The sequence below is a fragment of the Haliotis asinina genome, chromosome 11, assembly GCF_037392515.1.
Source record: "Haliotis asinina isolate JCU_RB_2024 chromosome 11, JCU_Hal_asi_v2, whole genome shotgun sequence".
In the NCBI taxonomy this organism is placed as follows: domain Eukaryota; kingdom Metazoa; phylum Mollusca; class Gastropoda; order Lepetellida; family Haliotidae; genus Haliotis; species Haliotis asinina.
In genome coordinates, this window is record NC_090290.1 from 45033668 (window position 1) to 45105756 (window position 72089).

Here is a 72089-nt window from a genome sequence, read left to right on the forward strand (position 1 = left end):
AAAGCACTAAGGTGATCGTAAGTCACAGAGATAACCTTAGTACAATGTTACGTAATGGCAGTTCAGGTAAATCTGACAACTTCAACACACCGTTTCGCGCAAGGTATGGAATCTCGGAAGAGACATTGTCGTGTTGTCGCATTGTCGCATCATGGTGCAGTTTCATACTTTTTTTACACATCTTAGGTGGGTCGACAATGCGACAACGTGACATATTTTGACTTTGAAAATTGCCGCTTTGTCGCTTGTCGCCCGTTGGATGAACTTTCAAAACGTGACAATGCGACAAATGGCAGAAATGTCGCATTGTCGCATTGTTACTCTTTGTCACGCTTTGGTTAATTTAGCCTCATTTTGCTTGTTTTTGCAGGGGGCGACAACGCGACAATGTCCCTTGTAAGAGTTCACAGAAAGGAGTCCCTGATAAGCTAATTATCATAAATAGATACTTGTGGTATCTTCTTTATTAGTTTTTGATGTATATTTCGAGGGTTGAAAAACATTATTACATGGTATTTGTTATAGATAACATTTCTTTTATAACGTCATCTATGTTTAAATAAAACTGTTTTGTAACAGCATTTCACTATTTAGTTGTAGAATCGTTCCTGAAAAGATGGGATCAACAATAATTCGTATTCGTGTTCTATGTTATCGCATTCTTCTGTGTCATCAATGTGAGCGAGTAGTGCTTTGTTCGGAATACTCAAGCGACATCAAGGCACGGACACAAGAAATAGGCTTAACGCACTGTACACAAGTGGGGATTCGAACCAGGATTCCGGCGTGAGGATGCTAACGGTTTACCCATTGGGCTAAACCACAGCACTGGCACATCAAGAAACACTGTACCAAGCTGGAACGTATAATCGGGGTCCTTGGGATTATAAAGGAACGCTTTGAGCATTAATGAGTGAGTGAGTGAGGTTTTATGCCGCTTTAGCAATGTTCCAACAGGGAACTTTAAGCACTGATCCACCTGACCTTGCCCGTTGATGTGAAAACTGTTCAGGTTTTATGAACATATAGTGTGAAGAACATGTTAAGGTAACAACGTGCATCTCTTGAAAGCATCGATAACGAAATGATGCCTAACGTGTAAGTTAATGTGAAATTAATAATCAATGTGATGACACTATCTCTGTGGCTACGTTTCCTGTGTCAGGAGAATTATATCAATATTTTTAATTATAACTCGTGTTTTCTTTCTCACACAACAACAATACTTCTCTGACAGGTTTCAAAACGGACAAGTACAACTGTTGTTGGTTAGATCATCATAATTTGCGTCTACAAGATTGTGGAGATCTGGATTTCAATAGGTCTTCGGGAATCCATGCTTGGAAGAGTTGACAGACGGAATTGGGCGATTAGGCTCGCCGAAGTGGTTGACACAAGACAAGTAAGTAAATAAAGCTATTCTATATAAAAAAACCCCACAAAAACCGCCTGTGACTATTTTCTCGATGTTGCTTTTTGCAAGCATAAGCGACCTAGTGAGACATGTGATAAGTGTGAGGTGTATCAAGTGGGACTATATCTGATTTTTATGAAGCTGACCAGAGATTGCAAAGAGGCTAATACAAACTCAATACTACCCGTCGGATCCCATTTGCGTAGATCAATGCTCATGCTGTTGATCACTGGATTATCTGGTCCTAATTCTATTATATCCAAGCCACAGCCATATAAGCTAGAATTTTGCGGAGTGCGGCGTAAAACAACCAACCAGTCACCCATCCAACCAACCAACGCTATGTTTCTGAGATCAGCAAGAGCTGTCATTACCTGTCACAGTGTCCTCCACCGTCTTGACTTCCTCCGGAGTGTCGAGCAGGGCCAGGTCTCCGCCTTCTGCTTGACACGCTTGCCTCGCCCCGCTCCAAGTTAGGCTACCCGCATAATATCGCAGGAATGTGGGCACGGGGCTTGTGGTCGGCACTGTTGATGTGGAGGTTGTTGGTGGCGACGTTGTTGAAGTGGACGCTGTTTGTGTGATTGGTGGCAGGCTAGTTTGTCGAATGAGACATGTAACGTCGTTTGATGACACTGAAACTGAATGACACGTGTAACGGTGAAGTCGTTGTATGTGTAAAGAGTGATTGTCTTGTATATGTAAACAATGACTGTCCTGTATATATACAGAGTGATTGTTCTGTATATGCTATTGCCCTGAATATGTAAAGAGTGATTGTCCTGTATACGGAGAGAGTGATTGTCCTGTGTTACGAGAGAGCATTTTCTGTAAACTGTATTATTGATTATGTGATAATTATTCTTGGGTCACAATGTTCAGAGTTTTGAGCGATAGTTATTATGGGTCACATTTCGAATCATAAATGTTCAGTGCTGTTAGTATTTTAGCGGCAAGCCTTTAAGGTAGTTCTCTAGAGTTATCTCCCTTTGAGAATGTTCGACTGAGGTAAACAAGAAGCTGGCCGAGAAAATGAACTGGAGCACATCATTCGGCTAACATCAAACTGCCCGCCTCTCCGTCAACGCTTGACCTATATGCCCGCTGCCTGACCGCTCGCCATTGTTACATTCATTTTTACTGTTTCTTACTCTCAAACAAAGACATTGGTGAGCTGATATTATATTTGTGACCCATTACTTTAGATCTGACCCAGTTGCATTGCACACAAAACCTCTGTTGGGAATCTTTTTATCTTGCCTTTGTTTTGCTCAATACAAAATATTGAAATTTTTAGACTTCTCAGTGTTACATTTTGCTGGTTTTGAGGGGATTTCTTATACCTTTTGTCACGGCAAAGTGTTAACCGTAACACCTGTATCTGTTAAGAGTGCTTGTCCTGTATATGTAATAGTACTGTACATAAGTAAACAGTGATTGTCCTGTATATATGAACAGTGATTTGTGGGTTCTTTAAGTGCATAGGGTTGTGTACTGCACACTGGGGGTTGTACCGACACATACATTGTATTAGGATGAGCTTGAAGGAATCACCTGTCATTCATGTACAGTACTGTTAATATGATCGTCAGTTTGTTTGATCGGGAGGGTCAGCCTTACATCTGCATTCTCACTAGTTAACCAGACTCGCCCAGATAAATCGTCAACCATAGAGAATAATGAGTCTGGATTATCTGTCCAAACTATTTGCACTGGCCAGTCTTGTTCCATCAATTTGAAGAGGGTGAGTAGCCTACTGATTATTGTGTTCGTTTGGCACACCGAAGATTCCCCACATGAGTATATATTGTACATTTCTGATGCCCTCTGTGATATTGCTGGAAAGTTGCCAAAAAGTGGCGTAAAACTAAAGTCACTCACCTACTCCACCACTTGGGATTTGAATCAAACACCATGTTTGTGAATAAACATTCGGATTTAATCACTCCACAGACTTCCGCTATTCCTCAGTAAATGATCCGACAGAAAGGATTCAAATACAAACAGGAATATTTAAAGTTAAGAGGTAAGCATTATTCCAATCGGTCGGTCTTCACAAGGTTGCACACTCTCAAGTGCAACTGTCATGTCAAAATAAACTCTGCCTATTCAAATCCCAGATAATAGCTCAGTGTTTCATGATGACACAAAGACTTTTTCAAATGCTTTTGACGTTATTCAACATCAGTCCACCATCAAACAAATTAACTTTTTTCCTATTCTTTTTCATGCCTTAAAGCGCTTAACAATGTATGTCTGAGTCATCGATATATGTTTGACATTGAAGAATAGTTTTATGGTGTTTCTACTGTTACGATTTGGTGTTTTGTTGCCATAGAAACTGAGTAGACAAAGCAAAAGCTGGTGCTGCAGTTAAGTCTGCCATTGAAAACATTCCACACTCGGGTCATAAATCAAAGTTCATAATGACTATCAAAGCAAAGAAAGGGGAACATGGAGTTTGACACAAACAAAAGCCATGAATAAGCATTGAAATGTGAGCAGTCGCAGTTTTGTGTTCCCCTTGCTTGGAGTGAGTGAGTTTAGTCAGCAATATTCAAGCTATATGGTGGCGGTCTGTAAATAATCGCGTTTGGACCACACAAGTGCGGCGTAAAACTAAACTCACTCACTCACTATTACTAGTATGTTGTTTCAGATCTTGTCAGCAATGGGCAGTGGGTCTCTCCGGTCTCTCAGACAATTCCTATGTTTAAATTCCTGTAATCATATCGTTGTTGTTGAGTATTGCGCGCAAACATCCCAAATGTGTTTGTAAACGTTTGTCATAAAAGATTAAAACGATACGTGAAAAGAGCATGCAGAACAAAAGCTTTTCAAGTAATGTAATTGCACGTGCATGTGTCAGGCACATTACCAGGCACATTGACTATAAAGGCCAAACCAAGTTCATCATTTCATTACGAAAATTACGAGGTAAACGAAGATAAAATATGCCAAGATTGAATACAGCTGACCGAAATATCACCAGTGGACGTTTTGAAGCACCGGAGTGCCAGTCTGCCGCTGTACGCCACTTCAACCTCCAGCAAAGCACCATATCTCGATTATGACATCGATATACCCGCTTCTGTTCGACCCAAGATCGTCCCAAGAGTGGAAGACCAAGGGTGAAAACTCCAGGTCAGGACCGATTCCATCCGGGTGTTTCACGGACACCGCAGGACTGGTGCCTAGTCTTCGAAATATTTCGAAATCGTATGAAAGAAGTTGGAATTCGAGCATATCGACCGAAAGTCGATAATAGCTCTGTACAGGGTACAGCCATTGAACCTATGGTAGGCATGAATCGCGTTTCATTCTGCAACGACGACATTCGAGATTGCGTGTCTGTCGACGTCAACACAAACGTTCTTGCTCCGAACTGCGTTAGACACGTGGACAGATTTGGTGGAGTTACGGTCAAGGTGTGTGTGTGTGTGTGTGTGTGTGTGTGTGGGGTGGGGGGGTGGTGGGGTGTTGGTGTTGGTGTGTGTGTGTTGGGGGGTGGGGGTGGGGTGGGGGCACGTCCTACACTGGTAGATCTGAGCTAGTGGTGGTTCAAGGCACTCTTACTGCAAACCGTTACATCGACCAAATCCTGCGACCTCATCTCCTCCCGATTCTGTAACCGCCAGTGGGAGCTGTTTCAAGACGACAACACTGCTCGTGTAACAGGTGCGTATCTCGGCAAGGAAAACGCCAGTGTCCTTCCAAATCGCCGGACCTTAACCTAATCGATCATCTAAGGATCGAACATTAACGACGAGACCGTAACCCTTCGTCCTCAGACACCTGCAAAACTTGCCAACGCATTGAAGGAGGGTTTGCGAAGAATTCCCCAAGCAAAAGTTCAACTTGTTCAAGTTCAAGACTTGTGCAGTCTCTTCCAAGGCGAAGTCGAACAGTTACGACTGAAAAGGTTGGTGTCACCTGAACGCCCCTTGTGTCCCCGCATGTGCAGTGAGTGAAGTGAATTAATGCTGACAGTGACAACAATCCATATGTCAAATTTCCTTCATTTTTGTTCAAACGTAACCGTTATGTACACTTAATTGCGCTTAATAATGTCCACATTGTTGTCCTATGTCTTTCTTTTTTCAAAGAGTGCATCATACTTGAACCTTAGTTATTGCAAATGATAACTTATTTCATTACGGCGGTGACATTATTGACGTTAAAGTATTATTTTGTTCCCTAACGCCCTGATAGTATAAAGTATTTGCAGACAATCGTAATTTTCATGGTTTTCATATCAGGACAAAGCTTTTATTTACGGCTCCAGTAACTACCATATTGGCGTAAATCCTGCTTGGGATCGATGCAGGAAGTACTGTACTGAGATGTGATTGTCACGCCTTGCAGTAGTCTCTGCCACAACCAGCTAGACTAGTCCCAACGTCATGGATGACATCCCACGTCATCACGCAAGAGTCGTTACTCGTGTTCTCCAGTATCACACACGGACCAGCGAGCTCGCCGGAGTTTAGTCCAATTGAAGAAATATTCGATCTTCTTGACAGATGTTCTAGCTGCGGCATAGTTCGATGACTTATACTGTTGCTATTTGTAATTGTGCGCATATACGTTTTGGAGACAATTATCAGGAATTCTCAAGTCGCCACACTTGGTGAAGGATGGAACTTAGTGTGATCTATGCATATAATAGTGAAAAAAACCCACAATTTTCTACAAAAAAAATCAGCTGTTCATTAATTCGATGTAAGCATTTTATGTAACCAGTTTTGTTGCAATAATCACCATGGCTATAGGTCACATTTACCAATCACAATTCAGAGATAATATTTGGCCCGGTCCACCGAATGCTGTAACGTGCTCGTCATAGTTGACCCTCAGATGAAAGCGAAGCCCCTATCTGCATTGCCTAATACATGCTAAGGTAGAATGACTGAACATATAGACGTTTAGATAGATGGACATGTTTTTGAGAGACAGTGTGGCAGCACACTCGCTCGGAACGAAGCTCACTAAAAAGGCTCAGACTGAATAACGATTTATACCAAACTGGATCACTGCATCCTGTGTTAAAAAGTGAAAATAGACTATCTTTTAGATCCTATATGAGTGAACTACCACCAATTCATGAAAATCGAGCCTTGGTGGTTGCAAAACAAAATAATTCTCCGATATGTGCATTCACACGTGGTAATTAGGTGAACCAGAAACTAGCAACAACAAGCAGCGAAAGAAATAAGATATGTAATAGAAGAGAGTTGTCTTCGGCAGTCCGTAAGAGGTGACTAACGGTATCGGGTGGTCAGGCTGTCTGACTGGGTTGACACATGTTACCCTATCGCTATTGCGTATGCCAATGCTCATGATGTTGATCACTGGATTGTGTGGCCCAGACTTGAATATTTGCAGACCTCCGCCATACAGCTGGAATATTGCTGAGTGCGGCATTAAACAACTATCAACAATTCAAACAACCTGCATTACATTGATTCTAACTCTGCATTATAGAATGGAAAAGTACATGGGTATAAATAAAATACCTATTCTTGCTAAAGACAGAGTCACATTATAATGTGTGCGATAACGTGAGCGTATTCTGTCCCACTGGTGTCATCCATCACAGGTGTCATCCATCACAGGTGTCATCCATCACAAACACAGACAAGCCATCTGTTTATCTCATAAAGCAGGAAAACAATGGCACAAGTCAAAATAGAAATTGAATCGCATTTGGAAATATTCCCACATGCCACCATGAAACCTTGGGAAAGCTTTACTCAAGTGTTGTATGCGTCATCAAACATTACTGCGAGATCCGCGCAACGATCTTTGAAATATTCATAGAAAGAGCATATCCTTTACAAAGTCGGCAGTAATGGAATATTGCAGTACAGAAAAGGACCGTTGGCTATGATGACATCCCACTTGCCACATGGTCTTCAATAAATATCATGTTAGATGACAGAATATTCACAACGAAATAAGAATATCTAATATCAGAGAACATGATGTGTTCCTGATTCTCGGCAAGACGTGGTAATATATTATGACACAAGGGATCTCTAGCGGCGTTCAACCAATAACGCTATGTACAGTTCTGCACAGTTTGGGGTGTTGTACAAAACAACCTTTGCAGTAAGACTAGTGAGTGAGTTTTATCTAACTAAACGTGATTGGTCTCGAGAATGCTTTGTATTTGGTAAATTTGTTGTTGCACATGTTTACTTTTCCTAAAGAGAGTTACAGATTCCATGCTCTCTCAGAGACCATTCTTGCTAAAGATACTGACCATTCTGACTTTGCCTGGCAGTAACACTAAACGAATCAACAGTGACCGCCAAGTTATGCTTTGTAAAATTTGTTTTTGCACAATTTTAAGTTAACCTCACTACAAGTAAATCATTAATTACATTAGTTTAATACTTGTCTCAGTTTCCTGTTTTTCACACAAGGTTTATTACATGTTAACAGGGCCACCAACATTTTACAGTCATCAGCCCTGTGGGCTTTCTGTCTCTTTTAGGAGTTTCATACACTGGTCTATGTTAAGGTATGGGCGTTCGGGTTAGGTTAGCGCTGAGACTCCCCCACGTCTATGTTAGGATATGGGAGTTGGTGTCACAATAACGCTAAGACTACGTGAAGTCTGTGTTAAGGTATGGAAGTTGGGGTCACTTTAGCGCTAAGACTGCCCGCAGTCTGTGTTAAGGTATGGGAGTTACGATCACTTTAGCTCCAAGACTACCTCAAGTCTGTGTTAGGGTATGGGAGTTAGTGTCACTTTAGCGCAAAGACGGTCACCTTAGCGCTTGGTACAACTGCACCCAAGAGAAAAAGCTCAAATTAAAGAACAATTATCTTCTGTCCACACCTTCAGGTGAGCATTACATCGGTATCGTATTGAGTGATTTTAATTAATGCATAATTAATGAAGATGATCATCGTATAATAGATCAAGCAAATGATAAACAGTGCTGTTTTGCAGTCAAGACGTATTGACATCAGAAACTATTTGCTGTCAATATCATTTGATTTGATTAATTTGTAACCGTACCTGAAATTCTCAGTTCTGTAGATTCTCAAGTTTTCATATCTTTCATAAAATATTAACTGTTTATGATTAATTTAAAGCTTTGGAAATCTATAGAAGGTTCAGGCTCATCCCAGTCTCAGGAGGAGCAAACAACATGTATTTATATGAAGGGACCAACAGTCAACAACTTCACTTGAGAATTTGATACATCTGGACACAAAGATTCTTCAATATATGTTATATCCACATCCTCAGGGAATCTTCCCACCAAAGCAAACATTTTATTGAATACTGTGTATGTAATAGAAATCTTCAAATGTCCGGATGAAGCAAAGGCTAAACTTTTAAACCCTTCCTTCAGCCATGTATAAGTTCGTAATCCAACTGGTCGATTCATAAGGATAATGCTTATCATATGATCATATGCGAGTATACTATCATATGATCGAGGATGGAATCATACGGTTATCATATTCAAAAACAAAAACACTAGAGAATATGAGTGAGTGAATGAGTTTAGTTTTACGCCGCCTTTAGCTACATTTCAGCAATATCATGGCTAGGGACACCAGAAATGGGCTTCACACATTGTAGCCATGAGCCAGAGAATATCAGCGCGTGCGTTCCTGCGCGCGTGCTCCTTCTGAAATATTGATGTGGAATAATGAAATACTCACTCACTCACGCCGAGACCAATATTAATTTACAATACTGACCATATATTATATGAATTAAGAATACACCTACCTCTCCCTTTTGGGGATTTCAGATAGGTGAATCGCCCTCACTGTCAGTATTTACGCAAATTAATTTTTGAAATAATAACATTTTTATTTGGGGTATTTTTGTTTTTTTCGTATGATATTGAAACAACCCGGCAATAGCATTGTCGATCTATATCATAGCAATCGATGACCTTTGATGGGTCAGTCAGAGTTGTCCCTCACGTGTAAGCATCTCTTTCCACCAGTGGTCGCGACTAAACAAACATTGCAAACTAATTAGCCTAAAAAGATAATTAATAAACACACTGCAACAATCCAGTTGGAAAGAAGATAGCATTTGTTGTGTCTATTGATTTGCTGCTTAAAAAGACCGTATTGTAGTTGTGATGTCGGTGGAACAAAGGCAGGTCTGCTTTCAAGTCAGCAGAACCACGGGTATATATAAACAAACTTGAAAGTGCATCCGAAAAGCGAACTTGCTACGTTTGTCCCGAAGCACATTTACCAGTGCTCGCTATTTACTCTTATCCGTACGTTCTAAAAGGCTTTGAAAAAACATCAAATTAAAAACTCTTACACATGCTCAGTTGTTTTTTTCGTTTTGTTTGTTTTGTTGTTTTTGGGTTTTTTTGTTTTTCTTTTTTATAAAATTGACCATTCAATTAAATTTCACGGAAGCTGACTCATTGAGTAGGATTTTCCGTACGACTGATAAATGGCTACAAAAGTGTTTTCAAAATGGCTGACGAGCAAATAGTAATGAATAGAAATCACAGAACAGCTGAAAATAGTTTTCAATATTGTTGAAAAGAAATATGGATGACAAATGCCAACAAATAGGATTTTCAAGCAATGTGACAAATATCCATTATTGCGTTTCCAATACTTCTGTCGAAAGGCGTTCCAATCTTGCTGATAAAAAGCCAACGATTTGTTTTCAATTTTAGTAATTCCAAGTGAACATTTGAAAACCGAAGCCTCCGCCCTTGATAAATATTCACAAGATAAAAAACATCAACAAAAGAAATGTATCTTGGAGTTAAAATTAATTGTAAAAATCCGCTTCCTAAAAATATCCCCTTATGTTGATTACGTTAATGTGAAAATAACTAATCGATATTTTAACTGCGACCATTTGGATATGATATAAATGTGGTCGAAAGTCAATGCAGATACTCAACACATTTTAATGTTTATGTTTGCATCGATGATGTCTTCAATATTTATAACATTCCCTGATTTCAGTCTGTGTTATGTTGTTCTTACGTTTAGAGGTATGCTAAACGCCTAAAGAAACGTTACCCTCTAACTTTATGACTTAATGAAAAACAATCAAAAAAGCTTAACAGCATAGCTCTATGCAAACCACGAAATTTCCCAAATGCATTCACATTTAGGTGAAATGCGTCTTTCTTTTTAGAATTGAATTGTCCTATTTATGACAATGGCGAAATAAACCAATAACAGTGATGTCGATGTTGAAATTAAATTCTGAGACATTCTTTGAGACGAATAGATAGAGCATTTAAAGTCACCATGTTTATCTATGAAAACAAAAAACAACTAAAATTGTAAAATTGTAAAACATTGATTTCTATGGTTTAAGACCATATCATTTTCTACTTATGAATGAAAACAAGTAAAATGGATCTTTGATATTGTGAGAGATGTTTTGGAACATCTAAGCAGTTTTTTGTTAACATTTCAGCTTACAAAGTAACATTGCTTTCCTTTTCTGTTTACACGTGGAAATATCAATCGTCAGAACGTAGCGCTATCCAGACAGCATTTGCATCCATTTCACGTGCCAAAGAGCCAAAGGTTACAAAGGGCACTAGAGGGCATGATATGATACCCAAGTACGATAAATATGCCCCGATTAACAGCTGAGAGGAGAGAAAGAGCCAAAGGGATGGTGCAGATAGGGTCGACATACAATGCTGTTGCCATCGCCCTCGGATGCCACGGTGCCACGTGATAATGCATATTCAGCTGTACAGAGAAACTGGGGTCACCATGGACAGGCCAAAACGTGGACGTCCTAGCACCACAACGACAGTTGAAGATAGGTACCTCCTTATCGTTAAGAAGGAGGGTAACTTTGTTCTTTAGCCTACTATTGAGTAGCTCGTCCAAAGTTTGGCCAAAGCATGTGTTCGTATATACTGACGTATAAAGGTACACGGCAGTTTTTCTAACATACCATTAAAAACGTAGGAGATGTTGGATTTACAAGATTGAAAAATGCAAGTGATGAAACCAAGGAGGAAACAGATGAAGAATTTATTCCATTCCTTTGGAAATGTTTCATCTGTATGGATATATATTACATTTCTCATATGCATTGGCACTGGCTAATTTTATGCCCGCAAAATGGAATATCCCCTACATGTTTAACGGTATAACCAAACCCAAACAAAAAAGCATAATAAATCCACAAGAATACCTCAATAGTTTGACTGTTACAAGACCCATATATTGTGTACATGTTCAATAACTCAACAGCTACATCGTACCCGACTGCGACGTTCCAGCGTGACCAGTTCTTACGCATTTTAGAAAACATGTACTGTTCAGGAGAAGGAACGGTGTTTGTGAACGTGGAGTATTCGCCTACGTTTTGTTTCTGAAATACGAACATTCGCGAAAACACTCTTGACTTCGTGAAACACGTGGAGTTGAGCCTTCACGAGTTTTTTCCACGATAGCAGTTTTCAAGACGGTTTGGTAGAACTTCGGACGGGAGCGGTCGTGTTTTGGACGACCCCTTCCATGTTGTATCTGTTAGATTGGCGAGCAGTTTAGTTTTGATAGAACACTGCGTAACATGTACACGTGTATTAAAGACACTCTGCTGCGTATCAAGAGCAGTTTAGGGTTAATTTCTTACAGACAATCAGTAGGGTACCTTAGTGCCATTCATGTGTAGCCCTTACGTTACTACCATTAGATAGAAAATATACCTTTAGCAATAGGTCCGTACCATCACGGACATTGTATCCATGAGGGGAATCGAACCCCGGTCTCCTGTGTGACAAGTGAATGCATTAACCACTCAGTTAGAATTGCGTTACTTTCTTTCATGTTTCAAGGTCAAAGCTTTCAGACTTATGACAACCATTTGAAAGACATTTTCTCTCATGCATTCTGTCCTTCAATTTGATGTTTGATGCAATACCCTGTGTTTTATTGTACTGTGCGTTCATGTGAACATTTGACTAGCCTGTATTTTTGACGGCTGCCACCACACTTGAATACAACTTGAATACGCTCACCTTTTCGCGAATACCTGGTATTATTACAACTTCGTAGTGATTCGTCAACACACGCTTATGATTAGGTCGGACTGGTATGGTGGACTTCAGCATATGGTATCTATACCACTTTGTATGTTTATATCTAATGTGATGTGCTGCTCTACCCATATAGAATGTTTAAATATATATTGTGAAAGTCAACGCATATCTCCTAGTGGCGTTTTCCAAGGTGAGTGAGGTTTCATTTGTTTGGCGTTTAACGCCGCACTCAGCAATATTCCAGTTGTATAATCGAGTCTGGACAAGACAATCCAGTGATCAACAGCATGAACATCGTTGTACGCAACTGGCATGGGTTAGGGTGACATGTGTCAACCAAGACAGTGAGCCTGACCACTCGATCCTGTTATGGGTTCCCGAAGACCAATTCTTTAAGGGTACTATGTAAATATAAGTAATGGAGGGAAACGCCATAGATTTTCATGGTTTTGGAGTCAATGATTATCTGGAATTTTTGAGACCTTAACGGCCTCAGTCCTTCAATATCATTTACTGACAGGCGCCGCTCTCAGTCAGATTACGTTAGTTCAAAACCAACGATGAGATGAATATCATAGACTGATACTGAACATCCAGCCATGCTTGACCACAGTCAATTGTACAATTATATGGTAGTGTGAGTGAGTTTAGTTTTACGCCGCATTTAGTAACATTCCAGCTATATCATGATGAGGGGCACCACAGATGGGCTTCAAATATTGTACCCATGGGGAGTCAAACCCGGGTTTTCGGCATGACGAAAAATACATAAATACATAGTATTACTAAATAACATTTGTCTTTTGTTTTTCTTGTTTCAAACCGTATGTGGACACTTAAGATGCAAAGAAGCACTTCAGTTATCTAATTATCGGACTAAAAAACACACACTTAAGAAGTATAAAGTATATTATGTGTTCAGACAATCACGTTCTGCTTGTAGACTTCATTCCATGTAACAATACTTCAGTATTCTTACAATATGAACTGATGCAATCACTGATAAAGATCTGCATAGTACGCATGGACGGAATGACGGGATGTCTTTCTCCTCTCACATATGTTTGTATTGATTATTTTAAAGTTGTTTCATTTTTTTACTTCTAGTGTTTCTTTTCGTGGCATATTGTATAACATGTGCATAACACGAGTGCAGTGTATAATCCGACCTTCCCCTGGCAACCGTCGGTACACAAAGCTTTATGGGTTGACACGGCGCTTGTGGTAGACGACCACGGGTCTCCTGAACTACACTTTTGCCGCATAAGATAAACTGACAAATGACAGTGAACAACTGACTTGGCTTTGTATTTGTGTTTATCTGCTTGTTTTGTTTTACGCCGCACTCTTTATTATTCCAGCAGCTCTCTGTAACTAATTGGGCCTGGGCTAGGCAATCCAGTGATCAACATCATGAGCATCGATCTACGAAATTTGGATGCGATAGCCTGTGTTAACCAAGTCACAAGGGATGTTATCACTTTTATTTTTCTCATGTCAGACGTTTGGGTAATACGATTCACATTCTCCAGTCCACTTTTACAACAAACACGAACATTGATATTTATTTTAACCTGCAGCCCAACAGACCTTTTAGCAAACGAAATGAAAATAAAAAGAAGAAAAAAAGCATATTAATACATTAACCGGAAATATGAATATATTGCTTAAGTTCCCTGTGTTACAATATATTCTGACAGAGAAAGAAACGCAACTCTGGCTTTGTGTCAAGTTTTGAAATAGAAGACATAAACACGAACGCTTAGTTTTATGAGACTTCATTTTTTCGAAAATTGTATTTCTTTTTCTGTTCAGTGTATAACATTTTCCATGAACTTGTATCTAATATAGATCTGTCATGAAATCCCTGATATATCTTATGAATTCAAATTCTAATGTCAAGGATCCCCTGTAACTCGGAAGCAACGGAAGTGCGCTGCATCATTGTCCATTGGGTAACAGTCAAATACACCGCCTGTCTTCAGAACTAACTTGATAAAACCTCTACATAACTGGGCCTCTCGTCAGAACGCATATAATCCATACAGAAGACGTGAATACAGAAATGAATCACTGGTTGAAATCAATGGATATGAATGTTATGAATGACAAATCTATATTGATGTTATGTCAAAATATGACGCTGCAACTAATGCCAATATATCGAGCTTGTTTCCGGCAACTCAAAGATACCGCAGCAACCGTGGCTACAAGAAGGTGAAGGTCAAATGATACCATTCGTTTAGAACTATGAAGCATCACGCTCTTACTCCGTGTCGTAAGAAATTAAACTCCAGCAACTTTTGCTGATAAATGTACTTTCAAACAGCAAGACCTCGAGGTATAGATTAGAGAAAGCATTTTTAACACTGCTTTCAAACGATTGGTAAAACCAGACACTCCCCCTAGTGAGAAAAAGACAACACTTTAACTGAATTTGAAAACTCCAATCAGTTAATTGAAGCGTTTTATGTACGTAATAATTTTATACAATATTCAGTTTCCTTTAGTATCAAAAATAATACTTCAACTTCAGGGCCTACATGCACAAAGCGATGTTAACGCTACCACCTATGTTGGAGAATGGCAGTTACATTCTTTGTAGCCCAACGATGGCTTTGTGCAAGTGAGCCCAGGAACCACAACCAGTTTCATTTCCGCAGTTCAGCATCAATTTGTTCAGGGTTTTTCACGTTCACCCAGCCTTATATTAATTAACCTTATTAGTGACTAGGATCTAGAGCCATATTGTCATTACGAAATGTGTTTTTCTAAGCAAAAGTGACTAAACCACTTAAGCTGATAACGTTCAAACATTCAACGAACACTCAAGGGAATTTATCATTGTCAAAATATGGATATGAAAACAAAGTAGATACCTTCTATAAGTGATTGTATGCGTGTCTGTTTGTAAAAGATATTTAGGAGGCATTGTTTAAGGGTTATATAAAATGAATGCGGCCCTATAAGGAGTACCCCGATATAGCTCTCGGTAGCACAAATAATAAGGCGTAAATATTCAACTTACGATGGTCTAGTTTGGAGATAAATATCACGTGTTGACCAATCTCCGGGTGTTATTGAGTATTCTAACATGACTCAAGAAAATACTGGATTCTGATTGGTTGTTCAGAAAAATCAGACGAAATCAATTCTGGATTGACGCTATCTGATTTTAGGCCGTTTCATCGTGCATGGACAAGTCTTATTGTGAGAACTACTTCCATTTGACCACAAAGATGGTGGGTCATAACAACAACAATTCCATGGATTTTGACGCTGACCTGGGAATTTGCCACATAGATCTATGCAGTTCGAAATTTTTGGATTGAACGTGTGTCTCATTTCACGGCGCTTCACTACGCATGTATATACAAGACTGCCGCACTACAAAATTGTACAGCAAAACGTTAGTAAACATTTACCTACCTGGAATATGATATATTTGTTTCCATTTAGAATGGGAAATTCGCAAGATAACGGTTCATGTCACAATAATATCTATATGTAAAAAATTGAATTATATTTGAAATGAATATTCCCTTGCTTCAAATACTCAATAACACCCGGAAATTGGCCAACACATGATGTTTATCGACATTGTAAACAAAAAAGTAAACCAAAAGGCTTTACTGTCTGTACTCGTTTACATCGAGTAGGGGTTCAGCAGTGAAGGGTCATCAGCTGGCCGTTTCAGCTAGTTCCCATGGCAGCATCTGGAAGTGCTCATTTGTCATTCTGACTTTAGGTCACACTATGATTTGAATGACATGACCTCTTTTGACGACACAACAAAACAATTGTTTGCGATGTTTCTGCGTGTCAATACGCTTTGAATAGTCTTGCAGATTCCGGGAATCTAATACCGGTTGATCATGTTTTTCAGATTACATAACACAGTAACTTTTGGTGTACAAAACGAATTACAATTTTTGGGTGTATTTTTCGTCTAGCCACTTGATATATTTTTTGTCGAATGTGAAAAACGCACTACGTTATAACGAAGTACAAGAGTCATACCTTTGATCGGAGACAGATTTAATCAGTTTGTCGAAAGCAAATCTTATATTAACCCAAGTTGGGGTAATTATAGGTTAACTGTGAAAATCTAACGGGTTGACTATCTGGAAACTGGGAAAATCTAACGGGAAGACTATTGGGAAATTGAGAAGGTCTAACAGATTAACTATTGTGACATTGGGAAAATGTATCAGGTTAATTTTAGGGAAACTGAGAAAATCTAGAAGGTTAATTACATGGACATTTGTTTAGCAGCGCAGAACACAGATACTGTGATGAATGCACTACGCCAAGTAGATCGCAGATATATGTGTTATACATGCACTGGATGTCACAATGTCATTTTGTGATAAATGCGGAGACTAGTTTGAATTTGTTGTAATGAATCCCTTTTTTTCGCTGTAAATATATACCGCTATGGATGGATAAACGTCCGTCTCTATCGGTGAGTGAGTTTAGTTTTACGCCGCATTATTCCAGCTATATGGTTTCCAGCGGTTTGTAAATAATAGAGTCTGGACCAGACAATCCGGTGATCAACAGCAGGAACATCGATCTACGCAACTGGGAACCAATGACATGTGTTAACCAAGTCAGCGAACCTGACCATCCGATCCCGTTAGTCACCTCTTACGACAAGCATAGTCGCCTTTTGTGGCAAGCATGGATTGCTGAAGATCTATCCTACCCCGTCTCTATACTCTGACGAAACAAATTCCTTTTGTTTATCTGTTACAGATAGGATAGAATGGGTTAAAAATCAGTTGTGACACAATCTGTTCGAACCGGTGAAGATCCGGGATCTTCAGCAACCCATGCTTGTCGTAAGGGAAGATTAACGGGATTGGGTGGTCAGGGCCGCTCGCTTGGGTGATTTGTATCCAAATTGCGTCTGGTCCACACTCTATTCTGTACAAACCTCCACCATATTGCCGAATATTGCGAAGTGCTGCGTTAAACAACAACCAACCAATCAACCAACCAATCAACCAACCAACCAACCAGCCACGATATTCGTAAATGTACCATTCCGCTACGAACGCTGTGGGGGCCCTACTCCAACGCTAGCACCTGTTAATCACACAGTTTGCAATAATGTTTTATTCTCGTTCGCGAAAGCCACACACCAGTATTGAATGAGCATTGTTTCATGCCGCTTTTAGAAATATTACAGCGGCATGACGACGGGGACATCAGAAATCGGCTTAACACAACCCGATTGCACCCATGGAGGACATCGACTCACGGTCTTTGGCGAGATGGGCGAACGCTTTCATCACGTTTTCTCCATTGTCCAGACGAACTAAGAGCGCGCCTATCAAGTCCGTTTTCAGGAAACGTTGTGAAAGAAAGGCAGGAGTCTTAAATGTAATTTGCCTGTTTGATGAGTTATCATTTAAGCATTAAAACTGTTATGGTGCTGAAATTTCAAAATCTGGTCCTGTACGATACAAATGCAAACCATTTTAGCTTAAACTCCTCAAATCTTGATAGTTGTTATAGCGAATTTATGTAACGCTCATATCCACGCAACTAGTGCATGCTCAAGGTGCTTGGGTGTTCCCTCGATCAAAGGAGGTCTCTTTTTTCTGGCATTCTTTTAATCTACAAAACTCCCTGGGCAGTATTCAACTCATGCTGCCTGTTAGGCGCAGCGAGCTGTCACACAGCGTTATCCTTACAAGTTACCCATTTTGCAGCTGGATGGAGTGGGGCGCATAGTCACAGTATGTAGTCCAAAGATATACAGTAAAAGTTACAACACCCGTAACTAATTGTTGAATGTATGAATGAATTGATATATGTATGAAAAATGTTTACCTTTGTTGAAAACGTGCGTTGAAATACCCGAAACTTGACTTGTCAAGTCGGCTGTCTGTTTGTCGTACAAATAACACTGACCATTATCGCCTTCTCCAGCAGACAGCACAGTCACACAGTTGTCAATGTGCAAACAATTTTCAATACACTTATAAGTTGGAGTCGTCTGTGAGAATAAAATTGGATTGTCTGAAAACATCACATTTGCCAAGTCCTCTCGCCTTCTGAAATCGACACGCTTAATTTCACCGTTAACATTCTGTCCCAGGAAAAGTAGCAGTAAACTCCAAATGACACTGGCCATGGCGTCAGTTTACTGACTGCAGCGAGCCTCACGGATGCCGTTTGTTGCTTGAGTCACATCTGTCTGTGTGAGTGTGTCAGGGTTGATGTCTGTGCTTGAGAAGAAAATCAGATCAATCTGGGATCAATAATCAGCGAGGCATATTGTCATTTGGAGGGTATAGCTAGTCTGAAAGTACCAACACGCAGTGTGTAAATGTCACAAAACGTAACTCCTAAATATTTAAACAGCTATTAAAACGGAAATGTCTCAGTTGGTTTAGTTCATTAAAGTGAGTGAGGGAGGGAGTATGGTTTTACGCCGCTTTTACCAATTTAGCAGAAACATGCCCATGTCTGGAATCGAACCCGGGTCTTCGGCGTGACGAGCGAAGGCTTTAACCACTGAGCTACCCTAACTGGCTATGAACAGAATCGTGACAATATGTAATAGAAAAATTATTGTTAATTTCTCTTAACACTCATAGCAACCCCCACCCCACTCCAGACACACGCACGCACGCACGCACACACACACACACACACACACACACGTACCACCCAGTCTCGTGTTCGTCCCCGTTACAACAGACATAGTCGCCTTTTGTGGCGAGCATGGGTTGCTGCAGGCCTATTCTACTGTGGATCTTCGTGGGTCTTCTGTTTGCATCATGACGTAAGCCATCAATAGGTACACGCACGACAAAAGCCTCTTAAAGGAATACGTTCAGGTGTGTCAGTGTCGCTATTTGTTTTGGTTTTGTTGCAAATTAAGATTTAATGGATTAGCGTCGAGGGATGAAAGTAATCGCAGTGTTTGATAGAGGTAAAGTGACTGAGACAAACAACATGTTCGTGGCTGGAGCTGTAATTTCTCTAGTCGATCAGATTGCATGAAAGGTCGACGTGTATTGGGGTGTGTTTGTTAGAGAGTGAAAACTATGGTCTCATTTTAATTCAGTTGTACGAGTGTGGGTTTTTTTCTACCTCGGGCTAGGAGCGTTTCGGAGTCTTGTTTTAATAGCGTTTTTCATACTTTGGTCTAATATTGATTTGTGCATGTCGTTTAACGTCACATTCATCATTTTCCAAGATATATGGCAGCGGTGTTTCAATAATCGAATCTTGACCAGACAAGCCAGTGATCAACAGCATGAACATCGATCTACGCAGTTGGAATAGGATGATGTGTGTCAACCAATTGAGCGGGCCGGACCATTAGATCCCTCTAGTTGGTTATTACGACAAGCATGGTTTACTGAAGATCAGTTCTTCCCTGGATCTTCACTGTTTTTGTCTTGGTCGTGTATCGCTTGAAAGCCACGAGCTGGTTATGGCCCGGACGTAAGTAGAAACATAATCAGGGCAAGCCAATAAATATAGGCTAGGATCCTGACTAGCTATTATCGAAACGTCCGTAGCGCTACGAACTTCTTGAGCCCATTCTTAGCACACTGGCTACGATCAAAGTTAAGAATACGTAGGGCTACGAACGCTTAGAGAATAAGGGCCCTGGTGTACCCAAGGGGTCTAACCCTGAGGTGCCTCCTTCGCCCAGAGTGATATGGAGATAATGGAGATTGGTTACTTTCTGTCATTGACGTTTTGTATCACACTCAGTTATAGTATTTTCCCTAGTTAAAATTGATAGAGTGAGTGGCTTTGGTTTTTCACTGCTTTTAACAATATTCCAGCAATATCTCTGAATACACCAGAAATGGGCTTCACACATTGTACCGCCCTGGGCCGCGTTTCACAAAACTCTCGTAAGCCTAAGATCTCGTAACTTTTCTCGTAGCTCCTATGTTTCAGTATAGGAGGCACAATGGCTACGACAAAACTTACGAGATCTTAGGCTTACGAGAGTTTTGTGAAACGGGGCCCTGGTCCTTGGCGTGACGAGCGAACGCTTTGCCCACTAGGCTACCCCACCGGTCTCAAAAATGTGTGTTCATCTGATTCAAAAGCGCGTTTGTACGAGTCTGCGACCTTGAATGTTGACCTTTGCCGGAACGTGTTCAGCAGAAGAGTTATTTGACCTTATGATCATCAGTGACATGGCGACCGGGTCAGTGATAACTGAGATCGAGATGGTGATAGATACACCAAGGGACATACCGTAATAAACAGGAGATACGATACAAGTTTGTTTGTTGGTTGTTTAACGGCGCGCTCAGCAATATACAAGCTAAATGGCGGCGGTCTGTAAACAACCGAACCTGGACCAGACAATCCAGTGATCAACAACATGAGCGTCGATTTACGCAATTCGGAGACGATGGCAATACCGGACATCAAACCACACTTTGCGTAACGACCTTGTAACACATGTATAATGTGAAAGTTTTGTGCCATCTGTCAAGGTCAGGTAGATTTGAGTGAAGTTACTGTGTACGGTAACATCAACATCTGCCAAAAGATGTAGCCAAGGTCAAGATCACTAGTCACAAGGTCACCTAGGCATCATGCTGGGTCAATGTCAAGATCGATTATACCATATAAAGTCATGTTCATAAAGTAAATTGGTTTGTTGAAACGTAACAGTTCACAACACATAATAAATTTATTCATGTACAATACAATTTTCACAGAGATACAGAATTATTTTTACTCGGGTTTTTTGTGTGTCACAAGAAATGTTCGAAGACGTCAGTTTTATGAACAGTGACGTGACGTCATTCAGGAGTTCGGCAACAAGTGACTTGACGTCATTCAGTAGTGCTGCAACACTACGATGTCAGACAGCATGGCTGAGAAAACCCGGTCTTACTTGTCCAATAGAATCACTGCCCGTAATTCATTCTGATCTAGGACAGGACGGTGGGTTGAATTCCCCAAACACGTTCAGCTCGTACAAGCACGTCAGAGCGATGACAACGACGTAGACAACGAGGTATACGACGCCGAGGGCCTTGTTTAGTCGCCATCTGTTGATTGTCAGGGACAAGATCAAGAAGACAACAGTTCCGAGCAAGGTCAAGGACGAATACACAAGCCCACTGCTAGAGATTGACAACGATTCGCCCGGGGTGACGGCGGCTGTTTGTAGTAACCATGGCAACCCGAGGCAAATGAGAATGTCGAAGACGTTGCTTCCGATGGAGTTGGAAACAGCCATGTCACCAAAACCTGGAAATACAGAGAACGGGTACATGACATAATGGCGACCTCCTCTGAGAAATGATAAGCTGTATATTTACAAGAGCTGGGTTATTGACAACACGATGTGACGGACATGCACGTCAGCGTTAATTACCGCCGCCTAAAGTGAAAGAGTGAATTTAGTTTTACGCAGCATTATCACGGCGAAGAAAACCAGATAATGTTATGAACACACGCACGCACGCACGCACGCACACACGACATTAGAAAAGAAAAGTAAAAATGAAGATCTCCCCCCACCCCCTAAAACAATAATATAAAATAAAGAAATAAAATAAAAATTAAGTCTAGTAGAATTTACAAAATATTTTTTTTTATAGTGCGGGATGTAAAGATCTTTCACTTCCCAACACATTGTTTAACTAAAGTGTACCGAAAACATAGAATTTAGGTGTAGTAAGAGTTGAAGAGGTATCGTATCGGAGTTAAAAAATCTGTATTTATGACACTCGGCCAAAGGGGTGCGCTCATGCGTCACCATGATGTTCACGTACCGTCCCTGGCGACAAACACGCTAGACAGACAATCAGGGACGCTGGTGCCGGCAGCGAGGATGGTGAGCCCCATGACGGTGTCGGGGATGTTCAGGGCGTCCCCTGTTGTGACAAACACAGCACAAGTAAGTAAGTAAGTAAGTAAGTAAGTAAGTAAGTAAGTAAGTAAGATAGTAAGTGACGTCCACTGCTCAACATAAATTACTTTTCGAGAATAGCATGATCGTTAGTTTGTCAGAGTTTTCCATGTAAAAACATGTCATTAAACAAATAAACTTGTCAAGACGTAATATTGGAATTTCAAGGTGGAATTAAAACCTTATTTGAAAATATACCGTTGAAAAATAACTACAAACACTATCAGAACGTTTCTACACTGAAAGCCGTCGCCTAAACACTGGAAACGTAAACAAATGGTAAATCAGTATTTCGAGTGAGGGGATTTACTGAACGTAGCATTAAACTATTGTTTTAAACAGTAAATCCGTTATATCGGGGATAGTTGCTGGGATAGTAAAGTTTGTCTCGTTACAGTTTAACGGCCCACTCAGTATTATCCCAGGTCCATGGTGACGGTGTGTAGATAATATTATCTTACCTCAGACATGAATGTCGCTTTCTGATTGACTAAGCGCTATTCTATTATTTTCAATGTACCCCGCTTACAGGTGATGTATTATTTTCAATGTACACCGCTGGGAATTCCGAACTCTTCTAGTGCTTCTTGGCAGTACTTTTCTCGAATAACATTGAATCACGCCTCAAGCACGGAAATTACCGATGTTTTGCGATTGAAAATCGATGGAAGGTAGATAGCTTTAAATTTGTTTACGTTGTGTCGTCTGCAAAATGGCGATTCGCCTCGCATTCAACAGAAGTGCTTCAAACAGTTCAAAATTAAAATTCAGGTGTTCGGTAAGATAAATACGTTGTTCACTGGTTACCTCGAGAAACATAAACAAACCTCTAGGGTACATGAGCCTCATGACCAGTGAACAACGTATAAAGTCTTGACCAGACAATCCAGTGAAAAATAGCATGAGCATCGATCAACAACTGGGATACGTAGTCTGACTTGCCGATCCCGTTAGTCACCTTTTACCAGCATGGATTGCTGACGACCAATTCTAACCTGGTCATTAATGTGCCACGTCAGTTAAGCCTTGACGTTGGACAAGTCTACCATATCCTCTCGGTTCGCGGACGTACCATTGTAGCTGCTACCGTTACCACGGTGATGGTAACCGTGTGAACCAATGTTACCTGCAATCGTTACCATCCAGACCATGACGTAAGAGAACGCGGCAATCCACACAATGGACAAGGTAAAGGTCAGGGGATACGTCTTCCGCCATTTTCCGGGACGTCGACAATCGGGTACAGTGAAGTGAAGCATAAAGCGAATGGGGATCATGACAAACCAGTAGAAGCGATGAATAATTCCGTCAGGCACGGTCCAAGGAGATTCGTACTCTAAGAGAAAAAGTTGATTTTGCTAAATGTAAAGGAAAGCTTGTTCTAATGAGTGAGATTTTAATTTTACGCCTTGTTTCGTAATATTTCAGCAATATCATGACGGGGTCCATCAAAAATGGCTACATACATTGTACCCATGTGGGGAATTGAATCCTTTTTGTCAGTGTGACCACTGGGTGCATTAATCTCTAGGCGAACCTTTTGTCCTGTTCAAACGAAGGCTCGTTGTCCAAAGTCTGCACCAAAGCGTTCTGATATTAGGTGTTGGTTGTCTGGGGTGTGAAACAATTGTGACACTATTTACCAAATGATAGATTATTAAACATTAACACACTCTGACCGGTCATACATAACAAAGTAGTGGTTAATGATCTTGGACAAAGTCGCAAAGGCTTCCTGTCAATGCGTGTCCAGATTCCGTAACTATAAAACTAATTTGTTTTTCTACTTCAAGCAAGAACTCGTTATTTACAAATCAACAGATTTTCATATCGATACACGCATCCTTTCAGTTGGTCTTAGAGTAGGTCTTATACGTTATGATCAATATTTTCCAGGTAGTGTTGCAATGGTTCGATGTGTTAGGTGCCCAGTCGTGCATGAAGGACAAACCAGTCCGCAACAGGATTCCAAACTAGACGGGTGACCAGTTCATAGTTTACTAACTGGACTTCTGGCTTGTGGGTCGACCACCCGATTAGAGAGCTCATTCACCTCGTTTTAGGATTTCCTCACTGGAATAGCTATTGGTATTAGCAAAATGGGGCGGTGGGGTAGTGTGGTGGTGAAGGTGTTCGTTCTTCGCGCGGAAGACCCAGGTTTGATTACCCATATGGTCACAAAGCCCATTCCCGTTGTCCCCCGCTGCTACAACGGCGTAAAACTAAAACCTCATAAAACCAGAGAGTAGCTCAGGTCATGCTGAGCAAGATTTATTAAAAGCCGCTTTATTAAAGTCGTTCTTGTTTCTCTATCCGTCGTGAAGGGGGAGCAACGCTAGTGGTTAACGCTTTCGCCCGTCACGCCGATGTTTGTAATTAGTGAGTGAGTTTATTTGCATGCCTCTTTCAGCAATATTCCAACTACATCACGTTGGGTGACACCAGAAATGGGGTTAACACATAGTGCCAGTATTGGGAATCGACCCGTGAAGAGCGAACGCCACTAGTCTACTCCGCCGCCCCTTGGCTGTAATTAGAATGGACGACAAATACACATCAATCCATCAAATATGGCACCTTCAAATATGTAGTGTGTGTGAATGCCCGTGTGCGCGCGCGTTTTGTTATGAAGAACATTCCCTGTCACGTGTCTCATTATGCTGTATAGCGACATCGGACACTGAGCCATTCAGTAACAAATATATTGTAACTATGACTCCAAAATTGATATTTTGTGGGGAGGTGAAAGTATAACCTTTTTCGTGGTGTTGTTCCTCGACTGAGTGGCAAACGGCGTCGTCAGTGAATGTTGTTTCTGCTTCGCCGGCATTCTCCGTCTTTTTCTCCGCTGTCTTCTTGCCAGCAATCAGAGGCTGTTTTATATCCGTTTTTGGGTGTGTCTTCCTCCACCACTGGCGGAATCTCTCAAAGTGGACTTCAGCTCTTGTCTCCAGGGGCCGGTTAAAGTACATGATAACGATATACAGGGCGTACATAATGAGCATGGTCATACCCTCGTACCTGAAACAGTAGTATGGGAGAAGTAGTCGATGTAGTAGTAGGAGTAGTAGTTGTAGTAGTAGTATATGCCACAGCAGAAGTAGTAGCAGCAGTCGTAGTCGTAGTCGCATAAGTGGCATTAGTGGCAGAAGCAGCAGCAGCAGTAGTAATAGTAGTAGTAGTAGTAGTAGCTGTCGTAATCGTGGCAGTAGCACAGGTTTTGTAGAAGCAAAATCATTAATAAGGACATGGCAGTTGTAATCGTAGTAGTACCAGCAGTAGTAGCATTGGTGTAGTAGTAGCAGCAGTAGTAGAATTTGTGTAGCAGTAGCAGCAGTAGTAGAATTTGTGTAGTAGTAGCAGCAGTAGTAGAATTGGAGTAGCAGTAGCAGCAGTAGTAGAATTAGAGTAGCAGTAGCAGCAGTAGTAGAATTAGAGTAGCAGTAGCAGCAGTAGTAGAATTAGAGTAGCAGTAGCAGCAGTAGTAGAATTTGTGTAGCAGTAGCAGCAGTAGTAGAATTTGTGTAGCAGTAGCAGCAGTAGTAGAATCTGAGTAGTAGTAGCAGCAGTAGTAGAATTTGTGTAGCAGTAGTAGCAGTAGTAGAATTTGTGTAGCAGTAGCAGCAGTAGTAGAATTTGTGTAGCAGTAGCAGCAGTAGTAGAATCTGAGTAGTAGTAGCAGCAGTAGTAGAATTTGTGTAGCAGTAGCAGCAGTAGTAGAATTAGAGTAGCAGTAGCGGCAGAAGTAGAATTTGTGTAGCAGTAGCCGTAGCTGCAGTAGTAGAGTTTGTGTAGCAGTAGCAGCAGTAGTAGAATTAGAGTAGCAGTAGCAGCAGCAGTAGAATCTGAGTAGCCGTAGCAGCAGTAGTAGAATTTGTGTAGCAGTAGCCGTAGCTGCAGTAGTAGAGTTTGTGTAGCAGTAGCAACAGTAGTAGAATTTGTGTAGCCGTAACAGCAGTAGTAGAATTTGTGTAGCAGTAGCAGCAGTAGTAGAATTTGTGTAGCAGTAGCAGTAGCAGTAGAATCTGAGTAGCCGTAGCAGCAGTAGTAGAATTTGTGTAGCAGTAGCCGTAGCTGCAGTAGTAGAATTTGTGTAGCAGTAGCAACAGTAGTAGAATTTGTGTAGCAGTAGCAGCAGTAGTAGAATTAGAGTAGCAGTAGCAGCAGTAGTTGAATTTGTGTAGCCGCAACAGCAGTAGTAGAATTTGTGTAGCAGCAGCAGTAGTAGAATTAGAGTAGCAGTAGCAGTAGTAGTAGAATTTGTGTAGCAGTAGCTGCAGTAGTAGAATTTGTGTAGTAGTAGAATTTGTGTAGCAGGAGCAGCAGTAGTAGAATTTGTGTAGCAGCAGCAGTAGTAGAATTAGAGTAGCAGTAACAGTAGTAGTAGAATTTGTGTAGCAGTAGCAGCAGTAGTAGAATTTGTGTAGCAGTAGCAGCAGTAGTAGAATTAGAGTAGCAGTAGCAGCAGTAGTAGAATTAGAGTAGCAGTAGCAGCAGTAGTAGAATTAGAGTAGCAGTAGCAGCAGTAGTAGAATTAGAGTAGTAGTAGAATTTGTGTAGCAGCAGTAGTAGAATTTGTGTAGCAGTAGCAGCAGTAGTAGAATTTGTGTAGCAGCAGCAGTAGTAGAATTAGAGTAGCAGTAACAGTAGTAGTAGAATTTGTGTAGCAGTAGCAGCAGTAGTAGAATTTGTGTAGCAGTAGCAGCAGTAGTAGAAATAGAGTAGCAGCAGTAGAATTTGTGTAGCAGTAGCAGCAGTAGTAGAATCTGAGTAGCAGTAGCAGCAGTAGTAGAATTAGAGTAGCAGTAGCTGTAGTAGTAGAATTTGTGTAGCAGTAGCAGGAGCAGCAGTAGTAGAATTTGAGTAGCAGTAGCAGCAGTAGTAGCATTTGAGTAGCAGTAGCAGCAGTAGTAGAATTTGTGTAGCAGTAGTAGAACTAGAGTAGCAGTAGCAGCAGTAGTAGAATTTCTGTAGCAGTAGCGGCAGTAGTAGAATCTGAGTAGCAGTAGCAGCAGTAGTAGAATTTGAGTAGCAGTAGCAGCAGTAGTAGCATTTGAGTAGCAGTAGCAGCAGTAGTAGAATTTGTGTAGCAGTAGCAGCAGTAGTAGAATTAGAGTAGGAGTAGCGGCAGTAGTAGAATTTGTGTAGCAGTAGCAGCAGTAGTACAGTTTGTGTAGCAGTAGCAGCAGTAGTAGAATTTGTGTAGCAGTAGCGGCAGTAGTAGAATCTGAGTAGTAGTAGCGGCAGTAGTAGAATTTGTGTAGCAGTAGCAGCAGTAGTAGAATTAGAGTAGCAGTAGCAGCAGTAGTAGAATTAGAGTAGCAGTAGCAGCAGTAGTAGAATTTGTGTAGCAGTAGCAGCAGTAGTAGAATTTGTGTAGCAGTAGCAGCAGTAGTAGAATCTGAGTAGTAGTAGCAGCAGTAGTAGAATTTGTGTAGCAGTAGCAGCAGTAGTAGAATTAGAGTAGCAGTAGCGGCAGTAGTAGAACTTGTGTAGCAGTAGCCGTAGCTGCAGTAGTAGAGTTTGTGTAGCAGTAACAACAGTAGTAGAATTAGAGTAGCAGTAGCAGCAGTAGTAGAATTTGAGTAGCAGTATCAGCAGTAGTAGAATTAGAGTAGCAGTAGCAGCAGTAGTAGAATTTTTGTAGCAGTAGCCGTAGCTGCAGTAGTAGAATTTGTGTAGTAGTAGCAACAGTAGTAGAATTTGTGTAGCAGTAGCAGCAGTAGTAGAATTTGTGTAGCAGTAGCCGTAACAGCAGTAGTAGAATTAGAGTAGCAGTAGCTGCAGTAGTAGAATTTGTGTAGCAGTAGCTGCAGTAGTAGAATTAGAGTAGCAGTAGCAGCAGTAGTAGAATTGGAGTAGCAGTAGCAGCAGTAGTAGAATTTGTGTAGCAGTAGCCGTAACAGCAGTAGTAGAATTTGTGTAGCAGCAGCAGTAGTAGAATTAGAGTAGCAGTAGCTGCAGTAGTAGAATTTGTGTAGCAGTAGCTGCAGTAGTAGAATTAGAGTAGCAGTAGCAGCAGTAGTAGAATTGGAGTAGCAGTAGCAGCAGTAGTAGAATTAGAGTAGCAGTAGCAGCAGCAGTAGAATTAGAGTAGGAGTAGCAGCAGTAGTAGATTTAGAGTAGCAGTAGCAGCAGTAGTAGAATTTGTGTAGCAGTAGCAGCAGCAGTAGAATTAGAGTAGCAGTAGCAGCAGTAGTAGAATTTGTGTAGCAGTAGCAGCAGTAGTAGAATTTGTGTAGCAGTAGCAGTAGCAGTAGAATCTGAGTAGCCGTAGCAGCAGTAGTAGAATTTGTGTAGCAGTAGCCGTAGCTGCAGTAGTAGAATTTGTGTAGCAGTAGCAACAGTAGTAGAAGTTGTGTAGCAGTAGCAGCAGTAGTAGAATTAGAGTAGCAGTAGCAGCAGTAGTTGAATTTGTGTAGCCGCAACAGCAGTAGTAGAATTTGTGTAGCAGCAGCAGTAGTAGAATTTGTGTAGCAGTAGCAGTAGTAGTAGAATTTGTGTAGCAGTAGCTGCAGTAGTAGAATTTGTGTAGTAGTAGAATTTGTGTAGCAGCAGCAGCAGTAGTAGAATTTGTGTAGCAGTAGCAGCAGTAGTAGAATTTGTGTAGCAGTAGCTGCAGTAGTAGAATTTGTGTAGCAGTAGCTGCAGTAGTAGAATTAGAGTAGCAGTAGCAGCAGTAGTAGAATTGGAGTAGCAGTAGCAGCAGTAGTAGAATTAGAGTAGCAGTAGCAGCAGCAGTAGAATTAGAGTAGGAGTAGCAGCAGTAGTAGATTTAGAGTAGCAGTAGCAGCAGTAGTAGAATTAGAGTAGCAGTAGCAGCAGTAGTAGAATTAGAGTTGCAGTAGCAGCAGTAGTAGAATTTGTGTAGTAGTAGAATTTGTGTAGGAGTAGCTGCAGTAGTAGAATTTGTGTAGTAGTAGAATTTGTGTAGCAGTAGCAGTAGCAGTAGAATCTGAGTAGCCGTAGCAGCAGTAGTAGAATTTGTGTAGCAGTAGCCGTAGCTGCAGTAGTAGAATTTGTGTAGCAGTAGCAGTAGTAGAATTAGAGTAGCAGTAACAGTAGTAGTAGAATTTGTGTAGCAGTAGCAGCAGTAGTAGAATTTGAGTAGCAGTAGCAGCAGTAGTAGAATTAGAGTAGCAGTTGCAGCAGTAGTAGAATTTGTGTAGCAGTAGCAGCAGTAGTAGAATTTGTGTAGCAGTAGCCGTAGCTGCAGTAGTAGAGTTTGTGTAGCAGTAGCAGCAGTAGTAGAATTAGAGTAGCAGTAGCAGCAGTAGTAGAATTTGTGTAGCAGTAGCAGCAGTAGTAGAATTTGTGTAGCAGTAGCCGTAGCTGCAGTAGTAGAGTTTGTGTAGCAGTAGCAACAGTAGTAGAATTAGGGTAGCAGTAGCAGCAGTAGTAGAATCTGAGTAGCCGTAGCAGCAGTAGTAGAATTTGTGTAGCAGTAGCCGTAGCTGCAGTAGTAGAATTTGTGTAGTAGTAGCAACAGTAGTAGAATTTGTGTAGCAGTAGCTGCAGTAGTAGAATTTGTGTAGCAGTAGCCGTAACAGCAGTAGTAGAATTTGTGTAGCAGCAGCAGTAGTAGAATTAGAGTAGCAGTAACAGTAGTAGTAGAATTTGTGTAGCAGTAGCAGCAGTAGTAGAATTTGTGTAGCAGTAGCAGCAGTAGTAGAATTTGTGTAGCAGCAGCAGTAGTAGAATTTGAGTAGCAGTAGCAGTAGTAGTAGTAGAACTAGAGTAGCAGTAGCAGCAGTAGTAGAATTTGTGTAGGAGTAGTAGCAGTAGTAGAATTTGTGTAGCAGTAGCAGCAGTAGTAGAATCTGAGTAGCAGTAACAGCAGTAGTAGATTTGTGTGGCAGTAGCGGCAGTAGTAGAATTTGTGTAGCAGTAGCATCAGTAGTAGAATCTGAGTAGCAGTAGCAGCAGTAGTAGAATTAGAGTAGCAGTAGCTGTAGTAGTAGAATTTGTGTAGCAGTGGCAGTAGCAGTAGTAGAATTGGAGTAGCAGTAGCAGCAGTAGTAGCATTTGAGTAGCAGTAGCAGCAGTAGTAGAATTTGTGTAGCAGTAGTAGAATTAGAGTAGCAGTAGCAGCAGTAGTCTAATTTGTGTAGCAGTAGCAGCAGTAGTAGAATTTGAGTAGCAGTAGCAGCAGTAGTAGAATTAGAGTAGCAGTAGCAGCAGAATTAGATGTTTTGTTGGCTGTCAACATGAAGGATAGGTGTGTGACTGACCAGTTGACCTCGGTGTCGTTGATGACGATGACGAGGGCGAGTACAGACAGGAGGTAGAAGCCTGTGTCTCTGATGACGGGCCACCAGGTGAGATGAATCACCTACAGCAGACAGGTGAGATCAGGTGAGTCGCTCCACACAAGCTATACATTCTCAAATAAAAACAACACTGCATTTGGCCACGCCTGGATATGTTACTGATATTTGGTAGGTGTGTGCACAAGAGTCACATGTGCCAGTCACTCCCTAATGTCGTGTTTCATATGTCAATTTCAACAAAGCTACACACTTATAGACATAACGTGTCTGTCATACAGACCCTGATACAAATATACTCTTTAAAAAAGTAGGGGAACCTGAAGTTTGAAGTCTGATCGAAAGACAATCCGCTTAAGAACATTACAATGACATTCATCATTTGTATGCAGCATCATTTCACGTTATTGCCACACGCATACACAATGCATGGAAAGCACGTGCACAATGTGGGAGCCTCTCACACGTGCATGGGGTTTGATTATGAATCTTGACGTTTTTTCAGGCAGGTCAATAAATCACTCTAGACCATTTTTTTCGATAATTTTCTTGCGTTTGTTCATGGTCAGGGTTTTCAGGGTCAAATCACACATTACTGACTGAAAATTGTGAACCTGAAATTTTCATGTCATACTCCAGTCACCTAACAAGGGGGATAACGGAACGAACAGCTTTGCTTTGAATGAAATCCATGTGGTGATGCATTCTCAAAACATCCATTATTATTGTATCAAATTTGATTCAGTCCCATATATCTCCCAATTTCGCCAATCGTACATTGAAAGTACAGTTCCCCTACTTTTTCTAAAAAGAACATATCGAGTGCAGGATGTGAAAGTCTTGAGTGTGTGACAAGTCTAGATTACCGCAGCTGAAGAAATGCTATGAAATGAGTCCCTATGAAATGAGTCCCTATGCTCATATTGTATTTATAATTCTAATTTAAAAACAATTATTTTCTGTAGCTTCTAGTCTACGAATTTAGCTGCACCTTTAAATACAGTCATGCACACCTCACAAAGAACATACGAGAGGATGTCAATAAGTTTTGAGCCATGAGCATTTTTCTTACCCAGGTGTCACAGCCTATGGTACGACATTGAACCTTGGGGTATAGCTGATGTGATGTATCAGTTTTGGTATCCTACTCTCAGAAGTTATTGAACAGCTCACATTGACAGAAAGAGACCCCCTCACAGCAGTGAAAATGAATAAAATTGAGTATAGAGCAGTAATTAAGTTTTTAGTTCTTGAAGGAAACTCGACGAAGAACATTGGAGAAAGGCTTTCAGCAGTTTATGGGAAGTCTTCCCCTTCATCTGCTACCATCAAATGATGGGCCAATAACTTTAAGCATGGTAGAGAGAGTCTTGAAGATGACCCCCGTCCAGGTCACCCAACAACAAGCACTAGTCAGGAAAACATTGACAGAGTTCATAGACTTGTGCTGGAAAATCGTCGAACCACACTCCACGAGTTAGAAGAGACCACAGATATTTCACACGGATCCATCGAGACAATTCTTCATGAACATCTCGTCATGTCTAAGGTGTGCGCAAGATGGGTGCCAAGAATGCTTACAGATGAAGTGAAGCAAGCAAGGGTCACCATAAGCAACTCCATGCTAACCAGATACAACAAGAATCCAGAAGATGTTCACTTTAGGCTAGTAACCTGTGATGAAACCTGGATCCACCACTATGATCCTGAGAGCAAACAAGAATCCATGGAATGGAAACATGAACCAAAAAGTTCAAAGCCTCCAGATCGGTGCAGAAATGTAATGGCGACAGTCTTCTGGGATAGCAAAGGCGTCATCCACATACTTACCAAAAGGAAGAACAATGAATGGGGAATATTACGCTTACTTGTTGAGGCAAGTGCGACAGTCAATCAAGGAGAAGCGCCGGGGCAAGATCAGACGTGGTATTCTTCTACATCAAGACAATGCTCCAGTACACACCTCTCGCGTTGCAGCCGCCGCTGTCCAGGAATGCGAGTACGAAATCTTGCCGCATCCCCCCTGCTCTCCAGACCTGGCACCAAGTGATTACCATCTGTTCCCAAATCTCAAGAAACTCTTGCGTGGTCGTAGATTTCAGGATGATAATGAGCTTATTGCTACTACTGAGGCTTGGTTTGAGGACCAAAATGGCGCCTTCTACAGAGATGGCATCAGCGCCTGGCAGAAAAGCTGGAACAAGTGTCTTGGCTCACAAGGGGACTATGTTGAAAAATAAATGTGGTTCATACCAATATTTTGTGTTTTTCTTTGCAAGGCTCAAAACGTACTGAGATCCCCTCGTACTTCCATATCACAATGATTAATGTGCCATGGCGTGACTATAAACAATATGAAAGAATCGCGTTGTCTTCTACTACCTTTCAATGGGACAAGCTATTATACGAACCCGGGTGATGCTCCGAGATCACATTTTATTCCCTATTCAAGACGTGATTGATCTTTGTATTACGTTCCACTAAAAATGGGAAACGGGTTATGTTCCGGACTGAATGAACTCACAAGAGTACGTGTTTAAAAGGTTATGGTTTGTGCATTTTGACGTGAATGAAAAACAAAACAACAAAAACCAAAAAATTCAATCAACTAATCAATTAATACGGTGTTAAAAGCAAACACCGACAACCAATTACATTTACACGAGTTCGGACACAGTTTTTGCTGACAGTATCCGTGAAGGTGTACCCGGGGTAGAATAGGCCTTCAGCAATCCATGCTTGCCATAAAAGGCGACTATGCTTGTCGTGAGAGGCGACTAACGGGATCGCTCACTTGGTTGGCACATGCCATCGGTTCCCAATTGCGCAGATCGATGCTCATGTTGTTGATCACTGGATTGTCTGGCCCAGACTCGATTATTTACAGACCACCGCCATATAGCTGGGATATTGCCGAGTGTGGCGTAAAACTAAACTCACTCACTCACTTTTGCTTACAGATGCGGTACATCACTGCTCCCAGTGTTTGGAAATAACATATATTTTATGGTCGTTTCACTGAAATATTTCTGAACTGTTGAAGAATTAAACAAAAATACAAACCCGTGTTGGCTAAACAAATATGGTAGTTCAAAGCTTCAGGTGTAAGGTATTATTGTTGCTATTGATGATGATGATGATGATGATGACGACGATGATGATATTGATGATGACAATGATGATGATGATAATGAAGGGGAAGGATGACGCTGATGATGAAGCGCTACCTACCATACCAGCCAGCAACCCGCAGACACCTATAATGAACAGTAAGTTGAAGACAGCGGATCCCACGATTGTGCCAACACCCACGTCACTTTTGGCGAAAAACACACCTGAAATAACAACAGGATAACGCCTCTTCATATCCCCACCGTTCACCTTTGAATGCAACAGCATAACCGTTTGACATCACTAAGTGGTTGATAATATGAATAGCGAACATGGGGTATGATGATAAGCACGAATTAAGTCACCAAGGTGGAGAAGCCAAGAGGATAAAGCATTCTCACCACAGACTCGGGTTCGCTTCCCATACATTGGTCAGTTTCTGGCTTGCGCCGCCGTGATACTGCTGGAAGCGGTGTAAAGCTATACTCTCCCCCAACGGAAATGGGCTAGTATTTGCGATTTTACGAAAGTAATTGTCACTACTAATGCGACGATGAAGCGTGTGGTCATGGATAACTCTCGTTTGACTGTGTGACTCCCGAGAGTTGCTACGGTAACTGGTGATGTTGCTTGAATATTGCTAAAAGCGGCGAAAACCGGGCTCACACACATACAGTCTGTAATTCATAACGCAACTGATTTTCATCAGCCCATACTCAGAACAAGAGGCGAGTTACAGGATGGGACCCGTGAAGATCCGGTGTAGAACAGGCCCTCAGCAACCCATGGTTGCCAGAAGAGGCGACTGTGCTTGTCGTGAGGGGCGACTAATGGGATCGGGTAGTCAGGCTCGCTGACTTGGTTTACACATGTCATCGGTTCCCATTTGCGCAGATCGATGCTCCTGCTGTTGATCACTGGATTGATCCAGACTCGATTATTTACAGACCACCGCCAAATAGCTGGAATATTGCTGAGTGTGGTGTAACACTAAACTCACTCACTCACTGACGGGATCATGTGGTCAGGGTCAAACTCGGAGACTGAACTGAGTGCATAGTAATTAGCGATGATGATTTTGAGATTCTAAGTGCGCTTACCGACAAGGTGAGTATTTCACACATGGACACATTAATTTTGAGTGAGTGAGTGAATTTAGTTTTAAGCCGCATTTAGCAATATTCAAGTAATATTCCGTCTCGGGGGCACCAAAATAAGCTTCACACATTGTACCCGTGTTGGGAATCGAACCCGGACCTTCGGCGTGAGGGGCAAACCCTTTAATCACTAGGCTACTCCACCGCCCCGTATAATCTGAATTCTAGTGTGGGTCTGGGGCAAGACAAATAGGCGCATTTTTTTATTTGAATATTACAACTGACCAATGACTGACGTGAAGAGCTCTGGGGCGGAACTCCCTGCTGCCATAAAGGTGGCCCCCGCTACATCCTCTTGCAGACCCAGATCTGGGGACAGAAGCATCCACTTAAATAACATATGTCGTGCTATCATAATGTCTACAGATCATGACACTTCTAGTATCTAAAACTAAACACATATGTAAGTCTGTTTTATAGAAAGTACAATTCAAGGAAAAAACGAAGCCAAGAAATATATCTAGTATTTCGTCCTCACAGGCCATAACATGTGTTAGATTTGACCACTTTCAGTATGACATTGTATACTCATGGACCATGCTATATTGGCATTTAGAAGCTGAGTTGATGACGAATGATGACAACTTTTGTGGATACATGTAGTGGAAATGTGCATGACGAACTACGTTTGGTAGCCCCTTTAACTTCGTTATAACCGCTTTTAATTGTTCATTGGAAATACAAATTATGTATAACGCAGTTTCACCATCTCAGGAAGATAATAACATTATATTCGTGTTCAAGATTAACGCCATATGTGGGACACTGTTGTGTCGTCGCCCTGACAAGAACAAGCAGTACGTGGCACAATGCGCCAATGCGACAACATGGCATTTTGGCAATTTGTCGCTTGTCTCGCTTTGAATAATATATTTTTACTCATCCGTAGGGTGATAATGCGACATAATGAATATGTCGTATAATGAATATATCCCATCGTAGGACTGTTGCGCATTTTAACGCATTCTGTGCACATCTTAGATGGGCCACAATGCCACAACGTGACATACGTTGCCCTTGTAACTTTCTGATGACGTCACATACCTTCACAGATGAGCTCCAGCGAGGCCACGAAATAGTCGTCGCAGATGATGGCGAGAGATGCAAAGAGATAAATGGCAATAAGAAGATGGAGGACAAAGCCGCCATCTTGTGTTTGCTTCAGCGTAAAGAAGTTTCCGAAGAAATTGTCCACCGATCTCGGGGTGCAGTTTTTTTCCTCTGTAAACGAAAAAAGAAATACAAAAGAAATATTTAAACTGTACGGTAGACGTGATAGCCCCATTTTCTCACTGAGTCTGGTTCCTAGTCGCAAGAAGCGTGAATGCTTTTGGCCGCTTTTAGCAATATTCCAGCAATATAGCGCCAGGGGACACCAGGGGAAACCCGGGTCTTCGAACTGACGTTCGAACGCTTTAACAGCCCTACCACCCTAGAACCAAATGCGTGAATTTAGTTTTACGCCGCTTTTAGCAATATTCAAGCTATATCACGGCGGGGAATTGAATCGAGAGGAGGGTGTATTCTATTTTCGAAGCTTTCAACCGCCATATAGCCGGAGTATTGCTGAGTGCGGTGTAAAACTAAACTCACTAAAACTCGAAGCATTCAAACATTTATTCACAGGAAATATATATGAGTCCCCGTGTATATTAACAGGTTTATCACAATTATAATCATAATGACTTATCTGGTGATAGATATGTTTTCACCAAAATAATGCGACGGGTTATTTTCATCCTCCCGTTTTATTTATTTTAAGAAATACGATTCCATCCTGTAAATGTTGAAATATTCCCGATATGTCACATGACCGAAGATACACAGGTGTCGAAAGCCAACATCGCAAATTCAAATTTGCAAATTCAAATTTGCAATTCATTCAATCAGTCGTTTATTCATTCATAGTTCACTCTTTTATTCATAGTTCGTTTTTTCGTCTGTCCGTCCGTTCGTTTGTTCATATAGATTTTATTTTCTTGCCTATTTACATTTTTATATAACGACGACATCATTTTTGGCAGTGGTGAAATGACATCATTTGTACCGCGATGTAACTGACTCGATTGACACGTCATCGTTATCCAGATGGGTAGATCGGTGCTGTTGGTCACCGGATTGTCTGTTGTAGACTTGTTATTTACAGAACGCGGCCATAAAAAAATAAACTCACTCACTCGTCTAAACAATGCTGTGGCAACTGCCACGAATATGCAGGTGTATATGACTTATACACGACCAACTTCATTTTTTCATGACCATATGATTAATATGTAAAATACACCTCATCAAGAATGTACATAATTGCTTTTGAATTCAGCTCAACTGTTTTAAATTATCGACATTTTTTTCTCTAAGTCCTATTGATTATTCGAAGCACCAACGTACTGATGTAGTTTGACCGCGTGTTTTTCGCACTGTTTTCGGTATCTTTGATATTGTAACTTGCCACACTTCTTGAACACATGTTTACAGACACAGTTCAACACATCATCATTTGGCGCCGCCACATACCTGGAATATTGCTGAGTACGGCGAAAAACTAAACTCACTCACCAACATTTAGCGGATACGCCTGTTGACGTTTTATGGTACTGGTTGCCAAGGGATACGGTTGACCAGTGTGCGTGTAATGGTACTGCATTAAACGATGGCCAACAGGAGAACGCGTCCATTTTTAAGCTTTCTATGCATTTATCCTTTTGAAATTATTCATAAAGATTCTTGGTCGATTGTGTTGTCGAATTAGTATTTTCCTACAGTAACATACAGAAACAAGCGATGGAAATCTCATCGGCATATAATGTAATTCTAAAAATAATTGTTTCATTGTCGTTTAACGGCACTCTCAGCAATATTCCAGCAGACAATCCAGTGATCAACAACTTTGATAGGATGACGTGTCAGCTTAGTCAGTGAGTCTCGTCGTGACAAACTGATATGACTCTTACAAGTGTACGACGCTGAACATAAATTCTAACCCGGATCTCCTCGGGTGACAACAAGTTAACATCAATAACAAAAAATGTAAAGAAGTGTATTATTTCTGTCTGTCCTTGCATAATTGTGTATACCATGCTTCGGTGACATACGTTGGTCTGTCAGGCGAACAAAGTGCCTCTCTAATGTGAAACGTGTTTGTCTGTCATGTTAACAAAATAATGCCTCGGTATTTAGGTCTGTCATGTGAACAAGTGCCTCGGTGAACGTGAACATTTAGGTATGTCATGTGAACAAAGTGTATCTGTTATGTGAACATTAAGGTCTGTCATGTGAACAAAGTGTATCTGTAATGTGAACATTAAGGTCTGTCATGTGAACCAAGCTCCTCTGTCATGTACAACATTTTGGTCTGTCATGTGAACCAAGCTCCTCTGTCATGTACAACATTTTGGTCTGTCATGTGAGCAAAGTACATCTGTAATGTGAAACATTTAGGTCTGTCGTATGAACAAGTGACTCAGCGAAACATGTGAGTCTGTTATTGGGTCTGTCATTTGAACCAACTCCCTCAATTATGTGAAACATTTAGGTCTTTCATGCGAACAAAGTGTCTCTTTAATGTAAAACATTTAGGTCTGTCGTGTGAACCATTTCTTCGGTAATGTGAAACATTTAGCTCTGTCAAATGAACATTACCGAATTGGGTGAGCGGTGGACGAGCTGGCTAAAGCGCCTGGCTAGTCATCCAGGGAAGTTGAGGTGTCAGGATCGAGCCCGCCTGTGACCGGATGTAAAAACCTTGGAGTCAACTTTGTGCCCAGACTCTTTCCGTTTTGTCACAACCCCTAGTGTGCAGTACACAACCCTGTACACTTAAAAGAACCCACGAAGCCGTTGGTATATGACCAGATGGTGGCCACATGAACACGTGCATACACCGCTAGTTGCGGGTACAGCAACGTGCATTAAACTTGGACAAAGCACTGTGACTATGTGTCCCAGTCCACCCACCTGTGAATCGGGTACCTCGTTAGGACGAGAGAGACCTCAATTAACTCGGTGCGCCAAGAGGCAGCAAGAGTTGTATACTCCCTGGGGAGCTGAGATTGATAATACCATGTGACGCGGAGACGGACATCTAATGATCGAGGGAAACAAATACCAGCGCCTTGAGCAAGCAATAGCTGCATGGATATGAGCGCTATATAAATATCCAATAATAATAAAATAATAATAATGAACAAGACACGTCTGAAATGTGAAATATTTTGGTGTGTCATGTGAAGCAAATGCCTCTGTAATGTGAATCATTTTGGTCTGGGATTTTGAAAAAAGTGCCTTTGCAGATAACTCATCCCAGAGAACTAGTCTACGAGCTTCAAAGAGATAACTAGTCTACTAGCCCCAAAGAGATTACTCTCGCTCTTATTGCGACATTTCCCACTCGATAAGATCGCGCCAAATCACCTGAATCAGTTCTAAGATGTTATGTTAAAGTCTAAAGGTATCACGAGCGTGAGTCCACAAAGTCTAATCAACCCACACGCTAGATGCCTTTACACTAATTTATTTTGAATTACTTCGTACGGATTTCTTGTGGACAACTGATTAAATATACTGACGTATGTTGAATTCTCAGGAGTCAATAAATAAGACGTATTACTAGGAGATATGCGATCTCCTACTGAGGCGATGTGGAAGTTCTGAATAGTATACTAGACGCAGCTTCTCGAGACAGCAACTACCTTTGATTTGCGTTTTGGTAGAGATTTAGATCAATGTTTTAAGGTAAACATAGTAACCCGATGGTGCATGTTTAAAGGACACATACATACTTCGTACGATCTGTGTTGTAAGTTTGGATAGAAGTGTGCATGTACAGCCAAAAAAAGAAAGAAATAAAAATAAAAAGTGCTGGAGTTATGACCAAACTGGACACACACAAGTACACACATTCTCTGTCTGCCTGTCTCTCTCTCTGTGTGTGTGAGTGTCTCTCTCTCTCTCTCTCTCACTCACACACACTCTCTCTTTCTCACTCTCTCACTCTCTATTTGTCTGTCCCTCTCCCTTTTTCTCCTTCCGGGCCTCTCTCTCTTTCTTAGACTCTCTGTCGTTCTCACTTCTTCTTTAAACATATGTCACTGGTTTGAGTATATTGTCAGGTGTACTCAAAATTTAAAACCATCTCAACACCGAATGCCTCTTTACACTGTTTAGCGTTTATTTAAATTGTATATATGCGTATGTAGAAGTTATGGAGAGAGTCAGTGACAGACAGAAAAGATTCCAGAGGAAGATCAACGAGTGAAACCGTTGTCCTCTCATGAGAAAGACGGGGAGCAGGTAGGGTAGGTTTGGGGTACCAGCATCTAGGGGGATTTAGATAGAGACAGGGGGTAGAGGTAATGTTAGAGAGAGAGTCTTACCTTCTCCGAGGTCGGCGTCTCTCCTCACTCTGTGTTCGCTATATTCATCCTCCTGTGTAATCACCTCTTCTTTCTCTCCTGCTATCACACGGACGCTCGTGGTTACAGCAACGCTTAATACATACACACACGCAATAAGTGCGAGTTTCACAAGTCTCCTTCTCTGTCTAGCCCGTCTAGTGAGTCTAGACCGTTCTTCAAACCTCACCCCTCCTTCCATTGTCTATTTCCTCTCTCAACCCATTAATGCAGTATCAATGTACAAGAAATACATAACCCTCAGTCACATGACAAGCAGCCCGAATAACACACGAGATAAATGATACAGGTGGGCGATACTGTTTATCAATAATTACCATGGACAGTTTGTATCGCAAGTCCTATTCAACAACAAATAATGGAAATGAGATACGTTTTACATTAATTTGTCTACGCGCTAATGCCCACAAGCGGTGCTAGTTTCAAAGGGAGATAACTGGTGTGGGCGTGAAATATTTCCCGGAATTTGCAGATATCAGAATAATTGTTATTATCTTTGTACAAAGCGTGTTTATATTTGTACGCAGTGTGATAACATCATGATCAACCCGAGTTTCACAATCACACAAGCAGTAAGATTCAGCAGTATGTAATTTGTTGTTCGTAGTCTGATCTCCTAGATGTTAATAATGTCCCGTTTCAAGTTATTAGCTTACTTTTGCTTACTTGAATTAAATAATTTCTTGTACATTATCACATTGCTTATGCGGGGTTTCTTGTGTGTATTAATTCACTGTTACCTGAATTATTAAATATATAACACCCTTTCACGTTGCTGGAGGGTATATTTCGTGTCCTAAATGAAAGGACTGCATGAGGGTGTGTGGGAGTCAAACCTGGGTATGAGGCCTGGGCAAGCGAACACTTTAACAGACAGTCCTATCCATTTGCCTGAAATGTACTAGAGTACTCGTTAACATTTAGGCTTTGATGTATAAAAGTATTTGTAACAGCTTTGTCGATCAGCTGTTTTTGTTTGTTTGTTATTTAACACCACACTCTTTATTCCAGTATTCCAACTATATGGAGGTCTGTAAATAACTGCGTCTGGACCGGACAATCCAGTGATCAACATCAGTAGCATTGATCTATGCAATTTGGATATAACTATATGTGTGAACTAGTCAGCGAGTTTGACCACCCCATCCCGATCGTCGCCTCTTACGACAAGCATGGATCGCTGAAGATCAATTCTAACCAGGAACTTCGCAGGTGTTTTGTCTTTCAGGATGATAAAGTACATTTGTGGGACCTACTGAGTTCAAGCTTGACGTACGCGTACATTGGAGTTACCTCCCTTGCCAAGATCACCGATAATGTGATTTTGTTGCATGTTGCATATCTGTAATATATATTTTCGGTTCCTTTTCACCTACTTTTCCACATAAATATGAAACAAATAGCATATAAATATTTGTTATACAATTCATAGAGAGTTACATAAACGCTAAATATGTAATATATGTTTGTATGTGCCGCAAAAAGAAACCAAAGGTCATTGTGAAAAGTATTCCAGGTTTTTTTTATCGACCAGAGTAGAATAGAACTAAATTCGAATTCGAATTTGATGTAGAAAAAGCGGCTCATGGAATGGCATTGAAGTCCTTCGACAAAACAAAGATCATTACATGATCTTGGATTCGAAACTCGATATAGATGATCCTTACACCGTAAAGGGGCACAACTCTTGCGGACCACAGGTGCTCGTAAATATGACATCACGTATGGGAAAAACAACTGCATCTCCCATCCCCAACCCTCCCCTTCCGTTCTTACACCGACTGTTATCGCCTGCATTTTATAAACACTTGAATTCAAGTCGTCCTTTACTTGATAAGAGACAACTGGGTGTACAGCGTCCAAGCACGTTTGGATCTGTCGTATTCTGTCCCAACATCAACTGATCTGAGGACACAAACAATGGGGGATTTGATAATACGGAGATAATCTGACTTGCGTATCTTTAGCTGCGGCCGTCCGAATAATAGTCTTTGATACTGTCTTTGTTTACATCAATCACGGTGACCCCGTCGAATCACTTAAGTCCTACAGAGAAGGAGACGCTGGTCAACAGAACAGCACTCTTTTTCTGTGTGTGTATTTAAAAAATCTATCGTTAAGTTATGATGTGGAAATATTCTTTTAATGGCGTATTATTGAAGCGGGCGACAACTGTCTTTTCCGTTGCCTTCGCTTATTTGGCATTATCGGGATTAGCGTTAATCTGGCGGTACCTGAACTTGGAACCTCGGGATGAGTCATCATTTCTACATCCGAGCATCAGGAGGGATGCCAGAGATGCGGAACTTGGTGAAGGTTAGTATTTTATACAATTTATATATTCCAGATTATTAAAATCTACAGCAAAATCGCATTATGGAGGTCTGGGGGTGGGAGGGAGGTTAATATTTGCAAGAGGGTACTATTTCTCTTATTTATCATAGATACGTTTATTCATATGAACAAACATGTTATACAAACATATCCATGCAAATTAAAACGTTGAAGATTAAATGCTTAAAATAAGGATGGCGGACTTTAAACCTATTGTATTTCTAAGTTTGACAAACTTTGGGCCAGATTAAAATCGGTCTATGTTCCAACCAATACTTTGGCCAACACTTTGATAACTCGATATCATGTGAATGATATTACAACCAATCAGATGGTGCGTATATATCACGTGATATTTACTTACGTGCACTACAACTGACGTCGCAATTGAGAGAATTGGAGAGGAATCGGGCAACAACACACATTTTTCATCTGAAACCATTTTTATGGAATTTTCCTACCACGTAAAGCTGTCATAACAATAACTAATTACTGGGTTAAGCATTGACCCGTCAATAAACATTGTAATTAATCCATATGTGATTGCAATGGGGTAGCGTAGTGGTTAAAACGTTCGCTCGTCAAGCCGAAGACCCGTTTTCGATTCCCCTATATCGGTATAAAGTGTGAATTCTATTTCTTGTCTCCGTCGAGACAAGAAAATATTGGAATATTGCTAAAAACGGCGTAAACCACTCTCATATGTGATAACGTGACGCTTCTGTCATTAATGTAAACGTGTGCAGATACGTCTTATTTATGGAAGCAGTGTTATTTACAGCGATACTTGAAATCAAATACCTTCACTAAACTGTGTAAACCGATATATTTTCCTTTCAGGAACAAAGGACTGATTAAATGACCCCTCTGAACAGGTCTAGAATACCACAGTTCAGTTCTCGATCCTAATGACATGTATTTCAAGGTAGTTCTTAGTTCTGAAAATATTCGAGTTTCAGCCAGTTAATCGAGTGAGTGATATCATGAGCATCGACAACATACCCGCAATCGGGATGCCATGACATGCCTGAACTAGTTCAGTTAGCCTGACCACTTCATCCGGATATTCACACCTTAAGTCAAACAATGAGATCAAACGCCACCATTTCTTTTGTAGGTCTGTAACCTAACACTTGATAATGTGGCCTTATCTGATCTAATGACAATATTCCAGCAATATCACGACTGGGAGGCAGGAAAACTTACTTCACATAGAGTACCCAAGTGAGGAATCGAACAAGACCCTTCAGCGGAGTGAGCGAACGCTTCACCCCATAAACCCACAGTCCTTCATGTTGTATATGAAGTCTGAACAGAGCTACACGTTTGTTTGTAAAATGTTTAGCTTTGATCACCAGTGTTAAGATCATTTTAGGGGCAGTGGAATAGCCTTAAAGTTAAAGCGTTCGCTTGACCCACCTAAACCCAAGGTTCGATTCCCATTTGGGTACATTATGTGAAGCGTAAGAGGCGACTAACGGGATCGGGTGGTCAGGCTTGCTGACTTGGTTGACACACGTCATCGGTTCCCAGTTGCGCAGATCGATGCTCGTGTTGTTGATCACTGGGTTCTCTGGTCCATATTCGATTATTTACAGACCGCCGCCATATAGCTGGAATGTTGCTGAGTGTGGCGTAAAACTAAACTCACCCACTCACATTATGTGAAGCCAATTTCTCGTGTCGCCCGCCTTGATCTTGCTGGATTATTGTTAAGTTTGAAAGTGGCGTAAAATTAAACTCACATAACGATGTTGACGTTTAAACCCTTTACACCCTACGTCTACATCCTCTGCTCCAGTCGAAGCCCTCAACTGTACACCTAGGTCAGTGGACAACTTCTTCGGCAACTTCATGACGCTGGAAGACACCCAAGACGGCGGCGTGTTTGTCCACATCCTCATTGCCTGCTACCTCATCGGCGCCCTGGCTCTGATCTGTGACGACTACTTTGTTGTTTCTCTGGAGCGAATATGTGAAGGTGAGCTATCGCACCTCATGGGTTTCAGCTGAATGGAGACTAGTCTAAGTAATCCGTATTATCCATACTGAAAATTAAAATAGAAAATTGTTATAGTGAAAAAGACTTTTGTGAACATGGCCTGCATAATTGATGGCTTGCAGTCATGTACCCTTGTGTAAAACTTACGGCTGTCTCGAGGGGGAGGCTTGGTCCCCGCATATTCATTTTTATGTTTTTTGTTGTTTAACGTCGCATTCAGCAATGTTCCAGCTATATGGCGGCGGTCTGACAAAAGTCAAGTCGGGACCAGATAGTCCAGTGATCGACAACATGAGCATCGATCTGCACAATAGGGATACAACGACATGTGTCAACTAAGTCAGCTAGTCTGACAACCCGATCTCATTAGACGCCTGTGACGACAAGCGTTGATTGCTGAAGATTCCAATCCGAATCTTCACGGATGGTCTATCTGGTGTCGTCATCCGGCGTTTGTATCGAAATCTCGGATAACTCGAAGGTAGTTTCAACTTCGACACAACAGTATCACCATATCAATCTAATGATAAAATAAATTACACTGGAGTTGCGTTCACCATTTTGAACCGCAGCGTTATTCTAGCTGTATATCACCTTTCTGTGGGAGGAAAGCATATAATAAGGATCACAGACGCTGACCACTTTGGTGAACAACACGAACGGTGATGCATTGCAATGTCTCAGTTTCTCCCCGTTTAATATTCTGGATCTCGAATTAGACTGCTACCAGAACATTCAGCAATGTCCATTTAATTTCTGGGAATGTGAGTGTTCAAATAGATATACCATTACACTGTCTGATCTATCACTGTCATTACTGCTTGAATACACGTCTTAAGCGGAAGGGGAGTTGCCTGGTTTACCAAAAACAGGATCCGCTGACCGTGAGTTCGAATCATAGATTCCAGGATATTATCCCTGGTTTGGAAGAATTACCATACATGTGGTCATTGGTTTTACCAAACGGGACTAAGATGTCCGCCATGCAACCAGTTCACTGGACTAGACCTCGACGCGGCGTCAAAACCATCTCACAGAACTAAAATAAATTCTGAAACTACAACGATGGTTACACAAGTCATGCATGATAGTAATTCCCAGATTTCTATTAACTAAATTTCTTAAATTTCTCTTGCCTTTCTCTTGGACCCGATCTCGGTCTCGATATGGCTATGAGGATAGTCGAATGGTTCAATACATGCGAACTGAGGAAGTATAGGGAAATGGCATGCTTCGACTTACTTCGAAATCGAACATGTTTAAGTCAAACAGTTATAACGTAGAATACATAATATAAAAAAAATGTTTGGTTGATGTACATGATCAGATGAAAAACACGCTGATTATGCAATTTGTTTAAGATTTACAGATTGAGTCTGACGTTGCCGGGGCAACCTTCATGGCGGCAGGAAGTTCTGCTGCGGAGTTCTTCACGTCTATCATAGGTAAGAAGTATGTGCCAGTGAGACGTTAATGAAAGGAGATATTCATGAGATACATGAATAAGGGTGCATTTTAGCAGATAGCATTCACGTATATAGAGATGCTACGAGTCCTTTTTATACAGAACTAAAACGGAGAGGATTTATATATCGTTAAGACCCCCTCAGTGACAGAATAAACTTTGATGGCAGTTTTTCGAGTTACTGACTCTGTGGTTACGAGATGATTCCAAAAATGAAACCTAAGCTAAGAGGGGAGTATAGTAGTGATCATAGCGATGGTCAGCTTTCCAAAATAGCCGTCCAGGGAAAGAATGATCCCACACAGACGCATGTCTTTTAACACGATACGAGATCAGAGGCAAGAGTTAGATCCCCTGATATACATTTGCAAAAGCTACACGACTTTCTAGAACGCCCTATAATGAGTGAGTGAGTGAGTGAGTGAGTGAGCATAGTTTTACGCTCAGCAATATACTATCTATATGGCGGCGGTCTGTAAATAATCGAGTCTGGACCAGACAATACAGTGATCAACAGCATGCGTATCACTCTCTGCAAATGGGAACCGATGACATGTGTCATCCAAGTCAGCGAGCCTGACCAACCGAGTCTCTTACCACAAGCATAATCGCCTTTTATGGCCAGCATGGGTTGCGGAAGGCCCTTTCTAACCCAGACCTTCACGGGTCCCCTATAATTATGTAGTACATTCCATTGGTGTCGATCGTGTTCGGTCACCAGTTTGAATGCCCAAATAATTCAAATAATTCACAGGCTCTGCTGACACACGATTAGTGTATCATATACATCGGCGTCAAACAACATTCGATCATCTACATTTTTTTGTACAACGCATTTGTAATGACTTTAGGTTGAAGCATTCTGTAAACCATACTAGAACTGACATAGATTAATATTTATAACTTTTTTTATTCCATCAATATATTCGTCGCAACAGGTGTGTTCATAGCTAAGAGTGACGTTGGCATCGGCACCATCGTTGGTTCGGCCGTCTTTAACCTCCTTTTTATAATCGGCATCTGTGGAATATTCGCTGGCGTGGTATGTATGTCATTAATTTTTTGTTGCATACATTGTATCCCTTTAGAAATATGTATACAAATTATTCATTTTTCAGTTCAGCGTATAATTGTGCCCACGCCAGTGTAAATATGTCCTCTTCTGTGGCTTACAACTGCTAAGTAAACATGTCTGCCACGTGCCACATCGGATATTGTGGCAGGTTTTGTTTTTGTTATGACTTCCTTTAACTGATCAACAATCCATGCAGTTCGATTTCGAAGAGTACATCGAGAACAGTTCTGTTGACCGGCTTGCACACAAGTGCCGTGTTGACAATTAATACCCAACTTCAATTAGGGGCGGTGGCGTAGGCTAGTGTTAAAAGCGTCCGCTTGTCACGGGTACAATGTGTGAAACTCATTTGTGGTGTGGTGTGGATATTGGTTGAATATTGCTAAACGCGGCGCAAAACCATACTCACCTGTGTAAAATACAAATATATCCTGTCATACTGCGTCGCCAAGTTGTAGGAACACCATGAGGGTGGACGTAGGGGTTCCGAGGCAAAAATGCCCGCCAGAGGACCTACCTCTATCTCAGGGCCTGAATATTAATGAGGGCCCGGGAACCAGGATGACAAACCTCCGGAAACGGTACATGACGTCACAGATGGTCTCTAATTCACGATAAACGTATTTTCAGGTAGTACAACTTACGTGGTGGCCAGTCTTCAGAGACACTCTGTTCTACCTGTTCTCTGTGCTGGCTTTGGTCCTTGTCATCTTAGATGGCGTCGTGGAATGGTAAGATTACAATGATGTTAATGGAAATTAGATACACGCCTCAGTGCGGAAGGGTTAGTTAGGAACACGCAAGGGCGAACGGTTTTCTGGTATATATACATATTTTATATCTGGTATACATACATGTTTTAATACGATATGATAAACTCTTAATGTGTATTCTGAAATATTATTTCGGAACATGGATACAATGTGTTAAGCCAATTTCTGGAGTCAGTCGCGGTGATATTGCTGGAATATTACTAAACGTAGCTTAAGGGTTAAACTCACAATTTCTCAAATTTTCACAAGGGCGTTGAAGTATTTGATTAATTCACACAGGATATAAAGTATCGATGATAACTACTAATGCACACTTTTTAAATTTTTGTACACTTCTGTAACAAGTATCAAATTACAAGTATAATAATGACATACATTTAATACTGTTCGATGTGGGGCAGTGGGGTAGCCTAGTGGTTAAAGCGTTCGCTCGGCACACGAAAATCCGGGTTTGAGTCCCCCCATTTCTGCCGTGATATTGCTGGAACATTGCGTAAAAGGGACATGAAACTAGACTCATTGGATATGCTAACAAGCTAAAATGCCATTCACTTACTCACTGCTCAGTATTGCGTTCCATTTTCTATTTTGCACTTACTGTTCCAGGTTCGAAGCCATGTCGTTGTTAATCATGTGTCTCATCTACTTCGTTATTCTGGCTTTCAACCGGAAGCTGGAACACTGGGCACAAATGGCGGTTAACAGCTTCCGGTCATGCGTGAAGGGATCAGCTGATCTGGATGATAATGAGGCTAAGACGCCCTTGCTTCAGGGAAAACGGAAAAGTGATTCAAGCGAGGTTGTTGAAGTGGAAACGAGTTTTTCCGAAGTTGAAAGTCATTCCACACAGTCGGAGGTTATCAGCGAATCCGTGGAAATCAGTCCCTCGTCTTCTGACCAGTCCTGTAAATACCTCAACTGACTTTGGCAAAATCCCATTGTCCTTAACCCATTCGTCTGTTAACAAAACAGCCTTTTTATCTGCTATAATGCTTGACCGAAAATACCCAAACAAGATACGGATTAAAACTGGTCTTAAAGAGGCGAGATTTCGATTGTGGTTTTCACCGCACTGAGCAATATATGAAAGTATCGAATCTGGGCCAACGAGTGTCTGATATAATGAGCAAAGATCAATACATACCTTGAAACCAAAATATCCTCAATAGTCTTAAGACCCGAGACGATCAGTGTTAGAATGGTCTTCATCAACTCATGCTTGTAAAGGGCAACTAACAGGATCGAATATTCGGGATCGCTAGGACTGCATAAAAAAAATATAAGTTTCTTGGGCACATTTTTATGTTTTTCACTCAGAAATACAGCTTGGAAAGTCTAACACGCGATGAGTTGTAGATTCAGTCACACTCGTTCTTACAGACACTCATTCTTATAGTGGACAAATGGATGATCGGGACGAGGCTAAGTCAAAATTATGTTTTCTAAATGGCAATAAAAATTGTTATGCGCACAAATAAAAGTGACGCGCCGATGCCCGAGAAACGTTTCACGTTTTTTATTTAGTCTAAACTGGTTGGTACAAGACACATCGTATCTCAAATACGTAGGCCGATGCTCATAACATCATCCACTGGATTGTCTGCTCCAGACTCGAATATTCACAGACAATAATACCGGGTCGGGCGTTATGCAACAAAACAATACATGTTATTACGATGCCATCCTTTTGTTTCATAGTACCCCATCACCATTCTCCTTGGATTGTCCCGGAATCGTTCCTCCTGAGAATATTCTGGGTTGCCATGGTTCCCGTCAAAATCTTGTTGTACGTGACGGTGCCGGACTGCCGACGACGGACGAAGTGGAGAAAGTTATATCTCGTCACTTTTACCATGTCTGTTCTATGGATCGCTGTCTTCTCCTATGTGTTGGTCTGGATGGTCACAATTTCAGGTGAGTTATCTCCCTTCGTTTAACAAAATGCGCATGTGCAGGTGATGCACTTCGTGCATTCACGTATTACTGCCCACTGTTTCAGATAAATGGCAAAACATAAAAAAACAAAGCATTCGTAATGGAAGCCCTATGTCACACGCTGTGATCAGTATTTCACAGAGTGCATATGAGTTCTCAGTGTTATGGGCATGACCTTATGCCTCAAATATAAAGTCGGAAAGAATGATGAATCCGGTGACGTGGGATACCGAGTCTTACGGCAATTCGAGAGTCTGGTGCGTGGGGTCTAGTGCGCGTCCTCTCTCATCTAACTGCCACCAAATTCGTACTAAGAAGCAAACTCAAGCCACCAGCATTTCGACTGAGACTTGAGCTTTGCGGCTGAGGTCTCCTAATTAAGTGACAAACTGAGCTGGACCAGCATCACTAAAAGTGAATAAAAGCCATTGAAAGAAGTTCGTTGTTTCTTGTTTGCTGGAGGAACTACGGTAATGGTCCAAGGGCCCACGGGTGCTGGCACGGTACCTCTCGCACATCCCGAATAGTTAGGATCGTAGGGTATACCGTAGTTCCGGTAGAGGAACGCCATCCCAGGTGTGAGATACCGACAGGTAAAGAACTGCTACTATGAGGGCGTTGGTAGACATTCCTTAGATATTAGATGCTGTGGTGGAATCAGTGTGTAGGTGTATGGTGTGAACACGTATGGGGCAATGCGGGATTCACGCACATGGGATCCTGGCTTCCAAAGGGGATTCTACTGTGTATAACAAAAGCTGTATGTCTTAACAATGTATTATGTAACAGTGGGGAGTTGCAGTCATGTATTGTGTAGTAACTATGTGTTACTGTGCAGCCAGTTGTGTAAACAGGTGATGTTGGCATACCACATTGTTGCTGTTGTGCACACAGGTGATGCGCTTGAGATCCCGGACACAGTGATGGGCCTTACGCTCCTGTCTGCGGGAACCAGTGTCCCTGACTGTCTGGCTAGCCTATATGTGGCCAGGGACGGTGAGTGTGGCTGTCTGTGTAGATGTGAGCAAGTGAGTTTAGTTTCACGTCGCACTCAGAAGTATTCCAGCCATATGGCAGTGGTGTGTAATTAATCGAATAAAACCAGGCAATCCAGTGATCAACAGCATGAGCATCGATATACGATGGGATTGAGATACGATGCCATGTGTCAAAATATGTTTCTTTGGTATGTGAGGCCACCGGCCCATATACAGCGGTTACGAAGAAAGTTTTCATTCAGGAGGATAGCAATTGTTTTCTGAACATAATAGCACGACGAATATACAGTGATAATTTTTTTAAAATGGCGACATCGCAAGAGAAAACAATTTGGTAAAATGCGGCATTATTACTTTTGTTTGTAATACAATTACAGAGATAATCAGAACGGATTTTGTCATAGGCTGGGCATTCAACAAGGAAATGTAATTCGTATTCAATGCCTTTTTGACAAAATAGACATGATATATAATTTCTGTCAATGGATACTCTTCTTCTTCATTTCCTTTTAGATCTAACAGCCCTAATTTAAACTTTACAAGTAGTAGTCTCAGATTCTTTGTAGCCACGAGGGATAAATTATCTTTCTGGTTCTAAAGGGACTTAAACTGTCCGTTACAATCAAAACGACTGTTTTCTTCTAACTTCGAGTGCCATTCTTGTTGTAAAATACATATACAGCGATCTCTAAACAGGTTCAGGAAAACACTGACATTACCTACGGATTGGTTTAACCAGACAATACCAAAACCTTTGGAACAAAGAAGGTTCCTTATAAGGGACGCCCAAGTCTAAAATGTAGAAGCATGTTGTAGGAAATTTTCGTGAATAATTTGAAAAACACGTTGTAGGTAAGGAAGCCAACGTTGCTATAAACGTACATGATGTACAACAGTGCTTTCTTAGTTCAGAGCTAAATCTGCAGCACAATGTGTGTAATTCATAGTAAAGAAAAATTTACACCAAGGTATTTAATATAATAATTTACGACATTAACGGGTTTAGAATTAAAACAACACTTTTATTTCGAAGAGAGGGGACACCTTTTCTAAATACAACAATATTAGTCTTTTCAATACTTACTGATAGCGACGATTCTGAAGAATATCTTTCTAATATGTTTACTTGGTTTTGTAACCCAATAATCGAGGTAGATACTAGAATTACATCGTCTGCAAAAAGTAACATAAATATTTCGATAATGTCGGGAAATTACTGGACACCATGCTTACCTTGCAGCGAAATATCATTATATAACTCGTTAATGAAGAAAGAGAACAGGATAGGGCTCATAATACATTCTTGCCTTAAACCCATTGGACTGTCAAAAAAATCAGTTAAACCATCTTGACTGCGTACATATGATTTGATATTTGAGTACAATGACGTAAGCATGGTGTACATTTTGTCTCCCAGGCCAGCATTTCTAAGACAAAACCATAGTTTGGAACGATCAACAGAGTCGAACGCCTTTTTATAGTCAACAAATGCAAGATACAATAGATTTGCATCGAGATAACCATTTCTGAATGATTGCATATATGGTGTGGTGTGGAATAGGGCTTTCTGAATCCTGCTTGACATTCGGGAATTTTACCGTACATGTTTGCCCACAGTGTAAGTCTATTATTGAGAACAGATGTAAAAGTTTTACCAAAAATACTCATCAATGATATACATAGTTGTCTGGGTTGTTGACTTCTCCCTTGTCATGAACTGGAACAATAATTGAGCGAGTCCAGACTTCTGGAACGTAGTCATCATTGAATATTTTCTTAAAATATTTACTAAGAAAAGGCAGAATTTGAATATTTCAACATTTCCACAAGAACCAGATCAGGACCAGGTGATTTACCACATTTAAGACTATTAATGACATTCAAAATTTCACGGTCTGTAATATGGCATTCTAGCACCCGTCTGTCTATGTCATCGAGTATGGGGGTGAGTCATCCGTGCAGATATCTTCATTCTGGATAATCTGAAAGATACTGTCGTTCTTAAAGACTTAAGACTTAAAATGGACAAGTCATTCAGTTTTGGAGCCGTGAAGGTCCCGGGATAGAATAGGCCTTCAGCAACCCATGCTTGCCACAAAAGGCGACTATGCTTGTCGTAAGAGGCGACTAACGGGATCAGGTGGTCAGGTTCGCTGACTTGGTTGACACACGTCATCGGTTCCCAGTTGCGCAGATCGATGCTCATGTTGTTGATCACTGGATTGTCTGGTCCAGGCTCGATTATTTACAGACCGCCGCCATATACCTGGAACATTGCTGAGTGCGGCTTAAAACTAAACTCACTCACTCACCCATTCAGTTTTGATATCTGATTACTGGGGCCTGTTTTTTTCTGAGTGAGCGGACTCGTTTCCAGAAAAAGGATGGGTTATGTAAAGAATCGTTTGACATTCTTATGTTGTTTTTGCACTGTTTCTTTTAATTGTCTAAAAAAAGCTTTATATCTATTTCGTTCCCTACAATATAAAACTCGGTTGTTATCAGAGTGATTACATCTAAATCTTCTATGTGCTTTTCTAGCACGTTGTTTAGTTGCTCTCCACTCTTTCTTAAGTTTAACTTAGATTTCCTATCAGGGTTAGTTGTCTTCCTCAAACACTGTGCGGTTTCTGAAATAGTTTTAGAACAGCCAGCGAGCCTGACCACCCGATCCCGTTAGTCGCATGGGTTGCTGATGATCAATTCTAATCCGAATTGTGAGTCCTGTGTAGATGTGTGTGAGAGAGACAGGCCTGTCGCTGTTTATTTGTATTTGTCTGCCGTTTGTGTTTGTGTCATACGACACATGATAATATGACAAATGATACACAATATATGATATTCGGTACATTGTATACGATGGAGAGTAGATTGCAGAGAATACATGGGGCATTGTATAGAGTATATGATATATTTGTATATGACAGATTACAAATTAAACGCGTTTACATTATTTACCGTACATGGTCTAAAGAATAAAGTATAAAGTATCCATGATATATTAAATATACGACACAGGGTCATTTTGCACAAAATAGTGTACATCATATACAAAAAGGTATAATGTTAATGCAATACATGGCCTAAAAAATACCAAAAGGTACTTTACACACCATGCATTAACATTATATACAGAACGAAATAAGGTACGCATATTGGTATTTTTATGATTGATATTTTATCAGTGTGTCAGTAAATATATAGACCATTATTAATCATTTCAAAATTTACATATATCCCTAAATATTTTTGTCCAGTGTATGTGACACGTTTCATTTAAGCTACATAGGGTGCATTATATACTGAGGGAAACATGTAAATGCAAGTGTTCTGTAATTGTTTCCCAATGTTTCTTCAGAAGTTTTGTCACACAGCTTGTGAAGAAACCCGGAAAAATATAACGTAACACTTGTGCTTTCATGTGATCCCTTATTGTATTCCCTCAGTGTATATATGTCGTAAACTATACACACCACATGGTGCATTATATACGAGTCACATTCTAAACAGTTTTTAAAACATCTACCGTCGGGTTTTCACGACACGTATCCCTGATTCACAAGGTGTATGCTTTCTTTTATACGTCAGTTTATATCATACACGACACAGGATGCTTTCCATGCAATGCATATAATAAATACTTTTAACATTATATACAACATATGGTATATCATATCCGGTATACTGTATTACGACAGTATATATAAGACATGGTACATAATTTCTTCTGTCACAATGTTTTACATACAACATCTTACATTTTTTTCTTTGAAGGCCTCGGCGACATGGCCGTGTCGAATTCTATCGCGAGCAACGTCTTCAACATTCTCATGTGCCTGGGGTTACCATGGTTACTGGAGACCGCCGCAGTCAACGTAGGCGAGACCGTCCCCATCAGCAGCGGTGCCCTGCTGTACGACTCCATCATCTTGCTGGTGACGGTGGCGCTGCTCATTTCAGCTCTCTTCGTCAACCGATGGAAGCTGAATGTGAAACTCGGAATGTTCTGCATATTCACCTATGTAGTTGTCATAGGAGTGTCGTGTCTTTTCGAGCTGAACATTTTTGGCAATCTGAACCTCCCTGCCTGTCCAAGATAATCTCGACAAGGTTGAACCACCGTCATGTCATAGCCAGGTTCCTTCCAGTCACATCTTCGCTGAGACAGTTTCAAAGCCTACGTGGACAAAGCGATCTTATCTGAAAGACGATATGACCTCCATTCCTTTAACCTAAAGTCAAAGTGGTCGAAACATTAAGATCGGTTTGTACAACTGGGTCCACATTTGTAGAACGAATGACACACAGCCAAACATGATTTTTCTCGCAGAGTACATACACAATCGAGTTAATCGAAGTTATAAATACCCTCATTGTATTTGTACATTAACTCTCTCATAAATCTGAAATTCGACCACACATTCAGCGTACGCTTGAATTCATCTACGAACTTGTTTCAATGAAACGGCCAACTTCAACTTACATTCTTCAAAATCAATTTACCGGAAAAAAGACATAGTCCTCTTTGGAGTATTTTACTTGTGAAGAAACTCTATAGAGTGGTTGGATGTTTCCCGTATTCTCTTAAAACTGATTTCACAAACAGTGTACAGCGGGTTCAACACAATGTCATGCATTTAGGTATCAGCTGAGGCCACGTCTACCATACGCTATCGCTTATATACAGTTCAACACTTCTCAAGCATTGTGTGAGTGAGCTTAGTTTTACGTCGCTCTTAGCGATATTTAAGCGGTAGAGCAGCTGGCACCTAGTATGGTCTTTACACATTGTGCCCGTGTGGGGAATCGAACCTGGACCTTCAGCGTGACGAGCGAATGCTTTAACCACTAAACTACCCAAGGATAACCAAAACCTGCACTCACTGGCGGCATTCATTAGTAACACAGAAGCTCCACATCGATGAGACAATCGTCACTCCTATACTCAAACATTGTGATAAAAAGGTTTGTCTTTGGTCAAGAATATATTGTTCTGTTTTCCAAATCATTTTCTGATGACCAAGGGGTTACAGTTCCAATAAACTGATAAATGGAGACAAGATCCCGGGACCAAATTCATTAAGTGTCTGCCGCACTTTGTCATTCCCCTTGCCAACAACATAGCATAGAGTTACGACAGGTCGTAACGTTACAATGTCAACCGGCAAAGTAATGTTCGTATTCACCGAATCTGAACTTTCATTAGTTACTTTTACGGCATTACGTCATTCCTAAGCCTGTGACATATTATAGAGTTACGATAGGTCGTAAGGCTAAGAACGTTTTGTACCACATCACCCGGTAAATTAATATTTTTATTCACCGAATTGGAACTTTCATTAGGGACTTTTGCGGCATTACGTCATTCCTAAGTCTGTGGGTGAGTGAGTGAGTTTAGTTTTACGCCGCTTTTAGCAATATTCCAGCAACAGCACGGCGGGGGACACCAGAAAATGGGCTTCACACATTGTACCCATGTGGGGAATCGAACCCGGGTCTTCGCCACGACGAACGAACGCTTTAACCACTAGGTTACCCCACCGCCCCCCTAAGCCTGTGACATAGTATGGAGTTACGATAGGTCGTAAGGTTACGAACGCTTTTTACCACGTCACTCGGTAAAGTAATGTTATTATACACAGAATCCTTCTTCAATTAATTTTGTAGCAGAACGTCATTCCTAAGGATGAAATAGTATAGAGTTACGCTAGTGTTTAATTCGTAACGTCTGCCGTGTGTTAGCAAGGTGTGTTGTTCTGACATCACCGTCAAGAAGACTGGGTGTAGCGTTTCACGTACGATTCTTTGCACTGCGATGTTCTAAACTATATCGAACACAAACATTTCCGTTGAATGTTACACGGTTCTAAATCTGAAATTGTTTATCCTCTTTAGTTCAGTTTCTTCTTAATCTTCGCGAGCGTAACAAGCCAATGTTTTCGTGTACGCCTGATAAATTGCAAACCTTTATGTTCTAATAGCATTGGGGGACTGCTAAACTTTTAGCTACAATGATGTGTGCGCCCTTGCTTTGTTTTTAAATAATGGTAGCCACGCCCCTGGGTCTAGATTTTGGAAATTCTCTTAGCGCTGAGATAGTCGTCAGTTAATGTTATTGTATGGCACTTACGCTAAGAAAGCTTCGAAAATCTAGGCCCCGGGGCTCGTAACTTGAAGCAGTCGTTAGCTTGTCGTTAATTATGGACAATCGGTAAGCACACACTACTTTAACGTCGTGTAACTCGAAACAATTCTTAAAATTAGGACAGTTTTTACCAGGCAAGTTAGCTACTGTGTTTAAGGTGTGCCCCTTACCAGCCTTTAAACAGTCTTTAAGTGGTTATAAACCATGTCAACCTTTCAAAATGGCAATTTATCTCTACGTGAGAAATGTGAACCGTGTGTTCAACGACAGAAATAACCCTTTAGCTACGTTGAATGCTGATGAAATACAAGCAAGATTCAGACTCCAGAGACTACTGATTTTTAACTGTGTGAGAGATGATGTTGCACGTCTACATGTCCGTCAAATGCTCTAAGTATGTCACTACAAGTGGTGACAGTCCTGCGTTATTATGCAACTGACAGTTTCTTGTCCATTTTGCGCAGATGTGCAAGGTTTGCCCAAAATGACACCTTCAAGATGTGTCCACGATGTCTCAACAGGGAAAATATATAAATGTCTAGTAGTTAGTGAGTTTAGTTTGCGCCGTTTTTACAAGATTCCAGTAACATCACGGCAGGGGACACCAGCAATGAGCATTACACATTGTACCCATGTAGAGAATCGAACAAAGGCCTTCGGCGTGATGAGCGAACGCTTTACCCACTAGCCTACCACACCACCCATTGTAATGAAATGGTAACGTGAGGACAGCTCAACTCTTAATTCACGAAGGCATGGCAAATAAATAGAAGAAGCCTCATCGCTTACCCGATGCTATGGAAAAGCTTCAATCATTCTGAATAATATATATCTCAATGACAACGACACTGGAAACCATGCAGTGATCTATCTGTGCACAGTGAAGTATAGGAATCATGTTACACCTTTATTGTACTTGTTCATTATAAGCTGGTTGAAGTATTTTGAGATCAAATCAATCTCCGAGTTGGCGAACTGCCAAGGAGGACAGTACATTAACCTGATTTTTTAAATACGTTGGAACTCAGCTGCAGGCTGCGTCTGTCGGAATTGGAAGTAGTTTTGTAAAATGCTGACTAATTATTTGCGATGATGTTGCGCTAGTAAATAGCTGCCATGTAGAAAAAAAAGACACGTCGAAGGCCTAAGGCACTGGCCACGGTAATAAGTGATGTGGGCCATGTAAAATACTTGTATAAACACCTGCTTTATCACCCTAACCATGCTGTATTAATGAGTTATACACCGCAGCATTGGGTCATGGTCAGTGAATGTAGCTTTGGATAGCCTAGTGGTTAAAGCTTTGCTCGTCACGCCAAAGACCCGGTTCGATTCCCTCCATACCCTGGCCAACAGTGTGAAGACCATTACTGGTGTCTCGCCGTGATATTGTTGGAATATTGCTGAAGACGAACCAAACACACTCCGCCATGCCACATCCAATAATATTCAAGTGTAAATCGTCCGAGTCTTTTGTTTGGCATGAAATCCATGTCGACCTGTTTTTGTCGTAAATAACTCTTCATCCAATGATCCAACCGATCTCAAACTTTGCAAGTGGATGTATTGACAGACAACCTAATCACATTGTAAATCACCGATTTTATGCATTTGTATGAAAGAATCTGTATATGTAACTGTCAACAAACCAAACAGCAGAAAGGCTGACAGCTTGCAGAAGGTTTACGTACAACCGCTTTTTAGTTTCTGGTTTGAACTGCGAGAAACGATGGCCGCAGCCCTACGAAATGAACTCCTGGTCTTCAAGTGAGTGAGTGAGTGAGTTTAGTTTTACGCCGCACTCAGCAATATTCCAGCTATATGGCGGCGGCCTGTACATAATCGAGTCTGGACCAGACAATCCAGTGGTCAACAACATGAGCATCGATCTGCGCAATTGGGACCCAAGTCAGCGAGCCTGACCACGCTATCCCATTAGTCGCCTCTTATGACAAGCACAGTCGCCTTTTATGGCAAGCATGGGTTGCTGAAGACCTATTCTAATCCTGGACTCTCACGGGTTTTTTCAAGAAGGTCGAGAAATCACGTACAACATTAATTTTGACACTCATCTTGCATCACACATTTGTTACTGTTTGTTTAAAATGAACATCGTATACATGCAAATTACATGCCATACAACAATCATCTTTCAAGTGCTACTACACTTCAAACATCTATGGTTGCAAGGAAGTGCACATGGTGATGCACGATCAAAACATTCTATATCATCATATCAACATTGCCTGACTCAATGTAAATTAAAAAATGAACATCTATATTTTTTTTGACGAGTTTATATGATTCCTGTAAGAAATGGTCAACCAAAGTTTGTCGTAAGAGCTGTATAACGCGATCACGTGGCCAGGCTAATTGACACGTGTCATCTTATCCCAACTGCGCAGACCGATGCTGACTAGTGAAAATGTGAAAATGACGTCGTAATGGCCTATGCTTAAAAGAAAGAATAATTTCTGAATGTCTTGTATTGACTGTGAATTAGTTTACACAGCTTCCAGCAATATTCAAGCAACATCACTGCGGTGGCTCTAGAAATTGGCTTCACACATATTACCCATATGGAGAATCGATCCCCGGTCTCCTCAGTGACGAGCGAACTCTTTAATCACTGGGTTACCCCCCATCACAAGAAGATGCCAGATGGAAATAATATCCTGAAACCTATCATCCTCATCCCATTCATTTCAAATGTACAATCTGAGCTCAACATGAAATCAAAATCAACGTGCGTCCTGATGAAACCGATGACCCAGAAACTAATACCAATTCCAAGGACTTGCCGGAGCGTCCCTCTCGTGTCACGTGACCTGATGGACTCGAACCATCGACGGCGAGCGTCCTCCAAGAGACCACTTCGTCACAAGAGTAGGAAGCGATTTTAAACAAATACTGTAGGGGTCAAATACCTCGACTCTTAAACAAGGCTTCCTTATCTACATGGGTATGCACATAAGGCCTTAACCCACCCAACATGCATGCTCTAGGCGCATAAGGCCATTTTGCCAGTAGCTTCATCTACCCTTAATGGTAAAGTATATATCTACAACTGGACAAAGGGTAGAATATTTATTAAAACGTCCGGTCTGACACAGTTTTTATTGTTTTCCATTCAAACTTGTGATTCTTTGATTTTAACCATAGTCGGAAATACATATTCAAAATTTGTTCACCCTTCATTTGACAATATTCTAGTATCTCTGAACTGGAGCATATGATATTGGTATCTGCAAGTACCCTCCCTCCGCAATGGACAGTTGACTACGCGAAACACCATCTTATTCTGCCCCCGATAGCAAGAATCCGATAGCAATAGTCAGTAACACAACCCCCTTTTAACAACACAGACATATCCCGATGTCTTCAGCAACACAGACCACAGACATATTCTGATCACCTTTCAACAACACGTGCATATTCACACCTCCTTCAGCAAGATACACATTTTTCAGTAACACCTACATAATCTGGCTTCCAGCAACATATACATATTCTCCCCATTCAACAACACAAGCATATTCAGGTCCCCATAAGCAACATGGGCACATGCTGACACCCTTCTGCAACACACGCATATTGTGACCAACTTCAGAACCCCTTCAGCAACACATATTCTGCCCCCTTCCAGCAACACGGGCATATCCTGACCTCCTTCAGCAACATGGGCATATATTATGACCCCATTCAGCAAAAACATATTCTGGTCCCCTTAAGGAAGATATATATATATTCTAATCCCTTCAGGAACACAAGCACATTCTGACCCTCTTCAGCAAACACATATTCTGGCCCCTTCCAACAACACTTGCAAAAGTTTTGGCTCCTTTCAATAACACTTGCACATTCTGGCTCCACAAGCAAGATAAACATATTCGGACCCCCTTCGGCAACACACGCAGATTCCGAGCCCTTCAGCAAAACGTGTGTTCTAACCCATTTCAACAACACATCCGTAGCCTGGCCCCTTTCAATAAGACTTGCACATTCTGACCCCTTCAGCACCACAAGTATTTTCTGACCCTTTTCACCAACACAAGCCTATTTTAACCCCCCTTCAGCTAACCCCGACATTCAAACCCCTTTCTATAGCACTTGCACATTCTGACCAGTTGAGCAACACCTACACATCCCAACCCCTTTCAATAAAATTTGTATATTCTGGCCCCTTTCTGGCAAGACATTTATTTTCTAACCTCCTTCAGCACCACATCTATATCCCAGCCCCCTCAGCAAGATATACATATTCTGACCCCTTCAGCAACACATACATATTATAACCACTTTCAGCAACATAAACATCAAAGTCTGGCCCCTTTCAATAGCACTTACATATTCTGACCCCCTTAAGCAAGATATTCATAGTCTCCCCCAGCCTTCAACACATATATATTCTGGCCCTTTTCAGTAACACTTGCACATTCTGGCCCCCTCAGCAAGATATATATATTCTGACTCCCTTCAATAACATTTGAATATTCTGGCCCCCTAAGACAAGATATTTATCAGCAACACATATACATATTCTGCCTCCTTTAAATAACACTTGCATATTCTGATCCCCCTCAGCAAGACATATATATTCTAACGCCTTTCAGCTAAACATATATATTCTGACCTCCTTAAGCAACACATACATATCCTAACCCCTTTCAATAACATTTCAAAATTCTGGCCCACTTAAGCAAGATATTTATATTCTGACCTTCTTCTGCAACACACATATATATTCTGGCCCCTTTCAAAGATACTTGCATATTCTGGTCCCCCTGGGCAAGACATGCTTAATCTAACGCCCTTCAGCAACACATGCATGTGACAACACCCTTCATGAACAGCAATTTTGTGATCTCCTTGGAAACATGCTAATGCTGAGACAACATGGACATAGGAACATCATGATCACCTCTGCAACAAAGAAATATTAAGATCACCTCTGGGACATAAGAATCCTCTGATCACCTAAGCAGGAACAAACAGGCAAAGTACTCCAACTCATGTAGTAAAATCAAAAGCATTCTCAGCTACAAGGACTACATAATGTATTTCGACACAAGCACACAATGAAGTTGCTCCCTGGGTGGTGGGGTAGTCCAGTGGTTAAAGTGTTCGACTGTCACGCTGAAGACCTTTGTTTGATTCCCCCTCCATGGGTACAAAGTGTTAAGCCCATTTCTGGTGTCTCCACCCCTACCACGAGTTGCTGCAATATTGCTTAAAGCGATGCAAAACTAAACTCACTCACTCGCTCTCTCTCTCCCAACCAGATTCTGACACTCTGAGCAACACATGCACAGGTAGAAATAATATCTTGTTATATGGTATAGTTACTATGATTCCGGCCAGACATGAAAATAATTACATGAAACCTGTATTTCCTTAAATTTGATCAAAACGGAAGCAGCAAATTCACTATTTCTGTAATACTGGCATGATCCCAAACATACTCACTCATACCACTGATTAGCAGATAAAAATGAAAAGCAGACAGGATTCTGAGATTCCATACATTATCAAAATTAAACTAATTCAGTAAAATACCCCTTAATGGTATATGGTTTTTGACCATTCCTTTCCAGTGGTTCTTGGATACTTACTCCATTGTTGCAATTATTTCTGCATGTTCTTGAAATAATGCATTCTTCCTCTTTACTTTCACTTTACCAAGGTTCATTTGAAATACTAAAACCCAAGAACCTGTCAAAATTTTTTACTGTCAAATAGGTTTTGTAGTTGCCTTATTAGTTTTTTATTAGCAATGGATATTTTCAAAATCCAGCGTATCTATGAATAAGCTTAGATCTATCCCGCTTTTAGCAACATTCCAGCAATATCTCTACAGGAACACCAGGAATGGGCTTCACACCTTGTACCCATGTGAGGAACTCAACCAATGTCTTCAGCGTGGTATGCGATTGCTTTAAGTACAAGGCTACCCCAACACTGATCTGCATAGCGATCACTATATTATACCTTCGTTAGGCTATGGCTTGCATCACCATACCATAAAAGCATATGACATCACCAGCAGATTAAGTTATGCCCTGTTATACATTGGTTTGTAGTATCTCATGGTCATGTGTAGTATTTGATATCCCAGTGTTGTCATAAAGTAGTATGTCAGAATCCCCATGTAGTACTGTAATTATTCCCTGTGTTATACACCAGCTGCCAGTATCTCATGGTCATCAATACATCCCCATGTAGTACCATTATTATACCGTGTGTTATACACCAGCTGCCAGTATCTCATGGTCATCAATACATCCCCATGTACATGTAGTACCATTATTATTCCCTGTGTTATACACCAGCTGCCAGTATCTCATGGTCATCAATACATCCCCATGTAGTACCATTATTATTCCCTGTGTTATACACCAGCTGCCAGTATCTCATGGTCATCAATACATCCCCATGTAGTACCATTATTATACCGTGTGTTATACACCAGCTGCCAGTATCTCATGCTTATCAATACATCCCCATGTAGTACCATTATTATTCCCTGTGTTATACACCAGCTGCCAGTATCTCATGGTCATCAATACATCCCCATGTACATGTAGTACCATTATTATTCCCTGTGTTATACACCAGCTGCCAGTATCTCATGGTCATCAATACATCCCCATGTAGTACCATTATTATTCCCTGTGTTATACACCAGCTGCCAGTATCTCATGGTCATCAATACATCCCCATGTAGTACCATTATTATCCCGTGTGTTATACACCAGCTGCCAGTATCTCATGGTCATCAATACATCCCCATGTAGTACCATTATTATCCCGTGTGTTATACACCAGCTGCCAGTATCTCATGGTCATCAGTACATCACCATGTAGTACCATCATTATTCCCCTTTCCTTTACAAAATCACATAGTTACAGTATGGGTGATTTAATGTGATTCTGTATTGATGTTCTACCCTGATGTTTCACATTCCTATACCATATCCCATGGTTAGAAAATTACATGAAATCCAAATGTAAAATACTAGCATTCTACTCTCATGTTTCACATTCATATACATTATCCAAGGGCTACAGAATCACATTAAATCCCATATATTGTGTCAACATCCTACCCCATTATCCACATTCCCACACAATATCTTACAGTTACAGAATCCAAAAAAAATCTCCATGTGGTAGCAATGTTCTACCCCATGTTACACATTCCTGTGCAATATCTCCCAGTTATAGAATCAAAGAAAATCTCCATGTGGTACCAGCTTTGCAGCCCAATTGTTTTACATTCCAATAGTATACCACGGTTACATAATTCATCCATGTCAGTGAGATCATAATTTGTTTAGGAAGTACTAATCCTTTTACCTCTTATTATTTTGTCTAAAATAGTCCTTAGGTATCTCACTATGTAATCATATTATATCCCCATGTTTCACATTCCAACACGGTCTCCCATGGTTACAGAATAAAATTAAATCCCCATGCAGTACTTGCATAATATCCTATGTGTCACAACTGTTCACAGTCTTATGGTTATAACATAATCCATCCTTAAGTTGAGCCATCATGCAGCATGTAAACGAGGACATGAGAAGTGATAGTGATCTGAGACTCAAATGACCCATGATTCAAGTAGAGCTTTAAAGTAACCAACTCAAAACCTCAGATTCACAATTTATCTTATCCTTCAAACCTCATCTCAAGGTCATGTATCGTTATATCCTACTTAGTACCCTTTTACCAATGTTCCACACAAGAGCATGTCATGGTCACGCAGTAACAAATCCCATGGTTTTATATACTCCATGTTTACATCCTAACTCAGTATTTCTTGTTCAAATATCAATATATTTCTATTTAGTACCATTTCATACCCCTTGTTTATATCCTCACACACTATTTCTTGATCACATATCAATATATTCCTATATAGTACCATTTTATAGCCCATGTTTATATCCTCACAAAGTATTTGTTGGTCACATCAATAAAACCCACAATAGGTCATTCCTTACCCCCCACCATTTCACATGGTAACAGTATTTCATGATCACATGTCAATTACACCCCTATGCACAAGCATCTTACAGCCCATGTTTCACATCCTTTCACACTATTTCATGATCACATGTCAATTACACCCCTATGCACAAGCATCTTACAGCCCATGTTTCACATCCTTTCACACTATTTCATGATCACATGTCAATTATATCCCTATGTACAAGCATCTTACAGTCCATGTTCACATCCTTTCACACTATTTCATGATCACATGTCAATTATATCCCAATGTACAAGCATCTTACAGCCCATGTTTCACATCCTTTCACAGTATTTCATGATCACATGTCAATTACACCCCTATGCACAAGCATCTTACAGCCCATGTTTCACATCCTTTCACACTATTTCATGATCACATGTCAATTACACCCCTATGCACAAGCATCTTACAGCCCATGTTTCACATCCTTTCACAGTATTTCATGATCACATGTCAATTATATCCCAATGTACAAGCATCTTACAGCCCATGTTTCACATCCTTTCACACTATTTCATGATCACATGTCAGTTACACCCCTATGCACAAGCATCTTACAGCCCATGTTTCACATCCTTTCACACTATTTCATGATCACATGTCAATTATATCCCAATGTACAAGCATCTTACAGCCCATGTTTCACATCCTTTCACAGTATTTCATGACCACATGTCAGTTACACCCCTATGCACAAGCATCTTACAGCCCATGTTTCACATCCTTTCACAGTATTTCATGATCACATGTCAATTATATCCCAATGTACAAGCATCTTACAGCCCATGTTTCACATCCTTTCACACTATTTCATGGTCATGTATCCCTTATGCAAAGCTGGCAGATACTAAATTTCTGGAAATGTGCATGTCAAATGAAATACTGACAAGATCCCCTTCACTATCACTTACTTCTTTCGTCATGGGCATAATTGAAGGCAAGCAGGCATGATTCTGTAACAGAAGTTCACGCAAGGAAAAAAACAGGTCCTTAAAACCCAAAATATACTGTAAAAGATGTTTATGACTGAACCCTCCATGTACTAAACTGCAGACTTCATTTTTTCTTGGATCCTTACTTCATTATTGTAAGAATATTTCTATTTTCTATGTAAACAATACATGATTTCCCTTTACTTTCACACTAAATATGATGGCTTTTCTCTGGTTTTCAACTGTCAAATGGGACTTTCAGTGAACTTCATAGTACCATCATTATTCCCTGTTATACACCAGTTGACATCTCATCATTTTCAATATATTCCTGTCAAACTATCAATATTTCTGTTATAAACTTGCTAGTATCTTATTATCATCAATACATCCCTACCTAGTATGATTATAATTCCATGTTATACACCAGTTGCCTGGATCTCATGATCTTCAATACACCCCTGCTTAGTACCATCACTATTCTGTTATACACCAGTTGCCAGTATTTCATGATCTTCAATACATCCCTAATTTGCACAATCATTACTAATGTATCAATACATCATTCTGTAAGACCATCTTTATCACTTGTTATACACAAGATGCTAGACTCCCATGATCTTCAATACATCCTTGTACCATTGTCATATCCCTAGCCATATATCACTTGATAACACATAGCAGGACATGCCTGTTTTGTATCATCACTATACTGCGTTACGAATCTGTCACCTGTGTCTCATGGTCATCATTACATCCCCATTGAGCACCATCACTTATACATCCCCAAAAAGCACCATCACCCCATAAAGTACCGTCATTATTACATCCCTAAAAAGTACCACCATTATCACACAATTATAGTCTGGTGATGAAGCCTCTAGACCAATCAGGTAGCTGGAAACCATGCCAACATAATAATCTCTTTCATACACCAGTTGTCAGTAATCCTGGTCATCAATGCATCCACATGTAGCACCATTTTCACTCTCAGATATTCACCAGTTGAGATCTCACGGTCATCAGTAATTCCTGTGTTGTGTCATTAACTCATACCATATGTGAAACATTTGATGTTGACAGTAGATCATGGCCGTAAGTAGTTGTACCATTTTTATATTCTGTTACACGTCAGTTGTAGACAAATCTCATGGTCATATGTATCAATATATACCTTTGTAGTACTGCATGTATCACATTCCTATATACCCCAATAGACTCAATTTAATAAATCAGTATTTCATGGATCACACATCATACATTGCTACTACACAAACACATTTCACTGTAGTTCTGTCAGTACAGTCATGGTGATAACATATCTACTGATAAAGGCCCTCATCTCCAAACTGGTCCAAGGTCAAGGCTAAAGGTCATAAGGGGGGTTTCCTGGTCTATTGATCTTTCCTGAAACTAATGTAAAAAACTCTGGCACTGAATGATTGGTGCCCTTCCCAACTTCTGCCAATATCAGTATCTCCTTAGCTTCTTATTGTTTTGGGTGACACTTCAGTCTTGATCAATGAGTTCGTAGGTCTGACGTGAATTTTACCTATCTTATCATACCACGTAACCCGTCACGCTATCCTTATGACCTTTTACCTTCAACACATATTACTTTTGATACAATAACCCAAGACATCTCAACCTGATATACCCTACAATCCAAATCTACCTTAACAAGGAGGTAGTGGTTGTGATAATGAAAGTGTCCCCCTGCTATGGGTGCAACACGATTCATAACTCAACTTATCCCTCTTACATCTGGTCAGCTGGCAAACACTTTTGAGTGTTCAAAAACATGGAAATAAGCAGTGAATATGTGGGTGTTTACTTTTAGAGTACTCAATTGTTTTTGACTCAGAATACAGGTTGCTTCCATAGGGCATAAATACAGGCTAGAGGGCTTGGTTGATGTCATTGAACTTATAGGCAAAATGGAAACAAGACTGAATGTACAAAGCAGGTTGCTTGTTACCTGATGCATAGGTTTTGTATTATGAGATGCGTCAGTACATGAATATCCCCATACAATACTACATCTGTTAGTTAACAGATTACACCTTGATTTAGGCAGAGGTATCTTAATGGACCGAATCACATGTTGTCCATCTGCACAGTTACATGGGTGGTGTTAACTCTATTGCTATTCTTGTGCAGTTCGAGTAGGTGAGTGAGTTTAGTTTTAAGCCAAACAATCATTATATTGTGTCACCTTTTGATAGTTTTTAGAAGGGGGTCCACTTGTTGGTAGAACGGCAAAGTAATTATCAAGCATGTGAAGTGAAATTTCAGTTTCATACATGCAATTTGCACACCTGTTTGCTCAACCAACAAGTGGTCTCCCGTCTCCAGCTATATGGCGGCGGTCTGTAAATAATAGAGTCTGGACCAGACAATCAACAGCATGAACACTGATCTGAACAACTGGGGATCAAGGGCATTTGCCAACCAAGTCAGTGAACCTGACCAGCCCAACTCATTAGTTAGTTGCCTCTTACGACAAGCATAGTAGCCTTTTACAGCAAGCATGGTGTTGCTGAAGGCCTATTCTACCCAGGACCTTCACAGGTCTCATGCAGTTTTATGTCATAAATGTCCATGCAGTTTCTCATCACTTATCTGTAGTTGTATCCTTGTGTAATAATCACTCACGTACAGGTCTCGCCATCTTCATGCAGCTTACTTTCATTACGGTCACCAACTTCTCTACAAATGCCATTCCATGTACATCATCACCACAAATAACGACGAGATTGTTGATGTGGCATCAACAACATTACTCCTTGCACAGAACTGTTACATGTATCCATCCTCCTATGAATACGCAGTTAATGTTTCATACCTCTCAAGAGATATCACATTTAGCTGGCCAAAGACTTCTATACACACAAAAATAATTGTATCTTGCTGTATTGTCACAAAATTTATAACCATTCAAAGGGAATTATTTCCATATGAATGTACCCTACCATACAATTTGCCCTAAACAATGTATTACTACAGAAATCCGGGATGGCACAAATGTAGTGAGTGAGTGTGCATTTTATGCTGGGTTCAGCAATATTCCAATAAAATAGCAGCCACATGAGAAATGGGCCTCACACATTGCATCAATCTGGGGAAATGATCCTGATCTTATATGTAACAAGTTTGGCTATCTCACCACCTATTTGCTTGTCTATGAAGTATCAATATCCTACTGATTGCTAAATAATGCCTTTGTTATCTCATGACTTGCATCATGTTAGGTCACTTAACTAGCAAATGACAATCTGTACTATCCTTTTACTGTCATACAGTGGTTCATTGTATCTCCTGGTTGTATGTATCAATATACCCTGTGTCCTGAATCAGTTGTTGACTACAACCCATGGTTACATGCAGCAATAATCTGTGTTAAACTGACCTTGCCATGGTCATCAATATACGCTCGTGTAGTACCATTATTACCACCTTTCATACACCAGTAGGTATCCCATGTTCATCAATATATTCCTATGTAGCACCATTATTACGCGTGTTGACACATAGCATGCCAGTATCCTTTGGTCAACAATACATCCTTTTGGTCATCAATACATCCTTATGTATTATCATCATTACTTCCTGTTTTATTTCAATTGCTGGTATCTCATGGTCATAAATACATCCCCATGTATCATCATTCCCTGTTTTACACCAGTAGCCAGTATCTCATGGTTATCAATACATCCCTATGCATCCCATCATTACCCCCTGTTATACATCACTTGTTCCTATTTGCCTAGTATGATCATTAATCATGTTACATTATACACCATTTGCACTGATCGGCCTAGTATGACCATTATTCCGTTATACACCAGCTGCCCGGATCTCATGATCTTTAATACATCCCTGCTCAGTACTATCACTATTTCCTGTTATACACCAGTTGCCATTAACTCATGATCTTCAATACATCAATACCATCATTATCACCCGTTATACACCAGTTGCTAGTATCTCATGGTCATCAACACATCCTTACGTTCCTTTACCACTACCTGTGTTTTATTCCAGTTGCTGGCATCTCATGGTCACAAAACACATCCCCATGTGGAACCATCATCATTCCGTGTTAAAACACTAGTTGCCAGTATTGCAACATCACAAATACTTCCCCATGTAGTATCATTCCCTGTTTTACACCAGTAGCCAGTATCTCATGGTTATCAATACATGCCTATGCAGTACCATCATTACCACCCGTTATACACCAGTTGCTCATTTTTGCCTAGCATTATCATTATTCAACAATATACACCAGTTGCCAGTAACGCACGATCTTCAATACATCCTTCCTTATTACCATTAATATTCCCTGTTATACACCAGTTGCTAGTATCTTGTGATCTTCAATACATTCCTAATTTGCACAATCATCATTTCCTGTTACACAACAGTAGCCAAGAATACATCCCCATTAGTACTATCATTATTTCCTTTTCACCAGTTTAGTATGTCAAGGCCAAGAATACATCTCCATGTAGTACCATCATTATTCCCTGTGTTATACACCAGTTTAGTATGTCAAGGCCAAGAATATATCCCCATGTAGTGCCATCATTAATCCCTGTGTTATTCACCAGTTTAGTATGTCAAGGCCAAGAATATATCCCCATGTAGTGCCATCATTAATCCCCGTGTTATTCACCAGTTTAGTATGTCAAGGCCAAGAATACATCCCCATGTAGTGCATCATTAATCCCCGTGTTATTCACCAGTTTAGTATGTCAAGGCCAAGAATACATCCCCATGTAGTACCATCATTAATCCCCGTGTTATTCACCAGTTTAGTATGTCAAGGCCAAGAATACATCCCCATGTAGTGCATCATTAATCCCCGTGTTATTCACCAGTTTAGTATGTCAAGGCCAAGAATACATCCCCATGTAGTACCATCATTAATCCCCGTGTTATTCACCAGTTTAGTATGTCAAGGCCAAGAATACATCCCCATGTAGTACCATCATTATTCCCTGTGTTATTCACCAGTTTAGTATGTCAAGACCAAGAATACATCTCTATGTAGTATCATCATTATTCCATGTGGCATACACCAATTAACAGTACCTCATGGTCATCAATACATCCTCATGCATAGCCTGTTTGCAGTGAAAATGTACCGATGAATTTCACTCTTATTATAAAAGTAAATTGAATCAGTGAAATAAAGATTGTGAATCTTCATAATTTTACCTCGCCAAATGAACATTTAAATGTCAGAATTATATTCATCTTAGGATAAAAAATGTACATCAAACAAACAGATTCAAAAGCAGTAGTTTGAACTGTGAAAAAACATGCTTGAGCGCAACTTGGACCAACCCCATTTCTTCTTGGCATTTCATTGAATGTGCTTACCCCTTGTAGTACAAACCAATAATAGTGATTTGAAAATATGATCATTTATTAAACAACTTCTATCCTCAGTTGAATAAATTCTGAGATTTAAATGTGCAATTGGCAAGGCAAAAGTATGAGGATTCACAATCTAAATTTCTTTTTCTTTTTTCCTCCTTTTACTTTTTTCTTAAAAGTGAAATTCATCGGTATGTTTTCACTGCAGACAGACTGTAGTGTCATCATTATTCCCTGTGTTTTACACAGTTTAGTATCTCATGGTCATCAATACACACTTATGTAGAACCATCACAATTCTCCACTATGTACCAGTTGCCAACACCTCATGGTCATCAATACATCCTTATGTAGAACCATCACAATTCTCCACTATGTACCAGTTGCCAACACCTCATGGTCATCAATATATCCTTATGTAGAACATCACAATTCTCCACTATGTACCAGTTGCCAACACCTCATGGTCATCAATACACACTTATGTAGTACCTTCTTAATTCCCCACTATGTTCCAGTTGCCAACACCTCATGGTCATCAATACATCCTCATGTAGAACCATCACAATTCTCCACTATGTACCAGTTGCCAACACCTCATGGTCATCAATACATCCTCATGTAGAACCATCACAATTCTCCACTATGTACCAGTTGCCAACACCTCATGGTCATCAATACACACTTATGTAGTACCTTCT

General features: G+C 40.7%; 2 protein-coding genes across 3 annotated transcripts; one reads left to right on the top strand and one right to left on the bottom strand.

The window, feature by feature from the left end:
* Positions 1-21076: 21076 nt before the first annotated feature.
* Positions 21077-40563, bottom strand: LOC137256037 (sodium/potassium/calcium exchanger 5-like). Its single transcript, XM_067793698.1, has 9 exons — positions 40268-40563; positions 35940-36116; positions 35121-35204; positions 33859-33962; positions 30592-30692; positions 25116-25381; positions 23487-23696; positions 22224-22325; positions 21077-21696 (listed from the first exon to the last, which is right to left on the bottom strand). The coding sequence occupies exons 1-9, from the start codon at positions 40485-40487 to the stop codon at positions 21365-21367; spliced, it is 1596 nt and encodes a 531-aa protein (XP_067649799.1). The 5' UTR covers positions 40488-40563; the 3' UTR covers positions 21077-21364.
* Positions 40564-42305: 1742 nt separating this feature from the next.
* LOC137256036 (sodium/potassium/calcium exchanger 5-like) lies at positions 42306-55307 on the top strand. 2 transcript variants are annotated; one of them, XM_067793696.1, is made up of 9 exons: positions 42306-42622; positions 44442-44621; positions 46004-46087; positions 47046-47149; positions 47813-47913; positions 48562-48860; positions 49654-49869; positions 50785-50886; positions 54663-55307. In XM_067793696.1, the coding sequence occupies exons 1-9, from the start codon at positions 42430-42432 to the stop codon at positions 54986-54988; spliced, it is 1605 nt and encodes a 534-aa protein (XP_067649797.1). In that variant the 5' UTR covers positions 42306-42429; the 3' UTR covers positions 54989-55307. The 2 variants fall into 2 exon arrangements, with proteins under 2 accessions (XP_067649797.1, XP_067649798.1); XM_067793697.1 differs by lacking the exon at positions 50785-50886 and having other exon boundaries at positions 42344-42622.
* The last annotated feature ends 16782 nt before the right edge of the window (positions 55308-72089 follow it).

Bases quoted from the DNA above. Each gene is read 5' to 3' on its own strand.
- LOC137256036 (XM_067793696.1), top strand. From the start codon at position 42,430: ATGATGTGGAAATATTCTTTTAATGGCGTATTATTGAAGCGGGCGACA. The intron at 42,623-44,441 runs GTTAGTATTTTA...CCTCTGCTCCAG, and splicing joins AGATGCGGAACTTGGTGAAG to TCGAAGCCCTCAACTGTACA. The intron at 44,622-46,003 runs GTGAGCTATCGC...AATTTGTTTAAG, and splicing joins TCTGGAGCGAATATGTGAAG to ATTTACAGATTGAGTCTGAC.
- LOC137256037 (XM_067793698.1), bottom strand. From the start codon at position 40,487: ATGGAAGGAGGGGTGAGGTTTGAAGAACGGTCTAGACTCACTAGACGG. The intron at 35,205-35,939 runs GTATGTGACGTC...TTCTGTCCCCAG, and splicing joins GCTGGAGCTCATCTGTGAAG to ATCTGGGTCTGCAAGAGGAT. The intron at 22,326-23,486 runs GTAACATTGGTT...TTGTCACAACAG, and splicing joins CTGGATGGTAACGATTGCAG to GGGACGCCCTGAACATCCCC.